The following is a 72,089-nucleotide window of genomic DNA, read 5'->3' as shown; positions in this document are numbered from 1 at the left end:
GACTCCTCCAAAGGGCTCGTGACCCACAAGTTGAAAACCACTGACATAAAGAATGTTGCATATTCATGAAACAATAATAGCACTTGTCATAGTAAAGTATAGAATTTGTAGTTGTGTAAGAAATGATTATAAGAATATGAATTGAAGGGTATTAAAGAACTAAATCTACACGTACCATAGTAGCATATCCAGGTCAAATTGTTCATCATAATATAAAGTATAAGTATGGCAGTATGTGTACTGCAATCCTAGCACTTGGGAAATTGAGGTAAGAGGATCATGATTTCAAGGCCAGCCTATGTTCTCTCAAAAAAGTCCAAGAAGTAATGGTTGTAGTAAATATCAAGAGAAAAATCTGAAAAGGTTGAAGCTTCCATGGTGAAAAGGCCTTTCAGTTAGAGGTAGAATAAAAAAATAAGTACTTTTGTTTAGAAGCCTTACAGGTTTTTTTGGGGGGGGTCTCTGTAAACACCAGGACTAGCAGATTGATAATGTGAGGCAAGAAGGAAATCAGGTTCAACACAACCCAGTAGCCAGTGTTGGCTCAAACTTATAGAGTCTGACACTAGGCAGTTTATTTTAGACATATTTAAGCAGAGAATTATTTCGGGAAAATATTTCCTGATGGTAATTAACTCAATCCCACAGGTACAACAAAGTTTAAGGCATGTTTACATTGAAACTCTTCATAGTACATATGATTTCTTCCATAAAGATGGGTTTTATTGACCTGGAAACGATATTCAAGATAAAGGACTAGGGAGAATGACTGAGATAAACATAATAATTTGGGAGAGTCAGGAGTGATGTGATCCTACAGGCAACACAGAGGTCACCTAGGCTATTGTAAAGTTCGTGTGACATTTTTCATAAAGATGGGTTCTAGTGATCAGATAGAAGGGGAGGAGGACCTCCCTGATCAGTGGACTTAGAGAGGGGCATGGGTGGAGTAGAGGGAGGGAGGAAGGGTGGGATTGGGAAGGGAAGAGGGAGGAGCTACAGTAGGAATACAGAGTGAATAAACTGTAATTAATAAAAAACAAATAAATTCTAAAAAATTAAATAAAAAAAGGGGGGAAAGATGAGTTCTATTGCCTGAAAAATAGTGCTCAATATAGCAAAAGTCACTAGGCTATTAATTACATCAATTCCCAGACTTCTAGGTAGAGACTAGTTTACATATCTCTTCTGTTGAAGACACAACACTACGTGTTTAACATTCATGGTTTTCCTAGTGCTTGTGTGTGAGCACAAGAGCCTGATGCCTTCTACAAAGTCGTATTTGACCTCTTGAACTAAATAAAGCAGAAATGTTGGAAAGAATATTCCCTAAAGTAACAATTATTGATTAGTTATAAATAAGTTATTAGTTTCAAAAATGTCGTCCCTGGTTCTAAACAATTAACTTCTTATAACTATAAATTATCATGTATTCAATGAAGAATCTAGAACAACACAGAAATGGTGACAGCACAAAATAGAGATCCTATGGCTCAACCTCTTAGTAAGAACCACTCAGCAGAGTTTTGTTTGTTTGTTTGTTTGTTTGTTTTTAATCAACCTGGAGAGAACATGAGCTACACAAGGGGAGCAACAGAACCAAAAATTCTGGGCACAGGGATCTTTTCTGAGACTGATATTCCACACAAGGACCATGCATGGAGAGAACTTAGAACCCCTGCAAAGATGTAGCCCAAGGCAGCTCAGTATCCAAGAGGGTTCCCAATAATAGGAACAGGGACTGTCTCTGACATGAACTCATGGGCTGGCTCTTTGATCACCTCCACCTGAGGTGGGGGGGCAGCCTTATCAGTCCACAGAGGAAGACAAAGAAGCCAGTCTTGATGAGACCTGATAGAATAGGGTCAGATGGAAGGGGAGGAGGCCCTCCCTTATCATTAGACTGGGGGAGGGGCTATAGTTGGGATACAAAGAGAATAAAGTGTAATCAATATGAATAAATAAATAAATAAATAAATCAGATGACATTGTAATTTAATTTTGTCACTAACATTTGAATACCATTCTAGGTCAATTTATATAACTATATTGTTCTTAATAAGCATTTATAATTCTGTCATTTGAACATATCTTTAATTCTAGTAAAATTTAACAAATCTCAGTAGGGAAGAGACCTTATTATATTCAGTTTTCATTATAAGGAATCAAGATATTTATCTGAAGTTATTAAAAAATGAAATATTTAATTATAATAGTTAAATAAATAAAACTTGATCCTGATTTAGTCTTCTTTTTGTTTTTTTTTCTTCCAGTTTTGTACAAAATTTTTAAAAAATCAAATCACAACAAAGTTGACTTGGCTTCTCTTGAGTCTCTAGGATATGTCTGTCACTCTGGCCAATCCTGCTACTACACCAGACAGTTTTAACTCTCTAAAGCCTTTACTTGTCCCAGTCTGGCATTTTCTTGGAGTGTGAACAGGAAGAGTGACCATGTTTTATAGTCTGGCCCATGTGTCCATCTAGACTCCATAAGAGGAGTGTAAGGGCTCTTGGGGCAGAGAGAAATGGGAGTAGACTCTGCCAGGCAGTCCTCACATTGGGCTCAGCAACAGAGGGCATCCCAAAAGTTTTTCTTCCATTTCCACCTCACACCCCAACTTAGGGTGTGTGGAGGGGGGCCAGCTGTCACCAGAACCTATGTTGGTGAAGGTTTGGGCTCTACACAGAATAGACATCAGCACTGATCTTGAGGGCATCCAGCACTGGGAGAAGGTTGAGAAGGGCTGTGTCACTAGGGTCACTGTACCAGGATTTGATGGGGATGGAATTGTCTAGGTGGCTCCTATAAGCCTTGGGAGAATTATGCAGGATCACAATGCTGGGAAGGACACTGTGGACCACAGACAGGTCTTTAATGTAGCTGCCCAACTACAAAGTGCACTGCTATCTTTAATATCTCCTCTTAAGAATGCTTCTGCTATTGTCCAGTTTCTCTACCACAGCAGAGCCATAAATTTCCATATTTGCTGTAAAACACCACAAACTATACCACCAGCTTACCACTTCTAAGAAGAAATCTACATGGGGTCTCTTATGTAAACGTGGACAGGATATTTGTCTATTACTACCTTGAGGATGAAATCAGGAGGTGTTCCAGGCCTCACTGTAGGCCTCAGGCCCTTATCTTGGTGAGAGTGAATAAGTGTTTCACCCAGACCCAGCACCAGATATTCTTACTCACCTGGGCTGGTCGATTCTGGAACAAAAGTGATAAGGGAAGAATATCATATCAAACAGTTTGATACTAAATTACTGTGAGGATCTGCCTTTGAAAAAGGTAAATGAAAGGTAAATGAAGAAGCTCCAGAGCTTGGCGATGAAGGCCACAGACATGTGCTGCCCCAGAAGACACTGTTTCTGCTGTCATCCAGATGACTCTGGTACTACTGGCCCCAAAGGCAGGGGGGGCATCTGAACCCCCACCTCCACCCCTCCTCCCACCAGTGCTGTGAGGGAGAATGGGACCCAGAGCAGCAGGAAAGGCTCCAGAGATGTATATGGAGTGGGTGGCTCAGAAAGCCACCCTCAGCAAAGGGCAAGCCCAGAGGAAACAGGAGCTTGTGGACTGGTGTGGGCAGCCCGTGGGGGACCACTTGAGAAGGAAGTAGCACAGAAGGCTTCTCATGGACTGCAGGCTGAAAACAGGTTGGGCTAGGATGGGGTCCTCTGAGACCAGGAGGGAAAGGGATGGAAAATTGGGGAGAGGGCGATGGGGAAGGAGGCTAGGAAGGGAGGAAGATGGGACGCTCCCTAATTTAGTCTTCTATAAAGAATACATTTCATGTATATTGCATTTGTAACAAGAAAACATGCTAAAAATCAGCTATTCTTTCTGGATTAGTTTTGTAAGGATTTGGGTTTCTTTGAGGTATGCATAATATTGAAAAATTGTTTTATGCTGGTTAGGTTTAGGTTGTTATGGTTAGTGTTTATTAAAAAGCTGTCTCGAGTTGAGTTATGGTTCCCTTTCCTGACCCAAGCAGGTTTTTTTTTTTTAAATTTTCTCCAAAATTTCTTTCCTATGTCAGAAGTCCTAAGTCTGACTCTATGACAGAGATGGAGACCAAAACAAAATAGCCCAGAAAAAGACACTATTTGTTTTAAAACAGCTAAAAAGTAGTGCTATACATCTCATTTTTCAGTTTTATTCAACTCTCTAAAACTTTTGCTAAATTAAAACTTCATCTCAAGAATTACAAAACTATTCTGTAAACTTTTTGTAACTCAAGATTTCTAAGTTTATTGAGTATGGCTTAAAAATTCTGTAAGATCTGTAACAAAAAGTTGGTTTGAAACTTGTAACAAGAGAGTTATGAGTTAAAAATCTATGCATAAGCAATCTGTTTTATTATTATTATTAATTACACTTTATTCATTTTGTATCTCCCCATAAGCCCCTCCCTCCTCCCCTCCCAATCCCACCCTTTCTCCACTTTCTGCATGCTTGCCCCTCCCCAAGTCCACTGATAGGGGAGGTCTTCCTCTCCTTCTTTCTGATCTTATACTGTCAGTTCTCATCAGAAGTGGCATAAGCAATCTTAAAGGGATATGTGCTTAATGGGTTCACCTCAGAGCAAATAGCAACCATGTGCTTGCTACCATCTCAGCTGATGACTCCATCAGGATGGAAGCAACCATGTGGCTGGTAGCCATCTTTACTAAGGTTAAAGTGAGGATGCCATGTGACTTGACCATCTTAACTAAGGTGACCATGTAGCATAAACTAGCTAAGGCAGCACTGATGACACTTCTTAGTCCTACTGAGCCCTCTGCTTATCATTGTATCTCCTTTTTAAAATAAGGAAGTAACAATAGTTCTCCAAGATATTTTGGATTAGGATGGATTTCTATATGATTATTTTGGTCCTGGGAGGAAAAAAATTAGATTAAAAATATGTTTAATAATGTATATTTAATTAAGTGTGTAAATTCCTAAGGTTATAAAAGTCTACTCTGGTTAACAGAAATTGATCTGGAGATGTGTGTCTAACTACTTAAGTCTTTTCTGTGTTCAACATCAGGCTTCTAGAAAATTTAAAATAAGGAACAACATATGTTTGATAAATAAGGAATCTTTGGTAAGCAAGGTTTATAAGTTCCTAAGGACATTCAGGTTAGCAGGAACTGACTTGAAATATGTCTAGCCTCTTTGTCTTTGCTAGCTTTCTTAAGCTTTAGCTATTTGGATAAACTGAGTCATATAAGAAACTATTACATTGTATAAAAGTATACTATAAAAGATAAAGAAAGTAAAGTTACCAGCCTCCTGATTGACTGTACTTACGATTTTGTTAGGTTCCCAGATTCTCTATGGATTGTTTTTATGGTTTAAAGTTTTAATTTGCTGCTAAATGATTTTTAATTAATTCTTCAATTCAACTTTTAAATGATAAAGCATAACAGGGATAAAATTGTAAAATCCTAATTGTGTAAAAGCTGCTAACTCATTGTAAATTGTTAAAGATAATTAAGGCATGCAAGTTAATGGTCAGTCACCTTATAAATGATTGAATTTCTTAATATGCTCAAAACTATGTTTGTAATCATGCTAAGTACAAATGTAATTAATTTACAGGGATAAGCTTTATTTAGCCTCCTCTTTATGATTTCAAGGTTAAGCCTGAAATAAGTAACCAAAAGCAAAGTCTGTTTAAAATCAGGTATATATAATAAATTAAATAACAGTCCTCAAACTACTCAGAAATCTGCTGAATATACCATTTAAAACGTTAAATTAAAAAAGCTTCTTGTGATAGATAAAAATGCCAGCTCCTGGAAGCAATCCTAACATTGCCTTCAAAGATTGTAGTAACAGAAAACACTAGGCAGAGAACAAACTGCTTCACTTGAGCCCTTCCCAAACTGTGGACATTTTGGGGTTACTCTGCTTCACCAAATTCATCATCTACAGGAAAATCTCTCAGACCTTCTGGGTATGACAGCCAAAGACAAATGTTGCCTTGTGTGGCACTTGAGAACTTACTGTTGTTCTGTTTCACAGCCAAGGACAAATCACCTCTGCTGGTGCCCCCCAAAAACATCGGGATCACCATGGAGGAATGTAGGATAGCCATCCAGGTAGTAGGTAAGTCTCTGTCCTTTTAACTGATACAGAGTCCATTTGGATTATGTTTCCTGTTCAAATTTATCCATCTCAGATATTCCCTGAGGTTACAGCAGCCTGGTCAGTACAATTTATATGTAAAAATTGGGCCTTGCTTTTTTTTCCAGAGCTACTAGGCCTCCTTCTGAGAAAGGCAAACCCAGACAGTTTACCTTGCTAACAGGTTCAACACTAAAAGAAATAAATTCACAAAGCAGGTGATGTAACTAACTTTACTATTAAATTCATTTAATAGTATTTAAAGTTAGTTACTATCTAAATGTAACTAACTTTACTATTCTTGGTTTTGTGTCAACTTGACACAAGTAGATTCACCATAGAAAAAGGAGCCTCGGGGAAATGCTTTCATGAGATCCAGCTGTAAGGCATCTTTCTCAATCATTGATCAATTATTGATCAATAGGGAAAGGCCTAGCCCATGATGGGTGGTGCCACCCTTTGGCTGGTGGTTCTGGGTTCTGTAAGAAAGCAGGCTGAGAAAGCCAGGGGAAGCAAGCCAGTAAGCAGCAACCCTCCATGGCTTCTACATCAGCTCAAGTCTCCAGGATACTGCCCTGTTTGAGTTCCTGTCCTGACTTCCTTCAATAATGAACAGCAATATGGAAGTGTAATCCTTTTATCCCCAACTTGCACTTTAGTCATGGTGTTTTCTTGTAGCAACAGAAATTCTTTTCAGTGAGTGCTCTCAGTAAACAACCACTTGTGTCTTATGGTAAGTTATTAGATAAAAAGATATGTAAATTGAAATTATGAGTGTCTAAGGAAATTAGATACATAAATGAAAGTTATAAGGGTCTGAAAAACGAAGGTATGAAAAAATAAGATACATGTTAAGACTTCAAAAGTTCAGAGTTTTAACATATTGATCAATACAACTCTGATAAGCTATTAATCTAGCCATTGTAAATTACTAGAGACTATTATTAGAGTTATAGTCTCAAATTTTTAAATTTCTTTGGTTATAATCTAAGTATAGACTTAAAAGTGCTTCTCATAGTGCTGAAAACAACTCTGTTCAATATCTCTGGCCCTCTGGAACGAGGAAAGAGTATTAATACCTTTAACCCAGAATCATTTTGGGGTTCCCAAGGTTTTGCTATGGCTCAAGGACATGAGTCTACTCTACCTATTAACAGGCACTTTTTAACTGCTTTTTCTACAATGAGGATTTCAGTGCAGAGTACAGACAGTGGTCATGCTAATAGATCTAAAATTATTCTCTCTCCTTTTGTAAACTCAAAAAATATTCTTCAGGGAGTTGACTTGGCCCCACCTGTTAGAGGTCAAGTGAATTCCAGATAAGTACTCCTGTCATGTCACTCAACAGTCTGTTTCCTCAGCTTACTGCCTATTCTAAGGGTGGGGTTCTCTCCTAACCCTGGTCTTAGGATTCTTCCACTGCCCCAACTACCAGGAAGTTTCAATTTAAGACTTTCCCCTAAGTTCCTGAAAATTTTCATCTGTCCCTAGGCTATATCTGTCCTAGATATCTAATCAACTGAAGACTGCAAACTACCCCAAACATCTGCCTGGAGTGGTGCTTCAGAACCAGCCAATCTTGGACTTGATGAAAGCCCATGTAAACCAGATGATTCTGATGGAATTTCTAGCCAGCTTGAATCCCTGATTTAGACTAGCATTCCAGATTGCTCCAAAGGTGCCTGTATTTAGCTAGCCCCAGGTGGCCCAGCAGAACCTGGGCAGAAACAGATAAGCCCTGCCCTTTCCTGGCCTTTGAATGGCATTCCAGTCTTCCTGGGTCCTGACAACAATGTCTTAATTTCAGCTGAGAAGCAGCTAAAGAAGAGAGTTATGTTAGGTCTAAGGAAACTAGTTCTCCTCTACCAAAATGAGTTGCTTCCCTTCTATCTGGAAAAAGGGTAAATGGCTACCTATGGTGCCTATTGGGATATCTGTACCCATGCTGGCTTCCAGACTCCCTCAGTATCACAAGTACTTGTTACAAAAAACAAATGCAAAAAGAATGGAGTCTGGCACACTGGGGTTGGCTACCCAGAGGCTATTTAAGCTGTGGGCTGGCTTTCTCCAGGGTCCGATGATTGTTCAAGGTTCCTGAATAAACTGCATTGAAAAAAAAAAAAAAGAATGGAGTCTGGAATCTGATTAAATGGCTTACTTCATGGTTACCAAATTTTCCTGTCTTTGTCTTTCTGCTTTATACATCCTAATGCTCACTTGTGGATTTGAGTGTCAAACACTATAAATACCAAGGCCTTTAAAATTATATTCCTCAGATTCAATTCATTCACATAGAGCAGTGGTTCTTATCCTATGGTCACAACTCCTTTGCAAGTTGAATGACCCTTCACAGGGAGTGCCTAAGACCATTGGAAAACATGGATATTTACATTACAATTCATAATAGCAGCAAAATTAGTTATGAAGTGGCAAAAAACTAATTTTATGGTAGGGGAGATCACCACAACATGAGGATCACAGCACATGGAGGCTGAGAACCACTGTCCTGGAGCTAATGGGTAATGTAATTTGGCTAGTGAACTATAATTATGCCATCTCATAAAAAAAAAAAAACAACTATTAAAATATTAGGTTATAGGCTCAGAATCACTGTGTACCTCAACATGAATCAGTGATTTGATTCATATATTCAAAGCCAGTGTGGAATGTAACGGCTAAGGAAACTCCCCATTCTGTTCCAGGTACCCTCCTTAGTAGCCACTGGATTCTTTCCTAAATTCCTGAAAGATGAGCTTCTAACAACCCTAACCCTCAGCAGAATGCTGTAACTTCTCTGGATTCTGTAACACTCCCTGTTTAACACTGTATAGGGAGAGAAAGCATCTCATGTAGCTGAGGGCAGTGTAGCAACTTCTCCTTCAGCTACAACTTTCATAGAAACAAGATAACTGTGGTCTACACTTTAAAAAAAAAAAAAAAAAAAAAAAAAAAAACCTCCTTTGCCCCTTCTGTTCAGTATGCCTTCAATGTGGCTTTAATGCTGTCATCCTTCTAGCAGTTTTTAAATCAATTCAGCTAATTACAATCTGAATTGAGTCTATGGGTTTCCCCCCCTCAGTGATCTCAAACTCCATAAGACCTACCATAGGCAAAGCACTACACAGATTGTATATCCCCAAAATGAAATCCCAAATCCAAAATATTCACCAAATAGGTACTTTGTCACTGCCAACATGATACATCCAAATAGAAAATTCTACAGCTTAGCTCACATGATAGGTCACACCCAAATACAGGCACAAAAGTTTATGCAGCAGCCCTAAGAGAAACTCTCAGCTGTCTTAACTGCAATATAAAAAGTATCATATAAAATTACTATTAAGGCACCTGCCTGTAATCCCAGCACTCAGGGAGGCAGAGGCAGGCAGATCTCTGTGAGTTTGAGGCCAGCCTGGTCTACAAAATGAGTCCAGGATAGCCAACGTTACACAGAGAACCCCTGACTCAAAAAACCAAAATAAGTAATTGAGTGATTGAATTATTAATTAATTAAACATAAATTTACCATTAGTGTTAGGCTATATTTAGACAAGATATGTGAAAGACAAGTGAATTTTGTGTTTAGATTCTGGGTCCTGGACTGCACAAAAGAGGAAGCTAGCTGAGCAACTTTCTTCGTGACTGCAGATGTGATGTAATCAGCAACTTCTGCAGCCTTGACTGCACCACTATGATGGGTTAATAGTATAACCTGGTTCTCAAATTTCCAAATGCTGTAACCCTCTAATACGGTTTCTCATGGTGTAGTGACCCCCAGCCATAAAATTGTTTTATTTCTACATCATAACTGTAAATTTGATACTATTTTATACTGTAATGTAGAAATCCGATATGCAACCCCAAAGGGGCTGTGACCCATAGGCTGAGAAACACTGGATTATACTCATGACCTCAGAGCCAAAATAAACCTTTCTTTCCTTAAGTTGCTTTTTTCTCGTTATTTTGTCAGAGGAACAAGAAAAAACAACCAAACCAAAACAAACAAACAACAACAAAATACCTAAGACAGGAATTATTCCAAACTGGAGTTCACTGAAGTAGCCTGCCTTGCTGCACACGAAAACCTATGGCTCAGAAGCAGAAGCATGGTTCTCATGGTTCTACTAACATGACCTGAACACAATCAAGATATTTGCTCCTTTAAATTGTATAGCAATAAAAAGCTTAATCAGTTTAAAATGGTTAAAAGTTTAACAGTTAAAAAACTGTTCTGCTGTTTTCCTCAGAGCCAACAGAGAAAGCTTTATGAACAAGACTAACAATACTGAAAGCTCCCCTAGGACAAGGGACACTCTGAATAATTATGAGGCTGGCCCTCAGAAACAAGTAAACCAGCTTGGTGTTCAAGAAACATAATGCTACCAATGCCTGAGAGCTCTAGAGCTTACGTCACAAAATCAAGAAAACAATCGAGACTGGGAGTCCCAGTCCGGAGAAAAACCCACAGGGAAGGAAGCAAATAAGACTGACCTCAGAAAACCCAGTCTATCCCTGGAAAAGGTCTCCCAGACCAGCAGGCGCTAAGCCGACAGTCCAGAGTCCTACTGCGTGCCCGTTCTGTCTTTGATTCTCCCTCAAAAACAGAACTGTGCACCCCAGAGCATCAGAGACTTGAGTTTCCCTGTAAACCCCATGGCAAGGGAAACAGCAGGTCCCAGCTTAGAGTACTCAGCTGACCCCACCACCACACATGGAAAAGTTCTCCAGAAGTTCCCAGGTTCCTGCTGAGTCACCAGCATGGAGACATCACTCGCCAGTGCCTGCGCATTCTACATGCCACCCCAAACACCACGGCCTGGGTCTCCCTGTTGAGAGCAAACCCCACGGTGGGGGAAATATCTGGGCCTACCTCAGGACACCCACCTCCAGAAAAGATTCTGAGTACCATAGTCTATACCTATAGTACCCATAGTCTCCAGGCTCTAGCCTCCTGTTGCAAGCATGAGAGCCTTGCTCACCTGCCTCTGATTACCACTTGGGTACTGGGTCACAGAGCTCCAACCTCAGACAGAAGGATGGGATCCCTGAGATCAGCCCCAGATACTGCTCCAAGGGGCAATCAGTTATCCCTAACTAAACTGATCAAACCACAGGGAACCCAGGTTACGGCAGTACCTCGCTAATTAACAGCAAGAATCCCAGAAGCAGGGCAGGTGTCTCCAAGACCTCTGCAGGTAAGAGGAGAGCCTCCTTGACTAACAAAGACCACGGTTAACAATCAGGTCTATATGCCTGAGGTGAGTTGTGACAATTCCTGAAAAACACTGGCCATTCAAAGATCATACCCAAAAAGCAGAGGAGACCTCTTTCAAGAACAACCATCTTCCTGCCAAGGGAATTCTCCCCACCACAAGACTCCAGGAAGTACCAGAACTAACATCTAACACCTAAGGTAGCCCAATGGGTAGAGGCCAGCATAAAAACTCAACCAACAAAAGAAAGAGCAATATGGCATATCCAGAACCCAGTTATCCAGGAGCAAACAGCCCTACACACCCCAGCGTAATTGAAATTCAAGAAGATGACCTTACATCTGTGCTTATGAAGAGGATAATAGAGGAAACAAAAGAAATGCGTAAAGAACTAGAGGAAGATAAAGTCAAACAGATTGTGGCCATCCATAAAGAAATGGAGGAAGCTAAAGACAAACAGATTACGGCCATCCATCAAGAAATACAGGAAGATGCAGCCAAACAGTTTATGGCCTTTAGAGAAGAAATAATTAAATCACTGAAAGAAATAAAAGAAACAGAGGAATGTTTAAACAAACAGGTGTAGGAATTGAAGAAAAAAACAGGAAAATACAGTCAGACAGGTGAAGGAAATCAACAAAACAGCTCAAGATCTAAAGACAGAATTGAAAAAATTAAAGAAAACACAAAAGGAAGAAATCGAGGAGAGGAAGAACTTAGGGAAGAAAATGGGAACTACAGAGGCAAGAATAACCAATAGACTACAAGAGATGGAAGAAAGAATCTCAGCTGTGGAAGATACAATAGAAGAAATCCATGAATCCATCAAAGAAAATGTTAAATTTAGAAAATTCCTGAAACAGACCATCCAAGAAATCCAAGACAACATGAAAAGACAAAACTTAAGGATAATAAGAATAGAGGAATAAGAAGATTCCCTGATACAAGGCCCAGATAATATTTTCAACAAAACCATAGAAGAAAATTACCCCAACTTAAAGGAGAGGCCAAAAAGCATACAAGCAGCCTACAGGACACCTAATAAGTTAGACAAGAAAAGAAAATCCTCCCTCCACATAATAATCAAAACTGTAAGTATGCAGAACAAAGAAAAAATACTAAAAGCTGCAAGGGAAAAAGGCCAAGTAACATATAATGGCAAACCCATCAGAATCACACCTGAATTCTCAACAGAAAGCCAGTAGGACCTAGACGGATATCATGCAGACCCTAAGAGAACATAAATGTCAGCCCAGGCTACTATATCCAGCAAACCTCTCAGTCCTCATAGATGGAAAAAACAAGATATTCAATGACAAAAACAAATTTCAACAATGCCTACCCACAAATCTAGCATTATAGAAGATACTAGAAGGAAAAATACAACCCAAGAAAACTACTTTCAAGAAAGCACAAGAAATAATTAACCTCACTACAGCAAAACAAAAAGCAGCCAAGCACAGACACACTTCCACAGCCAACATCAAAATCAGAGGATCTAACAGACAGTGGTCATTAATCTCTCTCAATATAAATGGTCTCAAATCTCCAATAAAAAAAAAACATAGACTAACAGAATAGATGTGTAAACAAGACCCAACAGTCTGTTGCATAGAAGAAACACACCTGAGTCACAAAGATAGACATTACCTGAGAGTAAAGAGCTAGAACATGGTTTTCTAAGCAAATGAACCCAAGAAGCAAGCAGGAGTAGCCATTCTAATATCTAATAAAATAGACTTTCAACCAAAGTTAATAAAAAGAGATGGTGAAGGACACTTTATACTCATCAAGGGAAAATTCAACCAGGAAGACATCAGAATCCTGAACATCTATGCCACAAATAAAAGGGTACCCACATTTGTAAAAGAAACATTAATAAAACTTAAAACACACATAGATTCCCCACACATTAACAGTGGGAGACTTCAACACCAAACTCTCAACAAAACAAAAATTAAACAAAGAAACAATATCTCTAACAGAAGTCAGGAATCAAATGGACCTAACACATATCTACAGAACCTTTCAACCAAATACAAAAGAATTTACCTTCTTCTCAGCACCTCATGGAACCTTCTCCAAATAGACCATATACTTGGTCACGAAGCAAGGCTCAACAGATACAAGAAGACTGAAATAAACATTTTATCCTATCTGACCACCATGGACTAAAGCTGGACCTCAACAACAACAGAAAAAGCAAAAAGCCTACACACACACACGGAAACTGAACAACATGCTACTCAATGACAGCTGGGTCAGAGAAGAAATAAAGAAAGAAAAGTCTTCCTAAAATTCAATGAAAACGAAGGCACAACATACCCAGGCTTATGGGACACAATGAAAGCAGTGCTAAGAGGAAAGTTCATAGCACTAAGTGCCTTCAAGAAGAAATTTGAAACATCTCAAACAAGCAAGTTAATGGCTCACCTAAAAGCCCTAGGGGAAAAAAAAAAAGAAGCAGACACACTAAAAAGGAGTAGACAGCTAGAAATAATCAAACTCCGGGCTAAAATCAATAAATTAGAAACAAATAAAACAATTCAAAGAATCAATGAAACCAAGAGCTGGTTCTTTGAGAAATTTAACAAGATGGAAAAACCATTAGCCAAATATCTAAAAGGCAGAGAGACACTATCCAAATCAACAAAATAAAAAAACAAAAACAGGGACATAACAACAGACACTGAGAAAATCCAAACGATCATTAGGTCTTTCTTCAAAAGCCCATACGCCACAACATTTGAAAATCTAAATGAAATGGATGATTTTCTTGATCAATCCCACTTGCCAAAGCTGAATCAAGACCAGGTAAATCAATTAAATAGTCCTATATCCCCTAAGGAAATAGAAGCTCTCATGAAAATCTTCCATCCACAAAAAGCCCAGAGCCATATGGTTTCAGTACAGAATTCTACCAGACCTTCTAAGAAGAGCTAAAGCAAAACTCTTCAAACTACTCCACAAAAGAGAAACATAAAGAACACTACCAAACTCATTCTATGAAGCCACAGTCACCTTGGTACCTAAACCACACAAAGACCCAACAAAGAAAGAGAATTTCAGGCCAATCTCCATTATGAACATTGATGCAAAAATACTCAAAAAGAAAAAAAAAAACTTGCAAACCAAATAAAAGGACACATCAAAGATATCATCAACCATGACAAAGTAGGCTTCATCCCAGACTTGCAGAAGTGGTTGAATACATAAAAATCCATCAAGGTAATCCACCATATAAACAAACTGAAGGAGCAAAACCACATGATACTCTCCTTAGATGCTGAAAAGCATTTAACAAAATCCAGCACAAATTCATGTGTAAAGTCTTGGAGAGATCAGGGATACAAGGCACATACCTAAACATAGCAAAAACAATATACAGGAAGCCTATAACCAATATCAAACTAAATGGAGAGAAACTGAAATCTATCCCACTGAAATCAGGGAGAAGGCAATGCTTCCCACTCTCTACACATATCTTCAACATAGTAGTGAAGTCCTTGCTAGAGCAAAAAGATAATTAAAGGAGATCAAGGAGATACAAATTGGAAAGGAAGAAGTCAAAGTATCACTATTTGCAGATGATATGATAGTATACCAGAGTGACCCCAAAAATTCTACCAGGGAACTCCTACAGCTGATAAACAACTTCAGCACAGTGGCTGGATACAAAGTTAACTCAAAAAAAAAATCATCAGCCTTTCTGTATTCAAAAGATCAAAGGGCTGAGAAAGAAATTAGGGAAACAACACCCTTCACAGTAGCCACAAAGGACATAAAGTACCTTGGTGTGAACCTAACCAAGCAAGTCAAAGACTTGCATGAAAAGAATTTCAAGTCTCTGAAGAAAGAATTAGAAGAAGATATCAGAAGATGGAAAGATCTCCCATGCTCATGGCTTGGCAGGATTAACAAAGTAAAAACGGCCATCTTACCAAAAGCAATCTACAGATTCAATGAAATTCTCATCAAAATACCAACATAATTCTTTACAGACCTTGAAAGAAAAATTTTCAACTTCATATGGAATAACAAGAAACCCAGAATTGCTAAAAAAAAAAAGAAAGAAAAAAAAATCTGTACAATAAAAGATCTTCTAGAGTTATCTCCATCCCTGATCTCAAGCAGAACTATAGCGCAACAATACCAAAAACTGCACGGTACTGGCATAGAAACCAACCTGTGGACAAATGAAATCCAATAGAAGACCCAGAAATACATCCACACACTTATGGAAACCTGGTTTTTGACAAAGATGCCAAAACCATTCAATGGAAAAAAGACAGAATCTTCAACAAATGGTGCTGGTCTAACTGGATGTACACATGTAGAACAATGCAAATAGATCCATACTTATCACCCTGCACAAAACTAAATTTCAAGGGGATCAAAGACCTCAATATAAAACCAGACACACTAAACTGGTTAGAAAAAAAAAAAAGTAGGGAAGAGCCTTGAACTCATTTGCACAAGAGACAACTTCCTGAACGGAACACCAACAGCACAGGCTCTAAGAGCAATTAGCAGTAAATGTGACCTCATGAAACTGAAAAGCTTCAGTAAAGCAAAGGACACTGCTGTCAGAACAAAACGATAGCCTACAGATTGGGAAAGGATCTTCACCAACCCTATATCTGACAGAGGGCTAATATCAGAATATATAAAGAACTCAAGAAGTTAAACAGCAACAAATCAGTTAATCCAATTTAAAATATGGAGTACAGAGCTAAACAGAGAATCCTCAATAGAGGAATACTGAATGGCCAAAAAACACTTAAAGAAATGCTCAGCATCCTTAGTCATCAGAGAAATGCAAATCAAAACGACCCTGAGATTTCACCTTACACCCATCAGAATAGCTAAGATCAAAAACTCAAGTGACAACACATGCTGTAGAGGATGTGGAGAAAGGAGAACCCTCCTCCACTGCTGGTGGGAATGTAAACTTGTACAACCACTTTGGAAATCAATCTGGCACTTTCTCAGAAAATTAGGAATAGCACTTCCTCTAGATTCAGCTATACCAGTCCTAGGCATATATCCAAACATGCTCAAGTATACAACAAGGATATTTGTTCAACAATGTTTTTGTAGCAGCCTTATTTGTAATAGCCAGAAGCTGGAAACAACCCAGATCCCCTCAGTTGAGGAATGGATACAGAAATTGTAGTAAATCTACACAATGGAATATTACTCAGCAGTAAAAAAATAAATAAAAAATAAAAAAAAGGAAATCATGAAATCTGTAGGCAAATGGTGGGAACTGGAAAAGATTATCCTAAGTGAGGTATCCCAGAAGCAGAAAGACACACAGAGTATATACTCACTCATAAGTGGATATTAGATATGCAGTATAGGATGAACATACTAAAATCTGTACACCCGAAGAAACTAATCAAGAAGAAGAAATCTGGCTAAGTTGCTCAATCCCTATTCAGAAAGGCAAAGAGGGTGGACATCAGAAGAAGGAGAAAACAGGGAATAGGACAGGAGCCTACCACAGAGAGCCTCTGAAAGGCTCTACCCTGCAGGGTATCTGAGCAGATGCTGAGACTTACAGCCAAACTTAGGGCAGAATGCAGGGAATCTTTTTTTTTTTTAAGTTCTTCTTTTTTATTTTTTTTTATCAGTTACATTTTATTAACTCTGTATCCCAGCCGTGTCCCCATCCCTCATTCCCTCCCAGTCCCTCCTTCCCTCATGAATGCAGGGAATCTTATGAAAGAAGTGGGAAATAGTAAGACCTGGAAAGGACAGGGGTTCCACAAGGAGAGCAACAAAACCAAAAAATCGGGGCACAGGTATCTTTTCTGAGACTGATAATCTAACCAAGGACCACTCATGGAGATAACCTAGAACCCCTGTATCAATGTAGCCCATGGCAGTTCAGTGTCTAAGTGGGTTCCATAGTAATGGGAACAGGGACTGTCTCTGACATGAACTGATTGGCCTGCTCTTTGATCACCTCCCCCTGAGGGGGGAGCAGCCTTACCAGGCCACAGAGGAAGACAATATAGCCACTCCTGATGAGACCTGATAGACTAGGATCAGAAGGAAGGAGAGGAGGGCCTCTCCAATCAGTGTACTTGGGGAGGGATATGGGTAGAGAAGGGGGAGGGAAGGTGGGATTGGAAGGGGATGAGGGAGGGAGCTACAGAGGGCAAACTGAATAAACTAATTAATAAAAAGAGAAAGAAAAAAGAAAACAATCATACAGCTACAATTTTATGACTGCATAGAAAATAAGATAGTAAGTTCTTCAGACATTAAGTTCATATTATACTATTAAGTATTTTAAAGCAATCTATCTTTTGGTGAAGATGCCAAAATAATGAGTAAAAATTTTCAGAATTAAAATGAGGTGCAAAAAAATAAGATGTATTTAAAAAGTTAATAAAATGTATCAGTCACCAAACATACTCTCAAATTAGTTCTATCAAGGCTATCATGAATAAATAAATCAAACAAACCCAAAAACCTAGAACATACAACAAGACATTTTAAAAACTGTAGAAATTAAGGAAGAAAAGGGGTTTTTAGGCATGTAGTATTTCATAACAAAAGCCTTCTTTAATGTAAAGATTACTACATAAGCAAAATAAACAGGAGGGAAAAACTAAAAATGAATAAATCAGAAGAGTTTAATATCTTAATAATTCTGTTGTCGCCTTCCACAAAGGGGTAAGATAATTCTTCAGTTTACTGCAAACGCATCTTTAAAAAAAAGTCAGCCACAGTATTAAAGCTATAAGACATTTTTAATTACTGGCACTATACAGTAAAGCACAAAGAACTTTTAAAATAAGACAGGGTAATAATTCATTGGACAGTACACATAATAGCTTTTTCTTTCTCCAATGTATCCAGTGATGACAATCATAGGCTGGTTTCTAAACACATGTAAATAAAAAATAGCAAAAGCCATGGTTTGCTCAAGAATACTATTGTTTACACACCACATAGGTTGTCTTACAGCAGATACTAGCTTGCCAAGCTTCAGGTGATAAAATGCTAAGCTTTTGCATTTGCAATTGTCCAGCTGGTTGTTCTTTACTCTGGAGATTTTGGTGGCAAATGCCACTGAGAGATCATCCTGCTGCCACCAGTTCTTTTCGCACTGTTGGATCCACTAAGATAGAGCCTTCGAGTCCTTACGATGCAAGGCCTAGCAAAAAGCCTCCCACAAAGCCACTGGATATCACAATGTTCTGCTTGATAAATTCTGTTGCCTGAAAATCAAAGTGTCAACAAAAAAACTCTTAATTATGCTACAGTGTAGATGAAACTTGAAATATTACAATGCATAAAATAAGACAACAAAAGGACAAATGCACAATTCTGATTATGGACACTCTAAGAGTCCCAAAGGAAAATAGAGGCTAAGGAGAGGGGAATTTTGAAGAAATAGTAGCTAATAAAATTATATTCTAAGTTATTGCAAATGGATAATGGTAAGTAGTAGATTGTACAGAAGCATGGGTGTACAAAATGCCTCTGAATTGTATGCTTAAGTATGGTAAACTTTATTTTAACAATAAAAATGCACAGATTTTAAATACCTCTTAATTATTGAACTCAAGATAAATAACATTCCCAATTATTTTCATTTGTTGTTTTTTGATTGTTTGTTGTCTGTTTTGCTTTCTTAAAATACAGTTTTATTTTGTAGCTCTGGCTTGTAAGCTATTCTATAATTCATGACAATTCTCCCGACTCAGTCTCTCATAGTGCTGAGATTATAGGTATGAGTAATTATGCCTGACTAAAACATCATTAAAACAATGCAATCACGAGCCATATTTTCTACTGAAACCTATTACAAAAAACAAAAAAAAAAAACAAAAAAACAAAAACACAGAAGGCAAAACTGTTCATTGTCTTACTTCTTCAATTATATTGTTGATTTCAGGTGCTGCTTTATTGGCTCGCTTCTTAATCTGTCTTTTTGCTTTGTTTACATCTTTTTCAACTCTCTTCCAGTCGATCTGCACATAGCCACTGTGACTGGCAACCTGTAAATATTCAATAAAAATTACTATTATCTAAGAAGTAGAAGGCCATTTAGATTTCCAGGAATCCCTGGAGCTTCTAAGTAAGAAACTGTTGCTGACTCACCAACTTAATCATTCAAGAGGCACTGAACAAAGTAGACCTATGACTCCACTCCTCCTAGGTGTGCTTTGGCCCAGTTAGAAAAAAAGACATTTACCATAGTAACTAACTCCTTAGATGTAATGAACACTGGGTTAAGAAAAACATAGTACATGTTGGGAAAGATTTAAAAAGCTGTATTACAACTATTATAAATGCTTTTATCATACATTTTAGAATAGGGAATCAGCTAAAAAGACAGGTTATACCAAGTATACGACTAATAAAAAGTACCTTTTAGTTACATAGATGTGAACTAGCTAGCAGTCAGAAGGTAATCAGTTGACAGGCCATTAAAGAAATCTAAAATAGCCTGATAAAGGTGCTTCACTAGCTCTGAATCTATTTAACTTAAGACAATGTTGGGAAAAGGAAACCTTTGTTCACTGTTGGTGGGATTGCACATTGATGCAGCTCTTTTGAACATCAGCATGGAGAATTCTCAAAAAAAAAAAAACTAAAAATAACTCTACCAACTGATGCAGCTACACCACTCCTTGGCATATGCCCAAATAACTTGACATCCTACTCCACAGATACTTGCTCAACCATCCTGAGCTATTATGAAGAGTTCCTTGCTTCTATGTTCACAAGAGCTAGGAAATAGAAACAATCTAAAAGTCCTACAACTGGCAAATGGGTAATGAAAATGTAGTACATATATACTTTGGGAAACTATTCAGCTTTAAAGAAAAATGAAATAAATTGCAGGTAAATAGATAAAACTAGAAAATATGCTGAATGAGTTAAGCCAGACCCAGAGAGACAAACACCACATTTTTTTCTCTCATCTGTGGTTTCTAGCTTTAAATCTTCAGGTGTGAATATATAACATGGACTAACCACAGAAACCAGTTAAGAAAAAACGGGGTCAAAGGTGTGGGGTATGCTAGAGACAGGAATGTGTGTGTATGGTACAACTGATAATTGGGGAGTGGGGAGGGAAGTAAATACAGAACAGGTGGTATGAGATAAGAAAAAATAACACTAAGAATGTTTGCAAAGGCTATAAGGAATATTTACTAAAATGATGTAAAATGCACATTATTGTTTATATACACATATATGTGTACATACACACACACACACATAAAGTTATGTCACTTGGGCTGACAATACTACTCCCAAGAGCAACTGAATGTTGAGCAAAAACTCTAGTACTAGACATGAAAAATACCATTTACCATTGTAGGTTATGAATATTTTAAAAAGTCAACCTTTATACTATGAGTCATGTTGGTGATAAAATAACCAAAAAAAAAAAAAAAAACAAACTTTAACTTCACTCACAGAGATGGAGATTCAAGATGGCGGTGCCAGGAGGACAGTGTGTCTGAAGAGCACAAAAGCAGTGTCGGCATAGTGACCAGAAGACTAAACACTGGGCCCTAAAACACCAGCAACTGTGATTCCCAGGTGAGAGGAAAACCCATGGAAATCAATCGGGAGCGATCTCAGGTCACCCAGTCAATCCCCCAAAAAGGTCCCGAGGACCAGTGGGCGCACAACCACCTGCCAAGTGCAGGGGCCCTGAACCGCCAGCCTCAGCCTCCATCCCAGCACAGGATCCTCAGCAGTGGCCCAGAGCTGTGACCTCAGTTGCCCAGCAGAGACCTATGGCATGCCAGACACACTGTCGCAGATAGAATTGTGACTGAGTTTCACTGTCGGGAGAAAACCTCACAGGGAATCAGCAGGTCCAAGCTTAGGGCTTTCAGCCAAACACCCCACACACATGGAAAAGTTCTTGGAAAATGTTCCAAGGTACCTGCAGGTGCCCGGTCGTCAGCTTGTAGCCACCACTTGCCTGTGTGTATTACACTCCACTCTAGACAGAACTGTGGAGCGAAAATACCACAGACAGGGTCTCCTGGTTGGAAGGAAATCCCATGGTGGGGGGTAAACACTGGTCCAACCTCAGGACACCAGCTCCAGAAAAGTTTCTGGGTTCCCACAGGCTCCAGGCTCTAGCTCCTGCTGCATGCATGAAAGCTGTGCTCACCTGCCACTGATCACGGCTTGGGTACTGGTTCACAGAACTCCAACATCAGACTTACAGAAGCCTGGGACCTCCAAGATCAGCCCCCAGATACTGTTCCAAGGGACACCCAGTTATCCATAACTAAACGGACCAAACCCCTGGGCTCCCCGGTCCTTCAAGAGGGCTGTGCCTGGAAAATAGTATAACAGCAGCAGCTCACTAAATTCAGAGCAAGAAACAAAGAAATAGGGCAGCTATCTCCAGAAATTCAATGGGTGAGAGGAAAGCCCCCCTGATTAACAAAGACCACAGTCACCTCTCAGATCTATATGCCTGAGATGAGCTACGGTAATTCCTGAGAAACACCGGCCATTCAGTGACCATACCCAAAATGCGGAGGAGGCCTCTTTCAGGAAAAATCATATTCTTGCCAAGGGTATTCTCCCCACCACAGGATTCCAGGAAGCACCAGAAACTAACAGCCAACACCTAAGATAGCCCAGGAGGTAGTGGCCAGCATAAAAGCTCAACCAACAAAAGACAGAGCAATATGACATCACCAGAACCTAGTTATCCAGGGGCAAACAGCCCTGCACACCCCAGCATAATGGAAATTCAAGAATATGACCTTATATCTATGCTTATGAAGAGGATAACAGAGGAAACAAATAAAATGCATAAAGAATTAGAGAAAGATAAAATCAAAGAGATTATGGCCATCTGTAAAGGAATACAGGATTTAAAAACAAACAGATTATAGCCATCCATGGAGAAAAATGAGAAGATGCAGCCAAACAGTTTATGGACTTTAGAGAGGAAATAATTATATCACTGAAAGAAAGAAAAGAAACAGAGGAATATTCAAACAAACAGTTGAAGGAACTAACGGAAATACAAGAAAATACAGTCAAACAGGTGAAGGAAATCAACAAAAATATTCAAGATCTGAAGATAGAATTGGAAAAATTAAAGAAAACACAAATGGAGGAAATCATGGAGAGGAAGAACTGAGGAAAGGAAGCAGGAACTACAGAGGTAAGCATAACCAATACACTATAAGAGATGGAAGAAAGAATCTCAGGTGTGGAAGATACAATGGAAGAAATCCATGTATCCACCAGGGAAATGTTAAATCCAAAAATTTCCTGACACAGACCATGAAAGAAATCCAAGAAAATATAAAAAGACAAAACTTAAGAATAATAGGAATACAAGAAAAAGAAGAGTCCCTGCTCCAAGGCCCAGAAAATATTTTCAACAAATCATAGAAGAAAATTTCCCCAACTTAAAGGAGAGGCCTATAAGCACACAAGCAGCCTACAGAACACCTAATAAGTTAGACGAGAAAAGAAAATCCTCCCTCCACATAATAATGAACAGTAAGAATACAGAACAAAGAAAATATACTAAAAGCTGCAAGGAAAAAAAGCCAAGTAACATATAATGGCACACCCATCAGAATCACACCTGAATTGTCAACAGACACTATGAAAAAAGAGAAGGGCCTGGACAGATATCATGCAGACCCTAGGAGAACACAGATGTCAGCCCAGGCTACTATATCCAACAAAACACTGTCATCATAGATTAGAGAAAGCAAGATATTCAATGACAAAAACAAATTTAAACAATACCTTCATACAAATCCAGCATTACAGAAGACACTGGAAGGGAAAATACAACCCCAAAAAATTAGCATTACAGAAGATACTAGAAGGAAAAATACAACACAAGAAAACAGTCTACATTCAGGAAAACACAGGAAAAAAATAACCTCACTACAGCAAAACTAAAAGTAGCCAAGCATACAAACACACTACCATAACCAACAGCAAAATCAAAGCATCTGTCAGCGACCGGTCATTAATCTTCTTTAAAATCAAAAGACTCGACTCTCCCATAAAAAGACACAAGACCAACAGAATTGATACTTAAACAAGATCAAACAATCTCTTGCATAAAAAAAATTCATCTGAGTCTCAAAGATAGACATTACCTGAGAGTAAAGAGCCGGAACACAGTTTTCCAAGCAAATGGACCCCAGAAGCAAGCAGGAGTAGCCATTCTAATATGTAATAAACTAGATTTTCAACCAAAATTAATCAAAAGACATGGGGAAGGTCATATCATACTCATCAAAGGAAAATTCTACCAAGAAGACATTACAATTGTGAACACCTATGCCCCAAATACAAGGGTACCCACATTTGTGAAAGAAACATTAACAAAACTTAAATCACACATAGATCCCCACACATTAACAGTGGGAGACTTCAACACCAAACTTTCAACAAAGGACAGGTCAACAAAAAAAAAAAATTAAACAAAGAAACAATATCTCTAACAGAGGTCAGGAATCAAATGACCTAACACATATCTACAGAACCTTTCCACCAAATACAAAAGAATTTACCTTCTTCTCAGCACCTCATGGAACCTTCTCCAAAATAGACCATATACTTGGTCACAAAGCAAGCCTCAAGAGATAGAAGAAGATTGAAATAATCCCTTATGTCCTATCTAACCACCATGGACTAAAGCTGGACCTCAACAACAACAGAAAGAGCAAAAAGCCTATACACACGTGGAAACTGAACAAATTGCTAATCAATAATAGCTGGGTCAGGGAAGAAATAAAGAAAGAAACCAAAGACTTCCTAGACCAGTTCAATGAAAATGAAGGCACAACATACCCAGACTTATGGGATACAATGAAAGCAGTGATAAGAAGAAAATTCATAGCACTAAGTGCCTTCAAGAAGAATTTTGAAACATCTTAAACAAGCAACTTAAAGGCTCACCTAAAGCCTTAGAAAAAAAGAAACAGAGACACCCTAGAGGGGTAGAGGGCTGGAAATAATCAAACTCCGGGCTGAAATCAATAAATTAGAAACAACTAAAACAATTCAAAGAATCAATGAGACCAAGAGCTGGTTCTTTGAGAAAATCAACCAGATAGAAAAAAACATTAGCCAAACTAACTAAACGACAGAGAGATACTATCCAAATCAACAAAACCAGAAATGAAAGGGGGGAACATAACAACAGACACTGAGGAAATCCAAACAATCATTAGGCCTTTCTTCAAAAGCCTATACGCCACAAAGACCCTACAAAGAGAGCTTCAGACCAATCATTCTTATGAACATTGATGCAAAAATACTCAATAAAATACTCGCAAACTGAATCCAAGAACACATCAAAGAGATCATCCATTATGACCAAGTAGATTTCATCCCAAGTATGCAAGAGTGGTTCATTATACAGAAATCCATCAATATAATCCATCATATAAACAAGCTGAAAGAAAAAGATCACATGATAATCTCCTTAGATGAGGAAAAAGCATTTGAAAAATCCAACATCCATTCATGTTTCAAGTCTTGGAGAGATCAGGGATACAAGGCACATACCTAAATATAGTAAAGGCAATATACAGCAAGCCTATAGCCAATATCAAACAAAATGAAGAGAAACTTAAATGAATCCCACTGAAATCGGGAAGAAGGCAAGACTGCCCACTCTCTGAATATCTCTTTAACATAGTGCTTGAAGTCCTTGCTAGAGCAATAACTAAAGGAGATCAAGGGGATACAAATTGGAAAGGAAGAAGTCAAAGTATCACTATTTGCAGATAATATGGTAGTACACATGAGTGAACCCAAAAATTCTACCAGGGAATTTCTACAGCCGATAAAAACTTTCAGCCAAATGGCTGGATACAAAATCAACTCAAAAAAATTAGTAGCTGTTCTGTATTCAAAAGACCAAAGGGCTGAGAAAGAAATTATGGAAACAACACTCTTCACAATAGCCACAAAGGACATAAAGTACCTTGGTGTAACTCTAATCAAGCAAGTCAAAAGCTTGTATGAAAAAAAACCTTTCAGTCTGAAGAAAGAATTAGAAGATATCAGAAGATGGAATGATCTCCCATGCTCATGGCTTGGCGGGATCAATAAAGTAAAAATGGCCATCTTACCTAAAGCAATCTACAGATTCAGTGCAATTCCCATTAAATTACCAACACAATTCTTTACAGACCTGGAAAGAAAAATTCTCAACTTCATATGGAATAACAAGAAACCCAGAATTGCTAAAACAATCCTCTACAATAAAAGATCTTCCGGAGGTATCACCATCCCTGATCTCAAGCTATTACTATAGAGCAACAGTTTTAAAAACTGCATGGTACTGGCATAGAAAAAGAATGGTGGATCAATGGAATCGAACAAAAGACCCAAAAATAAACCCATACACTTATGGATATCTAATTTTTAACAAAGATGCCAAAAACCATACAAATGAAAAAAGGTAGCATCTTCAACAAATGGTGCTGGTCTAACTGGATGTCTCCATGTAGAAAAATGCAAATAGACCCTTATTTATCACCCTGCACGAAGCTAAAACCCAAGTGGATGAAAGACCTCAATATAAAAACGGACACACTAAACCTGTTAAAAGAAAAAAGTGGAGAAGAGCCTTAAATTCATTGGCACAAAAGAACTTTCTAAAGAAAACACCCAAAGCACAGGCTTAAAAGATCAACAATCAATAAATGGGACCTCAGTCTCAGAAAAGAACCCTGTGCCCAGATATATTTGTTCCCTGTGGAGCTCCTATCCTCTCCAGTTCTTACTAACTCCCCCTTCTTTCATATGATTCCCTGCACTCTGCCCAAGGTTTGGTTATGATTCTCAGCATCAGCTTTGACACACTGCTAGGTAGTGTGCTGGTAGGCCCTCTGTGGTAGGCTCCTCTTCTGTTTCTTATTTTCTCCTACTTCCTATGTCCATCCCATTTATCTTTCTAAGTGAGGATTGATCATCTTACCCCAGGTCCTCCTTCTTGTTTAGCTTCTTTAGGTGTATAGATTTTAGTATGTTTATCCTATCTTATAGGTCTAGTATCCACTTATAAGTGAGTATATACCTTGTGTGTCTTTCTGCTTCTGGGATACCTCACTGAGGATGATCTTTCTAAGTCCCACCATTTGCCTGCAAATTTCATGCTTTTTTTGTTTTTAAGTGCTGAGTAGTATTCCATTGTGTAAATGTATCACAATTTTTGTATATCTGTTTCAGATTCTGGCTATTTCAAAAAAAGCTCCTATGAACATGGTTGAACAAATGTCCTTGTTTTATACTTGAGCATGTTTTGGAAATATGGCTAGGAATGGTATAACTGGATCTTCTGGTAGTACTATTCCTAATTGTCTGAGAAAACGTCAGATTGATTTCCAAAGTGGTTGTATATCCTAGAACCACTGCTCAGATGTAGCCCTTTGCAGCTTAGTATCCAAAGTGGGTTTCCTAGTAAGGGGAAGAGGGACTGTCTCTGACATGAACTCAGTGGCTTGTTCTTTGACCGCCCCACCCCCAACCCCTTAGGGATGAGCAGCCTTGCTGGGCCACAGAGGAGGACATTGCAGCCAGTCCTCTTGAGACCTGATAAGCTAGGGTCAGATAGAAGGGGAGGAGGATCTCCCCTATCAGTGGACTTAAAGAGGGCCAGGGAGGAAATGAGGGAGGGAGGGTTGGATTGGAAGGGAATGAGGAAGGGAGCTACAGCTGGGATGCAAAGTAAATAAACTGTAATTAATATAAAAAATAAAAATATAATTAAAAAATTAAAAAAATAAATGGGACCTCATGAAACTGAAAAGCTTCCGTAAAGCAAAGGACATTGTCATCAGAACAAAACGACAGCTTACCAATTGGGAAAGGATCTTCATCAACCCTATATCTGACAGAGAGCTAATATCCAGAATATATAAAGAACTTAAGAAGTTAAACAGCAACAAATCAAGTAATCCAATTAAAAAATGGGGTACAGAACTAAACAGAGAATTCCCAATAGAGGAACACTGAATGGCAGAGAAACACTTAAATGTTCAACACCCTTAGTCATCAGGGAATGTCAAATCAAAATAACCCGGAGATTTCACCCTATTCCCATCAGAACAGCTAAGAACAAAAACTCATGTGTCATATGCTGGAGAGGATGTCATGTCATCATATGCTGAAGAGGATGTGGAGAAAGAGGAACCCTACTCCATTGCTGGTGGGGATGTAAACTTGTACAACCACTTTGGAAATTGATCTGATGCTTTCTCAGACAATTAGGAATAGTGCTACCTCAAGACCCAGCTATACTATTCCTATGCATATATCCAAAAGATGCTCAAGTATACAATAAGGATATTTATTCAACCATGTTTGTAGCAGCTTGATTTGTAATAGCCAGAATCTGGGAACAAAACAGATGTCCCTTGGTTGAAGAATGGATACAGAAATTGTGGTATATTTATACAATGGAATAGTACTCAGCACTTAAAAACAAAGAAATCCTGAAGTTTGCAGGCAAATGGTGGGATCTAAAAATGATCATCCTGAGTGTGGTATCCCAAAAGCAGAAAGACACACATGGTATATATTCACTCATAAGTGGATATTAGACATATAATATAGGATAATCATCCTAAAACCTGCACACCTAAGGAGGACCCTGGGAAGAAGCCCAATCTTCATTCAGAAAGGCGAAAGAGATGGACATCAGAAGAGGGAGAAAACAGGGAACAGGACAGGAATCAATCACAGAGGGCCTCTGACCACTCTACCAAGCAGGGTATCAAAACATATTGTGAGATTCATAGCCAAAATTTGTCAGAGTGTGGGGAATCTTATCATAGAAGGGGGAGATAGAAGAACCTGGAGGGAACAGGATCTCCACAAGGAAAGCAACAGAACCAAAATCTGGTCACAGAGGTCTTTTCTGAGAATGATACTCCATACAAGGATCATGAATGGAGATAACTTAGAACCCCTGCCATGAGGTAACTCAAGGCAGCTCAGTAAACAAGAGGGATCCCCAATAATAAGAACAGGGACCATCTCTGACATGAACTCATGGGCTGGCTCTTTGATGGCCTTCCCCTGAGGGGGGAACAGCCTTACCAGTCCACAGAGGAATACAAAGAAGCCAATCCTGATGAGACCTGATAGACTATGGTCAGATGGAAGGGGAAGAGTTCCTCCCCTATCACTGGACTGGGGAAGGGGCACAGGAGAAGAGGAAGGAGGAAAGGTGGGATTGGGAAGGGATGGGGGAGGGGGCTACAGCTGGGACACAAAGTGAATAAACTGTAATTAAGAAACATAAAAAAATAAATTTATCCCCAGAGTGACTGCTTATCTACTCCAACTGTACAACTGAAAAATGGATGCCATCTAATCATACAGATAAAATATATGTTCACAAATGTAATTCTATGTATCATAAGTACAAAAAATGGATTTGCTACCAAAGCCAGTAAATCTACCTTTTTTGAGAAAAAGGATTGTGTAGACACTCTGGAAGAAGAGTATCATAGCTGCAGGGGGATGATGAGCCTTGAGAAAGTTGGGACATCAATGTCTCTCTGGGTTACCCTTTGCAATACCTCCAAGCAATTCAAGCTTTTTCCTGAGCTCTCACACACACCCATCCAGTTTGGCTTCAACCACATGACTAAATTTGTTTGTCAATATCTCTCTCTCCAAACTTTAAATCTCTGTATCCCCAGTAACAGATAATGTCATGTAAAAAGATTACTGAGAAATACTGGGTAGATGATAACAAAGACCACGAATAAACACAAAATCTCCAAAGTTGTGTTAACCAAACTGGTTCAAAGAACACTTGAACAAAGTGACTGGGCTAGAGAATCCCAAAGGGTCCTATCATGTTTCCTAGTGAGATGGTCTCCACTTCATATGGATATGACCCACTACCACTGAAGAGACATCCCAGCCTGAACTGAGCAACATGCTTCAGTGCAATGATCAAGGATGAGTTCTCTGTTCCCAGTGAGATTCAAGTACATTTAACATAACAGGCAAATGCTTCCTCAGAACTGACCATACAGAACCCAATTTAGTCTTGTTCACTTCCAACTTATCTACATAACTATAAAGAAATGCAAACCAGCAGACTGGAGGGGAAGTGGGACAATGACCACCACTCTTTGAACTATATTTGACTTTCCTACAGTATTTCAATATTTAATGAAATTAAGTAAAGTGGCTTTATTACAATAAATGTGTCTCCATTAAAAATAACGAGCTAAGGATATAGCTCAGTGGTACAGTGCTTATCTGGCATATAGGACATCATGGGTTAAATCCCAGAACCACAAGAATTAAAAAACAAAACAAAACAAAACAATAACAAAACAACAACAAAAAAACAGCACTAAGCTTTCAGACAAAGATTTGTTTCTGCTTGAAAGCTGTATGAGGGAGATGGGGCTTTCTGTTTGTGAGCCTAACCACAAATGACCCGACTAGCTGTTCCACTTGGAAGACTCCAACTCCCAATTTCAGGTCTTCAGAAATTTTTTTCTTACCCAGTTATATTTCCCAAAATAAAAGTCTCATTAAGGATTTAGTGTTATATCAAATGTTAGTGCCTAGTTCTTAAATTTGAACAACGAAGCATCAAAGGAAGGCACAAAGGAAGGAAGGCTTTTAATATGAAAACAGGAGACCAAAATAAACAAGTAAGGAAGGGGAGGGGCACACTTAGAGGTAGTTAACCACTTGTCTAGAACATTTAATTTGTAACACTGCAAAACAAAACCACCAACCAAACACAAAAGTTAGGGAAGCAAAAACAGTAGGAAGAGGTTTTAAAACAAAAGAAGAGCTGAAGATGTAGCTCAGTGAATGGTAAAGCATTTGCCTAAGCAAGGATGTACAAGGTCCTGTGTTTGACCCTAATATCATAATTAAAAAAAAAAAAAGGCAGGAGGGAGGGAGGAAGGGAGGGAAGGAAGAAAATAAGAAAATAAATCAAAATAGGCAGGCAGGCAGGCTGGGGAATTGGCTTAGTGGGCAAAGGGTCTGCTATATAAGCATGAAAACTTGACTGTAATCCCTAATACTGACATGAAAGCAGGATGTGGTGACATACACTTGTAGTGCAAGCAGTAGCGGTGGAGACAGGTGAGTTCTTAGGGCTCAATAGCAAGCCAGTCTAGCAGAAACATCAAACTCCACATTCAGTGAGAAATCCTGTCTCAGGAAATAAGGTGGCAAGAGAAAGACAACTTCCAGGCGGCATATACACAGACATGAATGAGTAAGCCTACACATATGCATACACCACACAGACATATGGTCACACACAATAAATATGTAAGTAAAGAAAAGAATAACATGAGCCATGATAGAGAATATTACACAACTGTAAAAGCTTCCCATGGCTAAATCTAGAACAGTTTGATCAAGAAAATGGTATTTAGACTTTAACCCAAAATATGAAATAAAAAAACTAAGCCCATACTGGTAAAATTTAATAAAAATTAATAAATGGAAAAGAGACAAGTCTTCAGTTCTTTTTCTATTTCTGAGACAAGGTGTCACTCACCATGTTTCCTACACTTGAATCCCTGGGTTCAAGTAACCCTTTTGCCTCAGCTTCCCTACTAGCTCAAATATACAGACTATACCACTACCCCTGTTTAGAATTAAAAAAAAATAACCTATGCAGACAGTTGTTCTCAGGGAGGTCACTCCTATCCCTCAAGTGTGAGCCTTAGTGATTCCCTTCTAAAGAATATAGTATGAAAAGAAGGGAAATTGTAAATATTTTCATAAAGGAATCGTAGAAATGCAATGGACGAACACATACTAAAAGCACTTGGTGATCAAAAGGCTTCAATATGTTTGTTTTGTCTCATAGGAATGTAAAAGATAAAAATGAGCGGTTAATTAAGAGTCTGGGATGTAGCTTAGTGGTAGAGGATTTGCTTGGGACACATGAGGCCCTGAGTTCAGTCTCCAGTACTGTAAATAGATAGCTATCACTACAATGTTGTCTGCAACAATGAAAAAATTAGCTGGTAGAAAAACATATTGTGTAGAAGCTAAGAACTTCATGCATGGTAGACCACTTGAACTAACACTCATCTGTAGCCTATAAAGGCAGTTACTTCAAACAAGCATCTAGCAATTTAAAAAATTTCATCCCCTGCCACTTTTAAGAACCTTTTGTCTTCAATTCAAATTAGACAAAGTATTAGAACACACAACTTCTTCCTATCTTCATGGGCTACAGACAAGCAGTTAAAATGGCTTCCATAGATGCTAATGTTCTACTCCACAAAAGATATGGGATCCAGGAGGGTCAATGTCATATAAATACAGTCTACCTCCTGAACCTCTTTAAATAATCATAAATAGCTCATAGGAATGAAAAATTTAAGTAAAATGGCTGGGGCTACATGCAGCTCTGTGATAGAACGCTTTTCTAGTATGCATAAGGACTAAGTTAAATTCTCAGTACCAATAAATTAATAAAAGACATAAATAAATAGAAATGAAAAACTCAGCTATGAAATTAAGGTGAAGATCTCTACTAGAAAGTAAACCAAAAAGACAGATCTACAAAATAATAAATATAAGCTATGAAAATTAGAAAGCCAGTCCAGGAGATCCTATCATAGGAACTATAGTGGTGGAGCAGTGATGAGAACACACAAAGAGCAGGAACTTGTTAGTAGCTAATATCAAAAATATTTATGAACTAAAAGAGATCACAAGTGTGTTAGAACAAGCCCACAGCAAAAACTATAAACCAGAACACACACACACACACACACACACACACACACAAATCTTCTAAGCATTTCCTGGAAGGTGTGAAGGGGGAAGTCAGGCATTAGAACTGCTTTAGACTTTTATGGGCAACACTGAATTAGGAAGACAACGCAGCAATATCCAAACCCAGCTAAATTATTACTCAAATATGAGAGAAAATGAAATATTCAGACATGCAGAATCTCAAAAATTATGTCACCCATGCTTATTTTCTCTACAAGTAACTTGAAGATGCAATATTGGTAAGATGTGTCTCTTGAAAATAAGAAACCAAGACAATGTAAGATACAGGAAACAACCTAAGACAAAGCAAAGGGAACATCCAGAATAGTACTGAAAGGGAAATCCCCTGATAATCAATGTATTCAAGGCCTAGAAAACAAACAGGACAGAAGAGCCTGGGATAGCTCTCCCCTGAGCACTAAACAGCCTAACTAATGCATGCTCCCACAAGAAATGATTCATCAAAAGAAAAAAAATCCCAAACTTCTTATAGGAAATAAGGGCCCAAACCTTCCCAGTGTTTCTGGTACTTTTTCTGCTTTAAAAATAAAGTGTCTTTTATTATTATTACTATTATGGATTGTATGCTTTTTATTTCCCTATTGGTTTTCAAAAGAGAGAAAGAAGGTATAGAGTTGGATGGGTGTGGAGGTAGAGATAATCTGGAAGGATATGAGAGGGAAAACCATTATCAAAATACATTCAAGAAATTCACTTAACCATAGGTAAGCTTATACAACTATGAAATAAATTCAAGATGGGGCTGGAGGGTATGGGAAAGGGACAGAAAGCATTCAGGTATGTAATGTAGGGGGAGGTGGGAATAGAACAGGACAACTCAAAAATTAACTGTGACTATTCCATAATGTGATGCCAATAGTAAACTCCTGCAGCAGAAATATCAAAACCTCATCTATCAACTCAGGAAAAAGGTTCTGTGAGAAGTTAAAGCAGTTCCTTCAAGGGAAGGGAAAAATAGGGTCAAAGAGGCAGAAGATTAATCTGTCAAAAAAAAAAAATACAAGTATCTGTCCCGGAGCTCCACAAAGACCAACAGAGCCAATAAATCTGGGTCCAGAAGGACCTGTAGAGACTGATGCACCAACCAAGGACCATGCATGGAGAGGACCTAGATCCCCTGCTCAGATGTAGCCAATTGGCAGCTGAGTCACCATGTGGATCCCTAGTAAGGGGAACAGGTGCTGTCTTTGACATGGACTCTGATTCCCCCTCTTTGATCACTTCCCCCTGGTGGTGGTGGTGGTGGGGTGCCAGGCCACAGAGGAAGAGAATGCAAGCAGTCCTAATGAGACTTGATAGCCTTGATAGATGACTGGGGAGGAGGGCTCCCCCTTTCTGAGGACTAGGTGACGGGGACAGGGGGGAAAGATGGAGGAAGGGTGGGACGGGACTGAGAGGGGAATACAATTGGGATGTAAAGTGAATACATTTTTTTTTATAAAATAAAATTAAATGAAAACAAATATATGTCCTTTATTTACAGGCATACATAACTTTTTTTAAAAGGATGAAATACTCATAATTGTCTACTTTCTTAAAGTTAAGCAAGGGTGCTGGAGAAATCTGTAATAGGCTATGCTTTGTTAGTAGTAAATACTACTGTACTCAGACCAGCTTCAAGGTCTATTTTAAGAGAGCAATATGATAACTCTCTACTGAAAAACATTTAATATTGTTACTAGCAAAGCTTTACGTCCCAACCCAAACTAATACTTATCTCTAATTATGAGCAAATGTTATAAAAGATGGAATTAGCTTAAAAGCCATTTCTTTCTCTGGTTTTTCTTTTGGATTTCTCCTACTGTGTTTTCAAGAATAATTATATCTGTGGGTGAAAGTGGTTTGATGCAGACAGGACCTATGCCCTTCTGCCTTAGAGACTTCAAAATAGCAAGCTTGGAAAAGTAGGAAGTAACAATGATAAAATTTGGGTTTGAACAGTGAATACTGAATAGACTGAAATAGACTTCTGAGAGGCTAACATGCAAAATTATATTAAAACCGGCACACAATTCAATTCTGCTTTAATCTAGTACCCCTTACACTGAAAAGAAATGAAAGTCAGTTTTCAAAATACTGGTAGACCGAATATGCCCTTGATTCTATACTAATTAATTTAGGTAAAATTCTCTCCTGTAGAAATATTAACATACATCCAAAAGACCAAATTTAGAAATGAATTGCAATATTTTACCTCTTCCACAGGAAATATTACTCATAATACTGTTATTAATAGAAAATATAGCCTTAAAACAGCTGGCAAGGAAATGACTTACATCAGTGCTTAATTTATATAAATACTATCTCTTTGTACTTATGATGATTATGTTGGTGGTCACAGGATCACTGGCTTAGGTACTAAAGTCACATTTTGGTTGCTCTGAACAGCAATCATTTCTTTTTTTTTTATCAATTTATTCTGACTTTTTTGGACACATTTTGTTCATCAAAATGGTCAATAAATAGATTTACCACTCAATCATTTCTTAAATCTGGTATGACCAACAATAATGTGTATCTTTATAACAGTTGGTAACATTCATTCCCACCTCAGAAAATGCTATTTTGAGGAAAATACATACCAAACAGACATGAATATAATATCCTCATTGTTTAATAGCAAAACATTTTGATCCCTAAAAGGGGATGAACAAAATTAAAATTTTAATCCACCTGTCTCAGAAATATGATTGTGGATGAGATTATGGAAATTTTTAAACTTTAATTTTCCACTTTCTGCCTCTTCCTTTCTGTCTTTCTTTTCTCTTCTTTCCCTCTAAAGTCTCAGTACATCAGTAGATAGTTCCTTCTGTGTTAACCTCTTAGCCTTTTGAATACTGGAATTTCAGGCCTATGCCACCATACCTGGCTCTGTTTCTTCGATTTAAACAAAAAGTCACACAATGATAATAGGTATTCAGCTTTTGATATAACTAGGCATTAGTTTATGGAAAAACTATAATGTATGCATAGTGTGATCTATGAACCAGAGTTGGTTATACAAATCCATAACCATAACCATAGAACCCATAAGCTATTGCCCCAGCTCTATTTGGTTTCCTTTGAATACTATGTCTTGCTTTGGACTTGTGGTCTTCCTGCCTCAGCCTCTCAAGTAGCTGGGATGATGGATGTATGCAACCACACCTTTTTTAACAGTTGATATCACATCACACTACACATACATTAGAGAATCAGAAATATTTTAATTGTTTTCTTTTATGACAGATGCAAGCTTTCAAAACTCATTGCGGTTTTTCCATAAATTAATGCCTAAAGGAAAAACTCTACCTTCTATTGAAATAAACAGAAATGAAATGGGTAAATTTAACATTCTCTGTTCTCATGGGCTACCTATATAAGCAGAAGTACATAAGAGTCTAACATACCTGTAGGAGAAGAAAACCACCACCTACTGCAGTTGCTGCAAGTTTTCCAACCTTCTGGAATAAAAATCCTGCACACCTTCAATGACAGAAATAACAATAAGTGATGCACTAAATTTCATCTACATTTTATTGCTTTCCTAATAAAGCTTAATGTCTTCCAATTTCTTTTGATAGTTTCCTTTACCTAGTCAGAAACATTAAGTGTTTTCCTTCAATCATACAGGGTAGTTAAAAATGCACATTCTACATTGTCTGAGATTTGCAGCAAAGTGAAGGATAGAATGGGAAGACATAAAAGGAAAAAAAAAAAGAGCAGCTACTGAAACCAATCCTGCATACTTGGGTTCATTATACACCTACATTTGTGTAAGCTGAAATTTCCCACAGTATGTCATTTGTTTGTTTTGCTTAATACAGTCTAGGTGTTCCATACATCTGGCCAACACTAACTCTACCCAAACCAGATCCAACCCAGTTAATTTCAAATGCACCTTCATCTTTATTTGAGCTTTTAATAGCTCAGATTCCTGCCCAGCTCTGCCTATGAAAAGCTTTTCTTTCCTTTGTGTCAGTCCACTTTTATGATTACACTGTCCACATTTCACCTTAGCTGTATTAAACTTGTTTTGTCTAATCTAACTTTAGAGTGTCAGCCTATACCTCTTGAGCTGACTCACAGTTCCTTCGCTAGTCCAGATCCAAACTGCACAAAAGAATCCGATTTCTAACCCTAGCCTTGTGCACTGAATTAGTATCTCCACCAAATTATTATCCTTCATGAGACTTTACTTAAAAATAAGGTCATTGTTAATGTAATTAGGTAAGATGAGGTCATACTAGAACACAGTAGGCCTTTAATTCATTATGAGTCATGTCACAGGGACCTAAACACAGCCAAAGAAATTGTTGCTGAGGTAATGGTACTATTCTCCATTTGCCACTTCACATTCATCTCAGACTTCCTTCTTTATCTTTAGCTGAAACGTCTCTATACCCCATGTCTAAACCATTATCTGTTTTTTGCTTTCTATTCTTTTGTTAATTTTTTTTTCGTGTGTGTATGTGAGAAAGAGCATTCATACACATCCAAGCACAAGGTGTATGAGTTGGTTTTCTCCAACTCAGGATAGAACTCAGGTCACCAAGCTTAGCATCAAGCCTACCTGCTGAGCCATCTTGCCAGCCCTTTCTACTCTTAAGGACATCATTAACTTCATACTGTAATGTTGGGATTTTATAACCTTGTTTCTAGATCATGCTCTCAAATCAGAAATAGTCTTCACGACCTCTAGGTCTCTAGCAACTACCTATTCTCACACTAGTTTTCAATTCTTATGATAAAAAAACCTACAGCTACCTACAGCTAAATATAATCTCCTTAGGCTATCCTTCATGTCTTGAATTGGTCTGAATTGTTAAGTTGGGTTCAGACCTATTAACTGTTCTTCTTTTATGCCACAATATCACATCAATGTTATATCTTAAGAAGATTTCAGAAATTTGCTACACTGAACCTGTACTACAGTCCAAATTATTACAAAAAATCACCTATGTAGCTGGCAATATCACTCAGAGGTACAGTGCTTTTTTGCCAAATTCAAGGCACTGAATTTGACTCCAGCGACAAAAACAAAAACAAAAACAAAAACAAAAACAAAAAAAAGCGCAAGCCACTTAAATATAAGTGTCCTATTATACAGTTCTGGTCAGAGATGGCTGAACAGGTAAAGGCATTTGCCATCAAACCTGAAGACCTGAGTTTGATCCCCAAATCCCACATGGTAGGGTTCTTTCTTTTACAAGCTGTCCTCTGACCTCCATGTATACACTGGAACACATCTGTGTTTCCTACACAAACAGATCAATGTAAAAAACAAACACCCACCCACAAACTATTACATAGCTCCTGGGTTGAATACTTAGCTGAAACTGATAATCCAAATGTATATATTCTTATTACCAAGAATGTGTTTCTCATACAGCAGTTAGTAATAAAGGCAAGAAGTCAAGTCTCCACAATACCCCAGGCTGGATGCTCCACAAGCTGTGTACGACTGCTAGCAGACATCAGTCACTACGATAAAGCTACCAACTTCTGCTCTGCCTTTAGGCTTTTCAAGAAAACCTCACAATTATGGGCCTTCTTACCAGCTTTGGTCTATTAAGAAGAAAATGTTTATTCATCTGAGAATTTTATTTCTCAATTATTTAAAATATCTTTTGGCATTGGGCTTTCAGCCATGACACTCACTAACCATAATTATGAACTGACTTAAGAGGGACAGAGGTGTAATTACCCTACAGTGAATCATCTGAAATTTCTTTCCTAACTGCACATTTTTTCAACAAAGCAGTATTAAAACTGTGACTGTGTGTCATGCAATTCTTCACAATGGCTGTTTTTTATCTGCTTTAAATTATAAAATAACATTTACAAGAAGGCATAAGGGAGCATCATTATTCCAAGATGCATATAAAACACACATGAAGAAATATCCTTTACTCATGCCAGTGGAAATATGTGAATACTCTAACACAAGATGAGTTTACCTTAGAATGTAAAGAAAAAAAAAGAGCACTTACAACTTAAGCACTTCAAAAATAAAGTCATCAACCTTTTTCAAGATGTTGAACTGGTTCTGCCACTTGTTAGCTGGTTAATATTTTATCCAAAAATAACAGAATTAGAATACATGGTAACAACAGTGTGCAATCACATGGTCTGAACTGTTGCCTAGATAAGGGTCATTAACTATTCCTTATTGTACTTCATATTATTGCAGAATAAGTCATCAGTCCATTAATTCTAATATAGAAGCAATGTTCTCATATCTTCAAAGCACTATCGTAATTTGAACTAGCACACAATAAAATTGAACCTGCTGCATTACCATGAATAACTTTTCCTGAGCATTAATGCTTCTATGTATAAAGCATAGAATCATAGAGGCGAATTTTGCAGTGGGGGTTTTCACGGGTTTTCCCAGTTGGTAGAACTAAATGGCAAGTAACAGTTTACTTATAATTATATTGCTACATTTGGAAAATTGATAATGAATCAAAGGAAGGCGAAGGATGGGGGGGATGGTGGACTTGCGACAGGGGGAAAATTATCAAAATCCAACAAGGAGTGTCTGAAGGTTGATATAAACAATTACATCAGGGAAAAACCCCAAAGTTGTGCTCTGCTGGAATTAAAAGTGGACAGCCATTGAAGGTGTATGGAGACTGGCTCCTTTACAAAAGGACAATAGCCAGGTTCCCAGTGAAATTTAATGTAAAAGATGTTCTCACCAGCCAGTCACACCACCCATTACAATCTGGGTAGCTACTGAGTATTTTTCTACCATAGGTCCGGAACTGTGGCCAAATACTCGATTCCACCAGTGGTGTCTTCTTGCATACTCAGTTAAATCCAGCACTTCATAAGATTCGTCATCGCTTTCATAGTCTTTAAAATACAAAATGGAAAAAATAAATTGAATCAATCTACAGCCAGAAAGAGCTCACAAATTGTTTTCATAAAACCTGTAACAACTTGCTGTTATGTCTGGCCTACAGCTAAAAACAGTCGTTTCCAGATGGAAACGACTCAGCGTGATTAACTCAATCCCTGATACTAGGGCCTCAAGAGAAAAGGGCCTAGCAAAAGCATCCCTTTCCAAAGGCAGAGGGACACGCAGCTAGGGGCCAGTTGAATTACAAAGCAGTGGGCGGTCGCCCGCCCAATCAGAATAAGGTCAGAGCAGAATGCATTTCCATCCGTGGGAAAAGGGGAGAGGGGCTGTTCCTCCCATGAAAGGACAAGTCAGGGACCCAGCGAGAGGAAATCAGAGCAGGAATAAAATGCAACCCACCGATCAACCCACCAAACTCCCCACAGTTGCAAGATGGAGAAGGGCTCGAGGTGGGGGGCAGGGCAGGGTCTGGCCTTGGTAGGTGTGCGGGATCACGCTAAGTTCCACAAAGAGGGAAGGAAGACATCTGGTTCGGAGGAGGTTTCTCGAAGGGGCTGTGTAGCGACCCTGCCCCAGAAAAAAAAATGGAAGGGAAGGGAGCAGCACCGTAGTAACAAGGTCGAGAGCTGTGGGCCGCGACCCAGAGACTACTTCGGGCCCTGGCTGCTCACCTTGGGGAGGGGGGTTCCGGGACGCCATGATACCGCCGGCGGCCAGTTCGGGGTGGGCCCCGCCCGCCCTCCTCTCCCCAACAATTTAAAGGGCGCTCTAGGCCGAAGTGGAAGTCTATGGTGTCTCCTTTTCCTCAGCCTCCTCCTCCAACACAAGCTTGTCACCGCCCACTTTTCCCAGCACAGGGCTTTCAGCGCTTTACGCTATGCGGCATGGATCGGTATTAGGGGCGGAATAGTTGGGGCCTTGCCCTGTAAGGGCTTATGGGAGATGTAGTCCTGTGCTCGTCTCCATTGTGGTCTGGCCATCCCCCGCAGCCCCTTTTACAGTTTCCGGCATATTTTTATTTTATTTTTTAAACTGATGGAATGGATGGAGGAATATCGCAGATTTTTACAACAGGATAACCAGTTTGGTGCCGACAAACTGTCCTTAACCAATGTTTAGTCAGGATGCCCCTCTGAAGCCTATCTTTGGCCTCCAGTTGTTGCAAGAATCCTGTTGACTTTAATAAAAACTCCACCCCCGCTCCTCTCTTGATTATCTAATAACCCAGACCTTTCTTCAGTAAGAACGCTATTAAATTAGTTTAGCAATAAACTCCTCTGCTCTGATGTCTCCTCTTGGTAGGATTCTACACCTTGATCCTCTCAGACTATGCACTGTAAATCTCCAGCTTTTTTCTGTATTCTAAATTGGAAGAGATTCATAACCCATTTGAACAAGTATCAGGACAAGTTTTAAAGGCGTTTTGTAAAAAATGTTTTAAGCACTATACCAGCAAAAGATATGCAGATTCCCTGTTTCAAGCCACATTTTTCTCAAACTTCCAAGGGCATATCAAGAGAAGGGAGGTTTTTTTTAATGTCTTGTTACTGGAAAGTATAGGACTGATTTGATGAAACTGCTCAATAGTAAGGCAGATAGAACTCTTTAGCTTATATTGTTGTTTATATTTTAGTTTATATGTTTGGTTATTTTTAGACAACATCTCACATAACCCAGGATTCGTTGGAACTGCCTATGTGGTCCAAGCTGGCCTTCAAGTCGCACAGATCCACCTCCCTCTCTCTCTCCAATACTGGCATTAAGGATAGTTTGTTTTTACACGTACCCTCACTATGTAGCCCAGGCTGGGTTCCAACATTGGATTCCTCTGTCTCACTCTCTCCATTGTTGTGATTATAGGCATTCACCACCAAACTGTGATTTTAAGAATTGTATAGTGGGGCAGGGAGGAGATGAGGGAGAGAGGGTGGGATTGGGAGGAAATCAGGGAGGGTGCTACAGCTGGGATACAAAGTAAATGAACTGTAATTAATATAAAAAATAAAAATTTAATTTAAAAAATTGTATTATTTAAATGTGATGTAGGGATAAAGTCTTTATTTTTTTAATTTAATTTTATTTTATTAATTACACTTTATTCACTTTGTATCCCCACATAAGCCCCTTCCTCCTCCCCTCCTGGTGCCACCCTCCCTTCTCCTTCTTCACGAATGCTCCTCCCCAAGTCCACTGATAAGGAAGGTCCTCCTCTCCTTCCTTCTGATCTTAGCCTATCAGATCACATCAGGAGTGGCTGCATTGTTATCTTCTGTGGCCTGGTGAGGCTGCTCCCTCCTCAGGGGGAGGTGATCAAAGAGCAGGCCAATCAGATTATGTCAGAGGCAGTCTCTCTTCCCATTACTATGTAACCCTCTTGTACACTAAACTGCCATGGGCTACATCTGTGCAGGGGTTCTAGGTTATTTCTTTATTTTTTTAACCACAAAGTTCCATGGAATTCTGTACAATGTAAAAACATGTTGGATTCCAAACAGCCAACTCAAGTTCACATAAATTAGCACCAAACTTATTTCAAACATGCATTTTATCTGAATAAGCTGTATAATTAAACTGAACAGTCTGCTCAGTATTAACATTACTGGAATGTCAAGACAATTTTAAGCATAAAATACATTATTTAAGAATATCAGCCTTGCACTTGATATTTCAAATCTTGTTAGTTTAAGAACCATTCTTGCTTTTTTTTTTCATTTATATAGCTTCAAATTTCTTTCAATTATTTGTTGGTTGGGAAAGAATACCTCTAAGCAGGTATTCTCTCTACAAATTAAATTGCTTACCTTCATTGTCATTCATATTATAATACTAATTTGTAATAAGTACTATGTAACTTGTATTTCACAGTTTTTGCCTTATCTATGCAAGTAATTATTAGCCTGTTAGCTTCAAATTCTGCTTTCCTTTATGGTTGTTTAGAAAACCAAATTTTCTCTGATATGGTCTAATGGGACTCCACTATCTACAGAACTAGCATGACATAAAGATATGTTGACAATAACAACAACTACTTTACTTCATATGCATGAATGGGGTTTTCAGGGTTGGGAATAAAGGAGAAAGGGAATGAAGTCAAACATTCCAAACATAGAGGCAATAGAGAATGTTAGGAAAGAGTGGGTGAGGTACTTTAGAGAAGGTGAGGCTATTAGAAAATTTAAACATTGGTATAAAATGAAAAAGTCTAATCAAGGCTGAAATAATGTGCCTATCCTTAAATGACTAACTTCACCACACTACTGATTCTCCCACAGAAAGGAAAGAAAAGCATCTTCATCCAGATGTAATGACTAGATAAACATTTAGGGTTACAGCTGTAGCTCAGTTGTAGTCTGCTCACATAGCATCTGTAACACCCTGAGTTTGAAACTTCATGCCATAAAAAAAAAAAAAATAGGATAAAATTATCAGGAAACAAACTAGGAACCTACCACAGAGGGCCTCTGAAATCCTCTGCCCTGCAGACTATCAAAGCAGATGCTGAGCCTGATGGCCAACTCTCGGGCAGAGTGAATGGAATTTTGTGTAGGAAGTGGGAAATAGTGGGAGCTGGAGAGGACGGGGTCTCCACAAGGAGAGCAACAGAACAAGAAAATTTGAACACAGGGAACTTCCCAGAGACTCATACTCCAGCCAAGGACTATTCATGGAAATGACCTGGAACCCCTGCGCAGATGTAGCCCATGGCAGGTCGGTGTCCAGGTGGGTTACATAGTAATGGGAAGAGGGACTGACTCTGACATAATCTGATTGGCCTGCTCTTTGAACACCTCCCTCTGAGGGGGGAGCAGCCCTACCAGGCCACAGAAGAGGACAATGCAGCCACTTTTGACGAGAACTGATAGACTAAGATCAGAAAGGAGAGGAGAACCTCCCCTATCAGTGGACTTGGGGAGGGGCATGCATGCAGAAATAGGAGGGAGGGTGGGATCAGGAGGGGAGGAGGGAGAGGCTTATGGGGGGATACAAAATTAATAAAGTGTAATTAATAATAAAAAAGTTAAGATAAAATTATCAGGCTTTCACTGTATGCACTTTTAGCTACTAAGCTATGAGGAGCTTTTGATAGTAGTTGTATCACAAAGACTCTCTCATCTTAATTGGATTCACTCAATGATGTACTCAAAGATTAAATATGTAATATAGAGTTGATAGAATTGTGGAAAATGAAGCCTGGAAAAAAATGTCACTGAGATATGTTCTTCGGGACTCTCTCTTGCTGTGGACTTTCTTGTTACACCTCTATTTTTTTTCCTAGTTACCATGAGGTGAGCATCTGTTTTGGGTATGTCATTACGCTTCTATAAACTTTAATCACACACTGAACTATTCATAATGGAGTATTAACAAACCAAAAAGCATTGCCTCATGTGCCACTGTAAGATTTGAAAGGAAAAATAATAAACTAGAAAAGCAAAATGGAATGTAGCTGGGCTGAATAACACATTTCATATTTCTAGCAAATACACTACTTAAACTACTTCCTGTCATGGAAATAGTATTGAATTAAATAGCTGTGGAGAAATGAGAGGAACTGAAAACAAAAGACTGGTCTTAACATACTATCTTGGTGGTTTGTTCACTGTTTGTATGATAAACACCATGACCAAGGCAACATGAGAAGTAAAGAGAGTTATTTGGCTTATATACCACACTCACAGTCATTTATTGTTGGAAGTCAAGCAAGAACTCAAGCAGGGCAGGAAGCTGGAGGCAGGAAGTGATGCAGAAACCAGGAAGGAAAACTGATTAACAACTGGCTCCTTCTCATGGCTTGTTTTTCTTGCTTTCTTATACCATCCAGGACCACATAAGCATGGTTGGCTCCACTGACAGGGGGCTGGGTACTCTCACATCAATTATTAATTTAAAAAAATTTGTGGAGTCCAGGATGACAGCAAACAGCGCATACCACATGAGGGGTACAGGATCTGAAACTCCAAAATTGATGAGTGGAGGAGCAGCTAAAACCAGAACATTGACATTGAGGCTTCCTGGGAGAGGGGGGACAACCCATGTGCTGGGACAGCTTGGATTCAGCTCACCCACGAACATCTCCGGGGACAGAGAGTGGTGAATATTCAACCTCCCTGCACTTCCCTTTATCCCAAGCAGAGGTCTCCCTGCTCAGCATAGGCAGTAGTGGTTGCCCCAAGAATGACCTCCCTCCTTCATCTTCTCCCCATCCCTCCGTCATCTTCCCCTATCTTCTTCACATAGTCCACTGAAAGGGGGCATTCTCCTCACTTGCCATGTGACCCTAGCCTATCAAGTCTCATCAGGAATGCTTAGATCCTCTTCTTCTGTGGACTGGCAAGGCTACACCACCAGGGGAAAGTGATCAAAGAGCAGGCAACTGAATTCATGTCAGAGACTGCCTCTGCTTCTGTTACTAGGGTATCCACATGGAGACTGAGCTGCCCATGGACTACATCTGAGCAGGGGGGTCTAGGTCCTCTCCATGCATGGTCCATGGTTAATTCACCAGTCTCTTCAGGGCCCCATCGCCCAGATTTTTTGGCTGTGTCGGTGTCCTGGTGGAGCTCCTGTCGTCTCCAGGTCTTTCTGTCTCCCCCTTCTTCTATACAACTACGTGCACTCTGCCCAAAGTTTGGCTATGAGTCTCGGAATGTTTGTATACCATGATGGGTAGAGTCTTTCAGAGGCCCTCTGTGGTAGGCTCCTGTCCTGTTCCTTGTCTTCTACTACTTCCAATGTCTATCCCATTTGCCCCTCTGAATGAGGATTAAGTGTCTTCCCTAGGGTCCTCCTTGTTGTTTAGCTTCTTTAGGATTATAGATTTTAGTATGTTTATCCTATATTATATGTCTAATATCCACTTATAAGTGAGTATATACCATGTGTGTCTTTCTGCTTTGGCTTACCTCACTCAGGATGATCTTTTCTAGTTCCAGCCATTTGCCTGTAAATTTCATGTTTTCCTTGTTTTTAATTACTGAGTAGTAGTCCATTGTGCAAATGTAACAAAATTTCTGTATCCATTCTTTGGTTGAGGGACATCTAGGTTGTTTCCAGATTCTGGCTATTGTGAATAAAGCTGCTAAGAACAGTTGAGCAAATGTCTTTGTTGTATGGTAGAGCATCTTTCATATATATATGCCCAGGAGTGGTATAACTAGGTCTTGTGGTAGCAATATAGTGGTGACAATATTACCAGTTTTCTGAGATAGCACCAGATTGATTTCCAAAGTGGTTGTACAAGTTTACATTCCCACGAGCAATGGAGGAGAGTTCCTCTTTCTCCACAACCTGTCCAGCATATGTGGTCCCTTGAGTTTTTTATCTTAGCCATTCTGATGGGAGATAAAAAGCCTGCCTTAGGTGCAGACTCATATCACAGTAGTGGTTCCAGAATGCAGACTGTGTCCCTTACTGGTCAGTCTTTGTCCAGTGGTCAATAAACTTCCATCTACCTGAATCTGGCATCCAAGTGGTAATTGTGCAGCTATATTTGCTGAAATGTATAACCTGTTCACGTTTCAACATGCAAGGATATGTGGCATCAATTTTGCCACACTTTGGTAACAGCACTTGTTTGTTTCAGTGGTTTTCAAGGTCATTAAGGGCATTTTTAAATGGTGTTAATTTAAGGTGAATGAACACCATTGTGCTATAAGTAAGAGAATGAGAGCATTAAAAATAAGTTTGGCAAAGGTTTTCCTCCTCTTTAAAGGTTGCTGGGATCTGGGGTAAAGTAGATTTATTTATAAAGAAGCCCAAGTGACTTCTGGAAGTTAGTCAAATCTCTACTGCCCCTTCAAAAGAACATCTGTGAATTTGATTTAGGAACATTTGTCCTATTTAATGAGGATAGCGCTGGTCAGGTCCAGTAACTTAAGTAATCAGTATGAGTCTTTCTTTTCCTTTTTGCACATTTTTGCAAGTATATATGGTATGTGGTATGGTGTGTGTGTGTGTGTGTGTGTGTGTGTGTGTTGTGTGTATATGCACATATGTGCAGGTGCCTGAGCATATATCTGTGTATCTACATGGAACTTAGAGGTTAATGTGTCTTTCTCAAGTGTTCTCCATATGTATCAAGGCAATATCTCCCACTTGAACAAAGAGCTGGCAGATTCAGATGGTCTAGCTATTCCAGCCTTTTCTTCCAGGGCTCCTCTGTCTCCTTTTGATGCCACTGCACCCACCTAGCTGGATTTTAAGTAGGTGCTGGAAGGATCCAAATTATGTTCCTTATATGTGCACAGCAACAACATTACCCACTGAAGTACCTCTCCAGTCCCCTCCCCCATGAGAGTCTTGATAGGAAGTTATAAACAAGGTTAAAAGAAATGAAACTAATCGGTAAAATTTGGCACCAACTTGGAAGAAAACCTTAATTCCAGAATTTGAGAAGTCATCAAAGGGGAAGTTGTGCTGCTTTTTGGTTAGTATAACTGAGGGTAACTCCTCTATTGGCAAATAACATTAGTTTGATTTTCATGATAATCTTAGTGGCAGGTTTTTTTTTTTTTTTTCTGTGTCTGTGACCCTTCCTCCCTCCTTAATGGTCTGTGACCATTCTCAGCCTTCCTTAATACCTGAGCCATCTCCATTTGAATTTAGAGTCTAAGCTAGAGACCATTTGAATGGAATCTCTCTCCCTTGAATTTCTGGCAAGTTTGTGAGATTGCCTAGACACATAGAGAGTAGGACAGAGCTGAGGGACTATAGTAATCAATTTGAACCTCTGTAATAAAATATCCTTGACTAGCAGCTTAAGCAACAAAGATTTGTTTTTAAAGTCCTGAATGTTGAAAGTCCAAAGTAAAGGTGGCATTATAAAGGTAGGATTCTAGTGAGGCACCTTTCCCTGGTATATTGATAGCCACTTTCTCACCATGCCCTCACATTTGGCCTAGAATCAGCTAATGTTAAATAAGAGTGTGGTCCTGATGTGATCAGACTGCAGTCCTCATAGTAAAAGATGCCACATAGCATTTTCTGTCTTCATGTGCTTCCAGAGGAAAGCCTTTAGAGATAAGAGGTTTGCATTAGTCACTTTCTATCACTTTAATAAAACATCATGACCAAGGCAGCTTATAAAATAAAGCATTTACATCCTGAATGAAGTAACCCAGAACCAGAAAGACATGCACGGTATATAACCACATATAAGTGGATAGTAGCCATATAATATAGGATAACCACACTACAATCTACAGACCCAAGGAAGCTAAACAACAAGGACGACCTAAGGGAGGATGCTTAAATCTCATTCAGAATGGCTAACAGGACAGACGTGGGAATCGGTGGAAGAGAGAGAAGAGGATGGGAGCCTACCCAGCAGGGGATTGAAGCAGATGCAGATACCCACAGACAAACTTTGGACAGAGGGCAGGGAGTATTATGGAAGAAGGGGGTATAGAAGCACCCAGAGGGAATAGGAACTCCACAAGGAAACCAACAAAGCCAAAAAATCTCAGCTCAAGGGGCCCTGCAGAAAGTGATGAATCAACCAAGGACTATGCAAGGAGAAGACCTAGACCTCCTGCTTAGATGTAGTCCATGGGCAGCTCAGTATCCATGCAGGTTCCATAGTTCTGCTCCATAAGGGGAGCAGAAGCAGTCACTGGCATGAAGTCCTTTGCCTGCTCTTTGATCACCCTCCCCTCCTGGCAAGGTGGCCTTACTAGGCCACAAAGAAAGAGGATCCAGACAGTCCTGATGTGACCTGATAGGTAAGGGTAAGATAGTAGGGGAGGAGGACCTCCCTTATTAGTGGACTAGGGGAGGGACATAAAGAGGGAGAAGGAGCGAGGGTTGGACAGGGAGATGAGGGAGGGAGCTACAACCAGGCCACAAAGTGAATAAATTGTAATAATAATAATAATAATAATAATAATAATAATAATAATAATAATAAAGAAAAATGTTTAAAAAAACAAGAAAGTAAAGAAAAACCATAACCAGGTAACCAAGAGTAGGAAGCAAGGGGAAAACAGCATTATATCATTTTGACTAGCTAGAGAAAGCATTTCTAGCTGACCTTTAATTTGATTGGCCTTGCAGTTGATGACATTACAGAATGTTCAGGCAACAAAGTATACAAAGTTTGAGTAATGAAAGCATAGAAACATAGCAATATAAGAGGTTATTCTGACCTTATAAAGTGTCAGCTTATTAATCATTGGAAGGCAGAACCTGAGAATTTTAACTTAATTTCACCTTATGATCAAGATGGAAACTAAAAACAAAAAAGCTACAGCTATGCTAAAAGCTAAAGGAGGTTTTAACACAATGAGTGCTATCAACTCATAAAGATATCTGTGTCTCTTGCCTCAATGACCTTACTAAAATGATTGCATAAATAGTGTTGAGAGACCAAAAAGATTAAAAATTAGCAGCTATTATTAAGAGCTGAACTATGTGAGTGGAGAAGTCTAGTAATGCCCTGAGGGGAAGGACCGCCTTACTGCATTCTTTCCACACCCACTAGAGATAACAGTTGCTAGGAAACTGGCCCATCCCCCTAGGGAGGGACACCAGGTCATTATGGTCTGGGGACCTTCCTATAGCCAATCAATTCAAAATGTAGCATTTTGACCAATAGATGCTTGCCAGGCAGGAATTGTCCCTGCCTTAGGCATGCTGGGAGGAACTAGAATCTATATATCACCCAACTAACCTGGGCACAGGCGCTCAGCTCCCACCGCTTCGGCCGTGGGTGTTGTGGGCCCAAACTGCAGCTTGTAATTTTCAATAAAAAGACCCTCATGTGTTTTGCAACGGAGTCGATTCCTGTAGATCTTTTGGGGGCTCGCGAACTGGGTATAACAGTATCAATGATTATATAAGTAGTTCATCCACTTAAAGATTTTCATTTCAGAACTGGCATTTGTTTTGTTTCATTTTCCATTCTGGAATGGGCTAGAAACAATAGGAGAAAATAGAAAATGTCCAACAGTAGATGAAAAGCTTAAAAAAAAAACATGAAGCATATTTTTAAAAGACTATATTAATTGGGGAAATGGTTATGTGAAAACTTGTACGTGGAAATATACAGTTTATATACAGCTCTGAGAACTTATTTACTCAATTTCTGCCTTCAGTGTATCACAGAATGATACTGTGACAGATAGCATTGCAGAGTTCATTCTGTCTCTTTAGCATTTTCTCCATGTTAGGATAAACTAACTGGTTTATGACATTATCATACAATAAAAATAAATAAAGAAAGAAAACAATAAATAAAGTTAGTAGCTAAACTGTAAAAATGAAAAGCAATAGAACTGAGAGACTAAAGAATTCAAAATTAGTTTTTTGAGTCATTGAATTAAAGTTTAAAGCACAAGCCTGAGCAAAAACCAGACAGGTGGCGACATGTCCAGCCACCTGCAAGGAGGAACCAGCCTTACTGAATTCTTTTCCTGTCCACTAGAGATACAGTTGCTAAGAAAACAGCCCAGAAGAGTCCCTCCCCTCAGGACAGCCAAAAAAGGGAAGTCAGACCATTGATGGTTTGGGGGCCTTCCTATAGTCAATCACTTTACTTGCCAAGCAGGAATTCCCCTGCTTGGGGCATGCTGGGAGGGACTGGAATCTTTACATCAATCACCTAACCCAAGCATGAGGCTCCCTACTCTCTACTCTCACTGCATCAGTAAGGCTGTGAGCCCAAGCTATAGCTTGTAATAAAAAGATCCTCATGTGTTTTGCAACGGATATGACTCCTGGTAATCTCGTAAATTGGGCACAACAGAACAATGGAGAGGACAATGGGAGAGGACAACTAGAAGAGATGGCTATCAAAGCATAAGAAGCACACAAAACACCAAATAGACTGGACTAGAAAAGAAAGTCCCCCTCGCCACATAAGAATTCAAACACTAAACATACAGAACAAAGAATATTAAAAGCTGCAAGGGAAAAAGACCAAAGACAGACCTATTCAAATTATACATGACTTCTCAGTGGAGATTCTTAAAGCCAGAAATACCTGGATAGATGTGCGACAGACTATGAGACCACACGTACCAGTCCAAGCTGCTTATGCTAGCTAGTTTTATGTCAACTTGATACAAGTTAAAGTTATCTGAAAGGAGAGAAAATCAATGGAAAAAATGCCTCCATGAGATCTGGTTGTAGAGTATTTTCTTAATTAGTGATTGATGTGGAAGGGGCCAGCTCATTGTGGGTGGTGCCATCCTTGAGTTGGTGGCCCTAGGTTCTGTAAGAAAACAGGGTGAGAAAGCCATAATTAGCAGTCCAATAAGGAACACTGTTCCACGGTGTCTCCATCAGCTCTGGCTTCCAGATTCTTGCCCTGATTGAGTTTCTGCCCCCACTTCCTTTAATAATGAACAGTGATATGGAAGCATAAGCAAAAAAAAAATAAGCAATTTTCTTCCTATGTTGCTTTGCTCATGGTGTTTCATCATAGCAACTGTAACCTTAACTTATATACTACTATACCCAGCAAAATTTTTGATCACAATAGATGGAGAAAATAAGATATTACCAAATATAAACAACATTTATGTATAAATCTAAGCTTACAGAAGGTGTGAGAAGGAAAACTATAACCTAATATTATTAACCACATCCAAGAAAACACAAAGAATAAATAACTCTAGAACAGCAAATCAAAAGAGAGAAAGCACACACAACAACATCAAAATAGCAGGAATTAACAATCATTGGTCACTAATATTTCTCAACATCAATGTTCTCAATTCCCTAATAAAAAGACACAGACCACCAAAATGGGTGTGGAAACAGTATCCATACTTTAACATCAAGGTAAAAGGTAAAAAGATATGGAAAAAGATATTACAAGCAAAAGGACCTAAGAAGCAAGCTGGTGAAATCATTTTAATATTTGACAAAACAGACTTCAAACCAATAGTAATCAAAAGGCATAGGGAAAGACACTATATACTCATTAAAGGAAAACTCCATCAAGAGGACATTCCAATTCTTAACATCTATACCTCAAACACAAAAGCATCCAATTTTGTAAAAGAAAGACTACTACATCTTAAATCATATATTGACCCTCACATACTAATAGTGGGAGACTTCAATACCCCACTTTCACCACTGAACAAATCATCCAGACAAAAACTAAATGGAAATTCTGAAGGTAAAGAGATATTATAAATCAAATGGACCTAAGAGATATTCACAGAATATTTCACCCAAACACAGAAAGAATATACCTTCTTCCCTGCATCTTCTGAAACTTTCTCCAAAACTGGCCACATACTGAGTCACAAAGCAAGTTTCAACACATAAAATAATTGAAATAACTCTGTGCACCCTATCAGACTACCATGGATTAAAGCTGAATATCAACAGTAACAGAAAGCTTAAAAACTCATGGAAAGTGAACAAATCTCTATTCAATGACCACTTAGTCAGAGAAGAAATAAAGAAATTAAAGACTTCCAAAACTTCAATATAAATGAAGATACAACAAACTCAAACTTATCAGACACGTGAAAGTGCTGCTAAGAGAAAAGTTCATAGCACTAAGAACCTACAGTAAAAAAAAAAAAAAAAAAAAAAATGGAGAGATCTCATACTAGCAACACATCTGAAAGGTCTAGAACAAAAAGAAGTAAGCACAACCAAGAGAAGTAGATAACAAGAAATGATCAAACTCGGGGCTACAATCAATAAAATAGAAACAAAAATTAATAATACAAAGAATCAATGAAACAAAAATTTGGTTCATTGATAATATCAATAAGATTGACAAACCCTTATTTAAATGAACTAAAATGCAGAGAGAGAACATCCAAATTAACAAAATCAGAAACAAAAATGGGACATAGCAACAGACACTGTAGAAATCCAGAGAACATAAGGTCGTACTTTAAAAACCTGTACTCCACCAAATTAGAAAACCTAAAAGAAATGGATAATTTTCTTCATACGTGCCATTTTCCAAATTTAAGTCTAGATCAGAAAATTTAGATAAACCTATATAAGCCCTAATGAAATATAAGCAGTAATTTAAAGTCTCCCAACCAAAGCTAGCCTAGGGCCGTATGGCTTTACTGAAGAATTCTACTATAGATTAAAAGAGTTACTGTCAATACCCCTCAAATTATTACACAAAACAGAAACAGAGAGGACATTACCCAATTCATTTTACAAGGCCACAGTTACCCTGATAGTCAAAATACATAAAGACCTAACAACAATAAAATAATACATCTACTGACCAATTTCCCTTATTAACATAGATGCAAAACTTCTCTATAAAATATGTCCAAGCCAAATCGAAGAACACATAAAAAAAATCATCCATCATCCAATATCAGCAAAAACAATTCCACTAAAATCAGTAACAAGACAAGGGTTTCCACTCTCTCCATATCTATTCAATACAGTATTTGAAGTTTTAGACAAAGCAATAAGACAGCTGAAAGAGATCAAGGGGGTACAAATTGGAAAGGAAGAAGTCGAATATCTTTATTTGCAGATAATATGACAGTATACAAAAGTGACCCTAAAAATTCTATCAGAAAACTCCTTCAGCTGATAAACCCTTTGAGCAAAGAAGCTGGATACAAAAATCAACTCACAAAAATCAGTAGCATTCCTGTATACAGATGGCAAATGGTCTGAGAAAACCTCAGAGAAAAAATACCTTTCACAATAGTCTCAAATAATATAAAGTATCCTGAGGTATCTGCAACTTAAGAAGTGAAGGACTTGTATGACTAAAAACAAAGATTCTTCGGACTATTGTACATCACTCTGTAATGAGCACTAATATACAAGTATCCTGAACTTGTATATTATATTCAAATCCCTGCTCAGTATTTAAAAAAAATATATGCATTTGTTAATAGCATACGTCTATCAAGAAAAACATTGGAAGATCACACAAGACATGAACAAAAGTGGCTGTGGTTAGGACAAAAACAGAAATGACAGAGATGGGGAGTCAAGATATCTTTTTGAACCAGGAAGATTACTCAGTGGGTAATTATGGGCTGCACAAACCGGATGACCTGAGTTTGGTGGAAGAAAAGGGATAACTCCTCTGTGGCATATGTGTACTCCACTACCCACAATAATAATTGTAAATGCAACTAAAATTTTAAACTTCTCCTTCTCCTTATGTATAGCTTTTTGTATGGTTTCAGTATTAGATATTATTAAATGAATTATATAAGCCAAAATTCAAGTAATCTTACATTCTCAAGTTACCATCAAAGAATCTACTAATGAAGTTGAGAGTTGTGTACAGGGAAGGGTAAAGGAACAACAACAACAACAACAAAAAAAAACCAGAAAACAAACACTTCACAAGTTAGCCAATGTGAAGTTACTAAACTATATTTACAGGTTTAAAATGGGGAAAGAATACTTTCAGAGCCAGATGTGATCATACACACCTATAAACCTAGCACTCAAAAGGCTTGGGCAGAAAAACTAACTCAAGTTTCAGACTAACCTGGCCTATATAGTAAATATCCTCTCTCAAAACACTAGGGGAAAAGGTGAGATGCTTATTTATTTCATTCAGCAATGTTTACTTTGTCTTGTATGTGAGAATGCCAAGTTGCATTGGTCATTTTTATCCCTAGTATTTCTATGACAGTCCTCATTCATCTAAATATTGCGTAGCTTTTTCAGGTTATAACCTCCACAGGAGAGGAATGGTGCTTGAAAAAGTCAATGTCCTAATAACACTAAAAAGAAATTAAGCAGAATTTTCATAGTTCTGTCCAAAATAGATAGCATTACTGCAGAAATTAACCATATAGTGCCTCATACCTTCAAAAATAGGGTTCTATTTTCCCATGGTCCCAGATAGAGACAGGGAGGGAGGAAGAAGGGAAGGGAAAGGAAGAGAGAGAGGTCACAGTCTCTTATTATGACTTCCAATCTCAGAGTGCAAGAACAATTCACTTTTCAAAGAAAGGCACAGTAAGAAGATGAGGTTAGTAATAATGTCATCCAATTATTTAATGAAAGGAAAAAGAAAGCAGTTCACATCTCAGATCAGTATACATACTTTTATTGAAGAGTACACAAAGAGTAAATTTTTCACCTGAGTAAGATGGCAGAGTACAATAAATAACCACCATCAGATGCAAGCCCTTAAAGTCACATGCAAAATTTGCTGCAGCACCTGCCTTATCAGCAGTTATCCAAAGCTTGTTGGCTGGTCCATGGGGGATAAAATCTTCTGTGACTTTCTCTTTTCTGACTATTTTTTAAAATAACTCAGCACACTTCTTCAGTGGGGCTGAAAAGGAAGCATGTAGCCAGTGCAGCCAGCTCTGAGTATGTAAGGAGACTGGAAGGCTGCCAATAGCTCCATTCCCTGATCATCCTTTCTTCTCATAAGCAGATTTCAAAATAGCATTTCTCACTCCAAAACATCTAATGCAATCTGACAGTTCGTGGATGGGTGGAAATGGGCCTGTTCTTTGAGGGTACTCTAGCAGCTCATCTTTTGAAAATGTTTTGAATCCTACATCCAACAGAGAAACATGCAGACCAAGCCCATTGAAAACAAGGTAGGAAAACAAACAAACAAACAAACAAATAAGAACAATCTCAATAGTTTTTTATTGTCCCCTCAACTAACCTTGTGATAGTGATATCTCATTGGGTCTCCAGGTTAATCATTCCTTTACTCTGACTGTGCCTCTCAGCTGTGCTGTGCTCTTCTACTTTGGGTAAATATTTGATTATGACTTTGAGTTTCTATGAGGAAAAAAAAATGTAAAATGTCTAATGCTGGTGATTTTCAGTTTAGTAACCAGCCACAGCATTTCGGTTACATTTTTTGAATGTACTCTTAGAATTGCTAAACAGGACCTCAACAGCAAGAGAAGGGGATGCACCAGAGGCTGCTCCCAAAAGCTCCAGTGTGTTAAGCAGGTTGTGAGCTACAGGAGAGGATGCTCTACCCATAGCTATGCACTTCCTTTGGGTTCAAACCCTTCACTAAACTATTCTGTCTTTTAAGCCCTTGTCAGTTTCACTTGGAAAAGTAAAAATGATGCAGGAAGTTTACCTACTCATTGGTATAAACTTGTTATAACTGTTTCACTTTAAAAGGGGATTCAGAGAAGCTCCAAGATGGCGGTGACCAGCATGCACCGTATCTGAGGGGCAGAAGATCTGAAACTCTGAAATTTGTGCGTAGAAGGGCAGCTGAAGCCAGAACATCAACACTGAGGCTTCCTGGGAGATAGGGGACAATTTGGACTCTGGACACCCAAAGACTTCTCTGGGGATTTTGAGCAGCAAATTTTCAATCCAACTGTACTTCCCCTTGTTGGGTCTCCCTCCTTGGCAGAGGTGGCCCACAGTGCCCTAGGTTCATAGCACAGAACTCCCTGCTCACTATCTGAGACAGAGAAGTCAAGTGTCCTAGTACCTCAGTAGCAGGCTGCAGAGTGTAAGGACCACCCAGATCCACCGGGCCACCCAGGTCACCAGGCCACCCAGATCCACTGTGCCAACCAGGCCCATGGCTCCCACTTCTGCTGCTGTGGCTGGACTCCAAGTTCTGCAGCTGTAGCACCACTGAGCCAAAAGATCTCCTGTACATGCATTTGCCCCAGCAGGTCCAAATTTGAGAGTTGAGAACAGGGGATACCTCTGTGCTTTCCGATTAGACCTGCTAGAGAATGAATGCACCTTCAAGTGAGTGATTGCCGAGCCTCAGATACAGGGTTCCTCTACACTAGTAGCCAGACATTGGATCGCTTACACCCACAACCCCCACTGTGGGCAACATAGGGATTCTGGGGACAGCAATCGTAACATTGAACTCCCTGTTCTGCTGGTCTACCAGTGGAGTCCAGGCAAACAATTCCTGGAGCCCAGATGGATCTGAGTACCAGAAGGACAGTATGAGAGACCTGTAGGCCACTGAGATATTCACAAACTCTGCACATGCACATTGTGCCCGAGAATAGTGTCTGCATCTGTAACCCCTACTATGCCTGTCCCTCTCCCCCACTGTCCCACATTCCAGGCATCTACACTCTCTAGCACCCCATTTCTTTAAGGCACACTTCCTTGCCTATACACATGCTTGCTTGTGCTTACATGACCTTCTTCCCTTAGTTACAGCTAAAACACCAACTCACACTCTCAAACCAGTGGACCTCTTTCATCTTCCTGAAGAATACTCCAGACACCAGAAAAAGACATACCCAGTCTAAAGTACAGACTCCAGGAACAAACAGTGAAGGTTACAGATAAGCATATGGCCAGAGGTTGGCATAAGAACACACCCAACAAAAATTAGGATATTATGGCTTTACCACCAATCCCCAGAATCAATGGATATTTAAATTCAGCGGAAACACAGGGAAATGATTTTAAATCTATGCTTATCCAGTTATTAGAAGCACATAAAGAGGAAACAAACAAATCTCTCAAAGAAATACCCACACAAATGGAGGTAAATAAAGAGGAAATGAAAAAAAAATTCTCAAAGAAATACAAGCAAATATAGCCAAACAAATAAAGGCACAATTAGTGGCAAGCAGAGAGGAAATCAACATAAATAGAAACCATCATAAAAGACAGGAATCCATATTCATACAGATGAAGGAAATGGTTCAAGGCATGAAAACAGAATTAGAATCAATAAAAAAAAAAAAAAAAAAAAAAACACACAAACAGAGAAAACCCTAGAGGTGGAAAACTTAAAGAAAAGATCAGGAACCAAAAAAGTAAGCATCACCAATAGAATACAAGAGATGGAAGAGAGAATCTCAGGTGCTGAAGATACACTTGCAGAAATTGATAATTCTTTCAAAGAAAAAGTAAAATCAAAAAAGTTCCATGCACAAAACATCCAAGAAATCAAGAAGGCCATGAAAAGACAAAATCTAAGAAAAATATGAAGAGATGAAAAAGAAGCTTCCAGGCTCTGAGGTCCAGAAATATTTTCAAGAAAATCATATAAGAAAATTTTCCCAACTTAAAGAGATGGCCATAAACATACAAGAGGCCTACAGAATACCAAATAGATTAGACCAGAAAAGGAACTCCTCACATCATAGTCAAAAGACTAAATCTACAGAACAAAGAAAAACATATTAAAAGTAGCAAAGAAATAAAGGCCAAGTAACATATAAAGGTAGACCTATCAGGATAGCACCAGACTTCTCAACAGAAACTATGAAAGCCAGAAGGGCCTGGGCAGATGTTATGCAGACTTTCAGGGACCAATGATGCCAACCCAGACTACTATACCCAGCATTGCTTTCAATCAACATAGATGGAGAAAACAAAACATTCTATGACAAAACTGAACTTAAACAATATTTACAGAGCAATTCAGCCCTCCAGAAGATACTAGAAGGAAAACTCCAATCCAACCAAAACAACTATACCCAAGAAAACATAGGATATAGATAACTTAACAACAAAAAATTAAAGGAAAACAATGAAATACAGTAACACCACCAATTCCACAATAAAAGAAACTAAGTAACATTCATTGATCACTATTAGCTACCAACATCAATGGACTCAACACTCAAAAGACACAGACTAACAAAATGGTTGCAGAAAAAGGATCCAACATTCAGCTGCATCCAAGAAACATACCTCTGCAACAAAGATAATCACTACCTCAGAATAAAGGGCAGGAAAATATTTTTCAATCAAGTGGACCAAGAGAACAAGCTGGGGTAGCTATCCTAATATCTAATAAAATGGCCTTTTAACCAAAAGTAATCAAAAAAAGATGAGGAGAGGCACTTCATTCTCATCAAAGGAAAAGTCTACCAGGAGGACATCACAATGTTGTACATCTATGCCCCACATGAAAGAGCATTTACATTTGTAAATGAAACATTATTAAAGCTGAAATCACACATCGATCCTGACACCTTAATGGTGGGAGACTTCAACACTCCACTGTCACCAAAGGACAGATCATCTAGAGAGAAGGTGAATAGGGAAATAATGGCACTTACAGAGGTCCTAAATCAAATGGACCTAAGAGATATCTACAGAACTTTTCATCTAAATCCAAAAGAGTATAATTTCATTTCAGCACCACATGGAACTTTCTCCAGAATAGACCATATAGTTGGTCAGAAAGTAAGCCTCAACAGATACAAGAAGATTGAAATAATCCATTTTGTCCTATCTGACAACTATGGAATAAAGCAGGACCTCAACAAAAACAGAAATAGCAAAAAGCTTACACACACATGGAAACTGAACAACTTGCTACTCAATGACAACTGGTTTAGGGAAAAAAGAAAGAAATTAAAGACTTTCTAGAATTCAATATACATTAAGGCACAACGTACCCAAACTTATGAAAGCAATGCTAAGAGGAAAATCCATAGCACTAAGTGCCTTCAACAAGAAATTTGAAACATCTCATACAAGCCATTTAATGGTTTACCTGAAAGCCCTAGGAAAAAAAAAGAAGCAGACACACCTAAGAGGAGTAGACAATTGGAAATAATAAAACTCAGGGCTGAAATCTATAAATTAGAATAAAATAAAACAATTCAAAGAATCAATGAAACTAAGAGCTGGTTCTTTGAGAAAATTAGAAAGACAGACAAACCCTTAGGCAAACTGACTAAAAGCAGAGAGAAACTATCCAAATCAGCAAAATCAGAAATGAAAGGGGGGACATAAAAACAGACACTGAGGAAATCCAAACAATCATTAGGTCTTACTAAGAAGGCCTACATGCCACAAAATTTGAAAATCTAAATGAAATGGGCAATTTTCTTTATAGATTCCATGTACCAAAATTAAATCTAGATCAGGTAAATAGATTAATAGTCCTATGTACCCCAAGGAAACAGAAGCAGTCATCAAAGGTCTCCCTTCCAAAAAAAAGCCCAGGGCCATATGGTTTCCCTGCAGAATTCTACCAGACTTTCAAAGAAGAGCTAACACCAATACTCTTCAATCTATTCTACAGAATAGAAACAGAAGGAACAATACCAAACTCATTCTATAAAGTCACAGTCCCTTGATAACTAAACCACACAAAGACCGAACGAACAGAACTTCAGACCTATCTCTATTATGAACATTAATGCTAAAATACTCAATAAAATACTTGCAAACCAAAGCCAAGAACACATCAAAGATATCATCCACCATGACCAAGTAGGTTTCATCCCAGGCATGCAGAAGTGGTTGAATATATGAAAATCCATCAATATAATCCACCATATAAACAAACTGAAGGAGAAAAACCATATGATGATCTCCTTAGATGCTGAAGAAGCATTTGTCAAAATCTAACACCCATTCATGTTTAAAGTACTGGAGATCAGGGATACAAAGCACATACATAAACATAGCAAAAACAATATATAGCAAGCTTACAGCCAATATCAAACTAAACGGATAGAAACTTCAATCAGTCCCACTTAAATAAGGGACAAGGCAACGCTGCCCACTCTCTTCATATCTCAACATAGTACTTGATTTCTTAGCTAGAGCAATAAGACAACTAAAGGAGTTCAAGGGGATACAAATTGGAAAGGAAGAAGTCAAAGTATCACTATTTCCAGATGATATGATAGTATACAAGCGCAACCCCCCAAAATCAACCAGAGAACTGTTTTAGCTGATAAAAACCTTCAGCAAAGTGGCTGGATACAAAATTAACTCAATAAAAATCAGAAGTCCTCCTGTATATCAAAGACAAAAGGGCTGAGAAAGAAATGAGGGAAGCAACACCCTTCACAATAGCCACTAATAACATAAAGTACCTTGGTGTGACTGTAATCAAGCAATAAAAGACCTGTTTGGAAAAAACAAACAAACAAAAAAAAAACAACTTCAAGTCTCTGAAGAAAGAAATTGAAGAACATATCAGAAGATGCGAAAATCTCCCATGCTCATGGTAGAATAAACATTGTTAAAATGTCCATCCTGTCAAAAGCAATCTACATTTTAAATGCAAATCACATCAAAATACCAACACAATTCTTTACAGATCTTGAAAGAAAAATTCTCAACTTCATATGGAAAAACAAAAACACAAAATGGCCAAAACTATCTTGTACAACAACAGATCATCTGGAGGTATCTCCATCCCTGACCTCAAGCTGTACTACAGAGCAACAGTAATAAAAACTGCATGCTACTGGCATAGAAACAGTGTGGTAGATCGATGGAATCAAATAGAAGACCCAGAAATAAACCCCACATCTACAGATACTTGATTTTTGACAAAGAAACCAAAACCATTCAATGGAAAAAAGATACCATCTTCAAAAATGGTGCTGGTCTAACTGGATCGCATGTACAAAAATGCAAGTTGAAATATGTGAATAGACCCATATTTATCACCCTGAACAAAACTAAAGTCCACGTGGAGCAAAGCCCTCAAAATAAAACCAGAAACTGAATAAATTAGAAGAAAAAGTTGGGAAAAGCTTAGAACTCATTGGCACAGGAAACAACTTTCTAAACAGAACCCCAACAGCACAGGCTCTAAGAGCAACAATCAATAAATGGGACCTCATGAAACTGAAAAGCTTCTGTAAAGCAAAGGATACTGTCATCAGAACAACACGACAGACTGGGAAAGGATCTTCAACCCTACATCTGACTGGGTCTAATATCCAGAACATATAAAGAACTAAAGAAGTTAAAAAGCAACAAATCAAGTAATTCAATTTAAAAAATGGGGTACAGAGCTGAACAGAGAGTTCTCTGTAGGGAAATGTAGAATGGCAGAGAAACACTGAATGAAATACTTAATGTCCTTTTTCACCAGGAAATTGCAAATCAAAATAACCCCTAGATTTCACCTTACACCCATCAGAATGCTTAAGATAAAAAACTCATGTGACAACACATGCTGGAGAGGATGTGGAGAAAGGGGAACCCTCCTTCCTCCATAGCTGGTGGGAATGTAAACTTTTACAACTACTTTTGAAATCATTCTGGCCCTTTCCCAGACAATTAGGAATTGCACTTCCTCGAGATCCAGCTTTACAGTACCTAGGCATATATCCAAAATATGCTCAAGTACACAAGGACCTTTGCTCCAACATGTTCATAGCGGCTTTATTTGTAATAGCCAGAACCTAAAAACAACCCAGTTGTATCTCAACTGAGGAATCGATACAGAAATTGTGGTACATTTACACAATGGAATACTACTCAGCAATTAAAAACAAGGAATCATGAAATTTGCTGACAAATTGTGGAATCCAGAAAAATATCATTCTGAGTGGTATATCTCAGAAGCAGAAAGACACTCACGGTGTATACTCACTTATAAATCAATATTAGACATCTAATATAGGATAAATATACTAAAATCTGTATACCCAAAGAAGCTAAGCAAGAAGGAGGACCCTGGGTATGATGATCAATCCTCTTCCAGAAAGACAAACGAGAGGGACATTGGGAGGAGAAAAGAAGAAATAAGACAGGAGCCTACCACCGAGGGCCTCTGAAAGACTCTACCCAGCAGTATATCAAAGCAGATGCTGAGGCTCATAACCCAACTTTGGGCAGAGTGCAGCGAATCTTAGGAAAGAAGTGAGAGATAGTAAGACATGAAGAAGACAGGATATCTAAAAGGAGAGCAACAGAACCAAAAAATCTGGGCACAGGGGTCCTTTCTGAGATTGATACTCCAACTAAGGACCATTCATGGATATTACCTAGAACTCCTGATCAGTTGTAGTCCATGGCAACTCAGTATCCAAGTGGGTTCCCATTAAGGGGAACAGAGACTGTATCTGACATGAACACAGTGGATCACTCTTTGATCTCCTCCCCCTGAAGGGGAAGCAGTCTTGCTAGGCCACAGAGGACGATGCAACTTGTCCTAATGAGACCTGATAAGCTAAAGTCAGATGGAAGGGGAGGAGGACCTCCCTTATCAGTGGACTTGGAGAGGGGCATGGGAGGAGATGAGGGAAGGAGGTTGGAAAGGGGAGGGAATAAGAGAGGGGGCTACAGCTGGGATACAAAATGAACAAACTGTAATTAATATATGAAAATTAAAAAAATAATTAAAAACAGTAAAAGAAAAAAAGGGGGATCCAAACATTGGGTAAATGGGATCAGGGGTGCTAGGGAGTGGTGGTGGAAGGAGAGTAGTGAGCTATGCAGGTTTCATTCTCTCCGTTGAAAAGTTATCTTCAAGAAAATGTCCACCTCTTAATTCTACATGGTACAATTAATGGAGTCCATTTATATCTTCTTATACTCAAGGAGTTAAAAAAAATCATCATGAGTATCAAAAGAATCTTAGTATCTAATTATCTTTTCCTGAATATAAGAATACAGTTAACTTATATTATTAATCAAATATTATAGTTTGGTAGAAAAAGAAGGAATAGAAATAAAACAAATAGCAGCTGTTTTCACAAAGAATATACTTTAAAAATTAATATACAATATGTCTGTGATACTTAACCTCACTTGCCAATTTATGAGCTCCAGAATTACCCTGGAAATGAGTTTCTGGTTGTGCTTGTGGGGAATTATCTTGATTAGGTTACCTGAAGTATGAAAAACTAATGACTGTGGCGTATCATTCCCTGGCTGGATACTAGACTGAATAAAAGAAGAAAGGGAAATAAGTACAATACTTCATTGATCTCTGTTTTGTTACTGAAAATGCAATGTGATTAGCTATATCAAGTTCCTCTCCACAATAATAGACCCAGAACTGTGAGCCAGAATAAATCTGCAAGTTGCTTTGCCAGGGTATTTCATCATAGTAATAAGAAAAGTAACTAAAACAGTAACATTTTTATATATTTCTCTTTATATATTTCCATTTCTTTTTTGAAACAGGGTCTCAGGTAGGTCAGGTTGTCTGCAAACATACTACATAGTCAAGAATGCCCTTGATATTTTGTCATTTTCCTGTCTCTGCCTTTACCACCACCATGCAATGTTAGGAGTACAGGCATGTACCACCACACTTTGTTTTTATCTACAGGCTTCATATAACCATTTACTATTGGTGTGGGCTCTTCTGTGGAGGATTTTTGTTTCTGTTGTTGTTTTTGTTTTGTTTTATTTTATTTTTTATTTTTTTGTGTGTTTTGGTTATTTTGAGACAGGGTTTCTCTGGGTAACCTTGACTGTCCTGGACTCTCTTTGTAGACCAGGCTGGCCTTGAACTCACAGAGATCTGCCTGTCTCTGCCTCCCTGAGGGCTGGTATTATAGTTCTGTGGGGTTTTTATTTTATAATTTTCATTACTTTCCAAACTTTTTACAATAATTGGTTTTTAAACTTAAAAAAATTAAGTGAAGTTATACATGGCCACAGGGGCATAGTCTATAAGAGCATTATTGAATAAAATAGTAGTCTCCCAATCCCACAAGCTGATTTCAATATAAGGAACAACTTGTAACTATTTTAATGGGTTGTTTGGGTATTCACCACCACTAGACTTCCAAATAGTCTTGATTTCATGGTTCTAGGTCCTCTGGCATGACTTTTCTCTATAGCAGAAGAGGTCAGATACTGTTGCTCACTAAGCAATGTGCTCACTAAGCAATTACTAAACTCTGATATATTGCTACTAAACAGAAAAATTGTGGTGGTTCATCATGTTGGTGTGATTGGAGTGAGAGATACCTAGGAGATTAGTAAAGCACACCTCAGAGTGCATCTATGGGAATGTTTTAGAGATGATTGAAGACAACAAAACTTGATCTGAGTGTAGGTGGTGCCATCCAAGATGATAGAGGCCCAAATGGAATAAAATATGGGGAAAAGGAGGAAGCTCTAGCAAGTGTCATGGTTCTATAAAGTTTTATTGGTTCTGTCCTTTAGAAAACCCTGACCAACTCAGTGATATATTTTGTTTTACAGTTTGCAGGGGGTAGGGCAACATAATTTATAGTTTCTACTTTGGAAATGTTGGTCCCTCATCTGTATACAGTGTTACTTAGTGACTAAGAATGTAAGAGGGATTTTGTACTGGATAGCCATCCAAATCATGCCTGGCACTCAGTAAGCAGCTGCAGAATGATTAAACATACTGACATGTTGAGTTTAAAGCTTGAGTTTTTCATCTGTCAAGTGAAGTGTTAGACCTGGGCACTCTGAGGTCTTGCTGTCACTTGTGATTGAGAAACAGAGAGAATGAACTCTAGAAGGCTTACTTCTGCCATTTAGATCTTCTTGTCTCTACAAGTTTTTTATTGTTACCTCACATTTGCCTGCCAGTGTCTTTCAAAAAAAACCTTCCTGAGTCTCAAACAGGGGAAGGGACGGCATGTCTGTCAGTGGTGAGGTGATTTCAGAAGGAAAGTGAATAGAACAACTTTGTTCATCTGTTTTTGTGTTTGTGTCAAATTTGAAATTATTGCTTTCATAGAGATCTTGTGATTTTTGCCTCTCTTCTGGGTACAAAACAAACGGGGACTCACACATTCTAGTCAAGTCTGGTAAGTGACCTACCACAAATTTACATTCCATATCTCTCTTCTTGACCCAGATCATGTTAATGAGAATTATTTACTTCATATATGCTATGCTTGAGAGTGGGAGAGGGAAGAAATAGTGAGCAAGAAGATTAGCAAAGCTGATTCTTTCAGAAGTAATTTTTTGCCAATATTTAAGCTATCTTCTTGGCTTAATTTTAATTTTGTAGTAAAAGCAAAGAACTATGCACAACCAAGGAATACTGAGAGTGGGAGAAATAGTATTTTGTTATAATTTTGCCAATCTTTTATTGGCACATAAAATGTCTACATATCTGTGGGATATTATATGATGTTTCAGTCCATGTATACATTGTATGGGCTTGATACATTGTATGGGCTTGCTCCCAAGTTGCTTTCATAGGAACTGAAGGAGGTACCATAAGAACTACATTAATCTTTTCTAAGACTGGTAACTCCAATAATCTGATTACTTCTCACTATGTCCCATTTCTTGACAATTCCAGGACCTCTCAAAATTTCTACACTGAAGACCCAGTTTCTAGTACATGAAACTTGGGAAGCGGGATATCAAATCATATCCAAACAACAGCCCAATGGGATTTGTCTAAACTCCTCTCAGTTCAGATACTCTTCTTGTCAAGTTTCTAAAAGAAAAAAAAAAAAAAAAACAAAACAACATGATCATCTCATTAGATGCTGAAAAGGCCTTTGATAAAATTCAACATCCCTTCATGTTTAAAGTCTTGGAGAGATCAGGAATTCAAGGCATATATATAAACACAATAAAGGCAAGGTAGAGCAAGCCAATAGTCAACATCAAATTAAATGGAAAGAAACTTAAAGCATTTCCGCTAAAATCAGGGACAAGGATACCCACTCTCACTATATCTCTTCAGTATAGTATTTGAAGTTCTAGCTAGAGCAATAAGACAAGTAAAAGAGATCAAGTGGATAAAAATCAAAAGATAATAGATCAAAGTATCACTATTCGCAGATGATATGTTTATTTTACAAAATTAACTCCAAAAAGTCAGTAGCCCTCCTTTATACAAGTGACAAAAGGGCTGAGAAAGAAATTAGGTAAACAACAGCCTTCACTATAGCAACAAATAATATAAAATATCTTGGTGTAACTCTCACCAAGCAAGTGAAAGAGCTGTATGACAAGAACTTCAAGTCTTTGAAGAAAGAAATTGAAGATTTTAGCAGATAAAACTATCTCTCATGCTCATTTATCAGTACTATTAACATAGTAAAAATGGCCATCCTGCCAAAGCCGTCTATAGATTCAATGCAATTCCCATCAAAATTCCAACACAATACTTTACAGACCTAGAAAGAGCAACTATTAACTTTATATGGAAAAATGAAAAACCCAGGATAATGAAAAAATTCTGCACAATAAAAGTACTTCTGCTCATATCAACATCCCTGATCTCAAGCTATACTACAGAGCAATAGTAATAAAAACTCCATGGTATCGGCATAAAAACAGACAGGTTGATCAATGGAGCTGAACTGAAGACCCAGAAATAAACCCATGCTCCTGTGGGCACTTGATTTTTGACAAAGAAGCCAAAAACATACAATGGAAAAAGGAAAGCATCTTCAGCAAATGGTGCTGGTCTAACTGGATGGCTGCCTGTTGAAAAATGCAAAAAGACCCGTATTTATCACTCTGCACAAAACTAAAGTCCAAGTGGATCAAAGACCTTTACATAAAACCAGAGACTCTAAACCTATTAGAAGACTAAGTAGGGAAAAGTCTGAAACTCATTGGCATAAGAGACAACTTCCTGAACAGGACACCAACAGCATAAGCTCTGATATCAACAATTAATAAATGGGATCCGATGAAACTGAAAAGCTTCTGTAAAGCAAAGGACACTGTCAACAGAACAAAATAACAGCCTACAGACTGGGAAAGGATCTTCACCAACCCTACATCAGACAGAAGGGTAATATCTAAAGTATTAAAGAACTTAAAAAATTAAACATCAACAAATCAAATAATCCAATTAAAAATTAGGGTATAGAGGTAAACAAAGAAGTTTCAATACAGGAATATTGAATGGCAGAGAAACACTTAAAGAAATTCTCAGTGTCATTAGTCATCTAGGAATGCAAATCAAAACAACCCTGAGATTTCACCTTACACCAATCAGAATGGCTGAGATGAAAAACTCAAGTGACAATACCTTCTGGAGAGGATGTGGAGAAAAGGGAACTCTCCTCCATTGCTGGTGGGAGTGCAAACTTGTACAACCTCTCTGGAAATCAATCTGGTGCTTTCTTAGAAAATTGGGAATAGTTCTACCTCAAGATGCAGCTCTACTACTCCTGGGCATATTCCCAATAGATGCTTCACTTTACAACAAGGACATTTGCTCAGTTATGTTCACAGCAACTTTATTGTTAAAATCCAGAAATTGGAAAAAAACCTAGGTGTCCCTCAACCAAAGAATGGATATAGAAATTATGGTAATTTATACAATAGAATACTTCTCAGCTATTAAAAACAAATAAATCATGAAATTTGCAGGCAAGTGGATGGAAATAGAAAAAAAATCATCCTAAGTGAGGTAACCTAGACCCATAAAGATGCCAAGTAATATAAACTTACTTATAAGTGGATATTAGATCTATAGTTCAGGATATCCATACTACAATCCACACACCCAAAGAAGCTAAGTAACAAGGAGGGCCCAAGTGAGGGTGTGGGAATGTCACTCATAAGGGGAAATAGAATATATAGCAGAAGTGGATGAAGAGAGGGAACTGGGCAGGAGATGGAATGGGGAGAGAAACAAGGGAGGAAAGAAGAACAGGGAAGAACAGGGGTGGGAGGTAAAAGGGCTGGAAACAAGAAAGGAACCTGAGGGGGAACATCTCTTCATCAAGCTGGAGGCCTGCAACAGGGTAGGCTCCTGGGAGGATATGGGTATGATTCTATCAAAGACTCCTAAGGGAGGGGGGACATGAAGACTGAAGTGACCACCTCCAAGCCAAGCAAGAATTGTGGAAGGAGGAGAACAACAACCCACCGAGAAAACCTTTGATCCAAAAATTACCCAGCCTACAAGAAGTGTAAGAATAAAGAGGGAACAAAGATTGATGGAAAGTCCAAACAATAATTGACCCAACCTGAGACCCACCCCACAATAGAGAGCCAGCCTCTGGCACTAATAAATGATACTCTACTATGCTTTCAGACAGGAGCCTAATTTGACTGTTGTCTGGAAGGCTCCAGCCAGGAGCAGATCAAGACAGATGCTGGAATTGTAGCCAAGCATGGGGCAGTGCTCCAGGAGTCCTGTAGAAGTTTTGAGGATCCTGGGGAAGTGATGGAAAGACCTGGAGGGGACTGGAACCTCATAAGAAGACCAACAGAGACAACTATCCCTATCCCAACGGGGCTTTCAGAGACTGAGATCAAGTAAGGAGCATGCATATCAGGGCCTAGGCAGTCTGCACAAACATAGCAGATGAGTGGCTTGGATCTTCATATGGGGTGCCTGGCGAGTGGAGGGAGGTGCTGTTTCTAACATTGACTTTACTGTCTGCTTTTGAATCACTTCCCTTTGGCAAGGCTGTCTTGCATGGCCTCAGGGGATGAACGTATGCTCAGTCCTTATGTGACTTGATGTACTGGGGAAGATGATATGGGGATCTCCCCTTTTCTGGGGGGAAAGAGAAGAATGAAGGGGTTGGGAGGAAAGAAAGGAGGAGCCACCCTTGGGATGTAAAGTAAATAAAAAAAAAAAGAAAAAGAGGGAAAATAGCAAAGAAAACTTCACAATAAAAAAATAAAGTTATATAACTGACTATACCCTGGAGAGTTTGAAATAGATCACAGGTCTACTAAAAACCTGATTTTTCAGACATCTGTTGAGGGTTGGTCTTGTGCTCTGTGTATTCAGATCCTTAATTTTGGGTTCGAAGATCTGGTTTCTGTCCAGATTAGTGCATTCTCACATACACTGAACTATGTTGTATAAACTTTGCTTCCCAATTATCTCTGATAGCTTAATTAAAAATCTAGACAGCTTATAGTTGGGCAGAAGAGAGCTAGGCAGAGCTTTGGTTCTCAGGTAGGGACCTCCAGGTAGGAGAGGAATAAGGAGAAAGAAGTAGCCATGGGGCAATATGGGTCATGAGCACATGGCCATGAGGGCTGGCCTAATCAAGCAGAAGTAGCCCTGACAGGAACAATATGAGAAATAATATTGAAGAACATGGCTGGAAAATAACAAAATGGCTTAGAGTGTTAATATCTGCTCTGCTCTAAAGCTTATTATAAATCTAATAGCTCTCTGTACCTTTTATTCAGGAACTAAATGGGATAAACTGGGGTAGAAACCCTAATAGATAATTAGAAGCCAAAGGGAGCATAGCAAGCCTTCCAAATAATTCTGCTATAGATATCAGTTATTATATTTCCAGTTTAAGCTTTTCTGTTTTAGAGACTTGTCAGATATCCTCACAGATTTGCTTCTACTTATATTTATAGACTCATAATAGATATTAGACTGGGATCTTGGTTGTATTTATGACATTATTTTAAATTGGAACTTGTATGTCCAAATTTCTTTTGGGCACCACCACATCAATTCTGTTCCTTCTGAAAGCTTGTAAAAGTGAATTCAGAACTAGTGATTGATAGCATGTTCAAAGAAAAAGCAGTTAGCTACTGATAAAAATAATAACCTCTAGTGGGTTGATGTTTTGTTTTACAGTAAGAGGAAACTACCAGAGTAGCAAGGATGAGTCAGCACTTAGCAAATATGCCGCACATACAGGAAGAGAAAGGCTGAGTGACAGCCTTTTCTGATTATAACTGAGAAATCATCCTATCAGAGTTGTTGTGTTTTGTTCACCAATGGTTAGTTTAGAAGTCGTGATGTAGTCTAGCCAAGAACAAAGTGTACCTGAGGCAATATGTGGATTACTCTTGAGCTGCAGCAGCTTTTCCTTATAGAACAGATTTAGCTTGATGCCAATCCACACTCCAGTCAATTCCCAGAAAAGAAGCCACAGAAAATGAACCTCTTGACTTTGATTGATGGTTACAAAAAAAGTAAAGGGCTTTGCATATAATTAAATTGTGTGCTTTTCAGAGTCACATGTGATCCATGGAGAGGTGTCAGTACAAGTCTGAAACCATCGATAGTACTCAACTATATAAAGTATATACCTTATTACGACAAAACATACCTACTATAAAGTTTAATTTCTAAATTAGGGATAAGAGTTTATCAACAATAATAGAGAAAATATAACAATAAGCTGTAAGAAAATATGTGCATATGGTCTCTCTCAAAATATTTTGTATTCATACTTCTTGTGAGGCTGCAAGATGATGAAATGGTAAGACCAAGTGAAGCAAAGTGACACAGGGCATCTTGAAGCAGCATCTGTATGCTATTGAGTTTCTGATTGTACATCACAAGGATATGATCATATGCTCTGGGTGATACTAATTTTAAAAACCAGGGAACTATTCTGAAATTGAGGAGAGTGAAACCTAGGATAAGAGAGACTGCTGTATATAAAAAGATAGAAGTCTGCTTTTCCACATGAAAAGAGAAAAGAGAAAAATTGCTCAGGGTTTGAGAAATGAGGAAGGAACAAAGAAATTCATTGACACATTGTAAATGTCATTCCAGGCAATTTGTATGGTTTAAAATGGTTTGGTTTTGCTTTTTAAGAATAATTTAACCTTTGAAGAGTTCATACATGACCACTGTATCTTCACCACTTCTACCCTTTCTTTTCTGCCCAACTACTTCCATGTCCCTTCCCTCTCAAATTTATAATTTCTTCTTTCTTATTGTTACATGTATATAACACACACATGTATATACAACCTATAGAGTCCATTTAGCATTGTTCATATGCTCTTATGTCCTGGGCTGACTACTTCCTGTTGGATAACCTATCGAAGACCTTGTGTCTGGAAAAGAGTGGTTCTTCTTCTTTCAGCAGCCATTGATTGCCTGCAGCTCTTAATCTAGTGGTGGGACCTTGGGCTAAATCCCCCTCCCATGTTGGCTTGTCAGCTGACATTGTCATTGTGCTGGTCTTGTTTGGGCAACCATATGGTTGAGATTTCATACATCTTCCCTGTCATATGTACAAGTCATAGTCTTGTAAAAGATGACATTGTCCTCTGTTTCTTATAATCTTTGCATGACAGTCTTACTGATGTTTCTTAAGCCTTAAGTATAGATATTGCATTGTGGGTATATTAATTGAGACTAAGTAACCCATATCATTTGTTTTCTGCCTTGTTTCCCTAGTATATCCTCAGTTAAATAATCACCTTCTTAATCTGACTCAACTTGTCACTTGGGAGCCAGTCTGACTGCCATATATGCAATATATGGTCAGCCAGAAAGATTTCTAAAATTTCCAGTTTTTTTGGTAACAAAAAGCTAAGGTTCTCATAGTTCCCAAGTACTCAGTATAAATCCTTTTCCCCAAATTGTTAATCAAAGGATATATTGTTTCTTTAGATCAAAGAATTCAGTATCATGAATGACATGGCTTGGTGGCCAACAGGATTTAGTAATCATAAAATAAGTACTTAAGTGATCTTACCAACAACACTAAGTGAAAGACTGCTGTGAGGAGGGAGGAATGTTTCTGTGAAACAGAGATTTTCTTCTATACATGGAAAACACTCAAGGATTTCAACAGCACAGAGGATGCAGGCCATGTCAAGAGAATTGCTGACCCACAAACCAGCTGATTCAGGAGAAATGAAGAATTGTAATCTACTATGTTTGAGGGTGATTTGCTTTTGATTAATATGTAGAAAAAAAAACAGTTAATGACATAAAGAGAAGAAATAGTCACTTCAGAACTCATAAGCTTTGAATTCTGATGGAATTCACCTCAACCTAACTTACCAGCTTACTATGCCCAGTTTTTGTGGTACTAGGAATCAAACCCTGGACTATGTGTGGGAAGCAAGCACTTTACAAACTGAGCTACAATCTCAGTCCCAATTCATACTTTTCTATTAATAGCCACAAAATATTGGAATATTCATATTAGTAATAACCAATATGAGATTCATAGTATACAAATACTACTCAGTAAATACATGATGGCTATCAATACTTCTTTCCTGAATCGGTGCCTTGGAATACTCCATTTTTAGTTTCTACTACTGCAACAACTGTCTTCATTATGTTGTCATCATTTGCGTACACACTCCTCTAGTATAGTTCGTATCTGAAATGTCCAAAAGAGGCCAATTGTTTGTTGAAGACTTGGTCCCTTTGATGGTATTGGGATGTGGGAGACACTTCAGTAGGTGCAGCATTAAATGACTGAATGCATGTTCTCTAGAATGATTTTAGGGCCAAGGCGCCTTCCTCCCTCTTCATGTGTACTTTGACTACCATAAGGTTAACATTCCTCTTCCTGATCCATATGGCTCTGCCATACTGTACTATGTCACTATAGGCTCAAAAGCAATAGGGTGAAGTGACTACTTAAGAAAATCTCTGAAAACGGGAGCTCAAGCAAGCTGCTCCTTTTTGTGTTTGTATGTTCACAGGTGCATTGTGCATGCATGCCTGTGTCTGTGACATAGATTTACGTACATGTGTAGGTGGGTGCATATGTACCCATGTGGCTGTGTGTGTGTGTGTGTGTGTGTAGATGTCAGAGGTTAATGTTTCGTATCTTCCTTGG

General features: G+C 38.5%; 1 protein-coding gene and 1 pseudogene across 2 annotated transcripts; both read right to left on the bottom strand.

Moving 5' to 3' along the window:
* Positions 1 to 2,421: 2,421 nt before the first annotated feature.
* Positions 2,422 to 4,676, bottom strand: LOC110540074 (CTD nuclear envelope phosphatase 1-like; annotated as a pseudogene).
* A 13,408-nt stretch (positions 4,677 to 18,084) lies between these two features.
* Positions 18,085 to 39,816, bottom strand: Fundc1 (FUN14 domain containing 1). Of its 2 annotated transcripts, none has more exons than XM_021626901.2 (5): positions 39,660 to 39,816; positions 38,825 to 38,981; positions 35,531 to 35,606; positions 19,229 to 19,357; positions 18,085 to 18,574 (listed from the first exon to the last, which is right to left on the bottom strand). In XM_021626901.2, the coding sequence occupies exons 1-5, from the start codon at positions 39,685 to 39,687 to the stop codon at positions 18,497 to 18,499; spliced, it is 468 nt and encodes a 155-aa protein (XP_021482576.1). In that variant the 5' UTR covers positions 39,688 to 39,816; the 3' UTR covers positions 18,085 to 18,496. The 2 variants fall into 2 exon arrangements, with proteins under 2 accessions (XP_021482576.1, XP_060230496.1); XM_060374513.1 differs by lacking the exon at positions 39,660 to 39,816 and adding an exon at positions 39,388 to 39,626.
* Positions 39,817 to 72,089: the final 32,273 nt, after the last annotated feature.

The sequence above is a fragment of the Meriones unguiculatus genome, chromosome X (assembly GCF_030254825.1).
Source record: "Meriones unguiculatus strain TT.TT164.6M chromosome X, Bangor_MerUng_6.1, whole genome shotgun sequence".
NCBI classification, from domain to species: Eukaryota; Metazoa; Chordata; class Mammalia; order Rodentia; family Muridae; genus Meriones; species Meriones unguiculatus.
This window is presented reverse-complemented; position numbering and strand designations above follow the sequence as displayed.

Coding starts and splice junctions, on each gene's coding strand:
- Fundc1 (XM_021626901.2), bottom strand. CDS start 39,687: ATGGCGTCCCGGAACCCCCCTCCCCAAG. Junction 35,607..38,824: donor ATGGGTGGTGTGACTGGCTG/GTGAGAACATCT, acceptor CTGTCATTGAAG/GTGTGCAGGATTTTTATTCC. Junction 18,575..19,228: donor TCAACAATATAATTGAAGAA/GTAAGACAATGA, acceptor TTTGATTTTCAG/GCAACAGAATTTATCAAGCA.